Below are 71,134 nucleotides of genomic sequence, written 5' to 3' on the forward strand. Positions count from 1 at the left end.
CATAGTTGAGGTTCTGTGGAGGCCATTCGTGGTGTTCGAGGTGTTCGTGACCTTGGCGATAGCTTAGTTCGAGTTCATTGTGATCGTGTAGTGTAGCGATCGTGTTGGATGAACGTTTGTGTGTTGCTGTGTTGCTGTGATCGAGTGTTTGGGATCAAGGAACTTAAAGATGAGTCCTCAAAGGTATGTTAATTCATTCTATTGATCAATTAGAAAAGCATGTTGTAATTTCTGTTTAATGCATAATCATATGTTTCCGTTTGTGATTGTAATTGTAATGTTCATATACGATTGAAATTTGGAAAGATCCTTCCGCTGCTCAAGGAAATCCTCATGTCCGTTTTCCTTTAGAGGAAACTTTCTCGCCTGTTTCTATGCTAAAGTCTATCTAAATTCTCTTGTCCATTGTCACATATTATGACTACGAAATATGACAAATGGATGTCAAGACTGTCTTTTTGAATGGTAATTGAAACAAGCATCTCGATCTTGGAATATGAGGTCTAACGCTGCAGTTAAATCTTATGGCTTTGATTAAAATGTTGATGAACCTTGCGTTTACAAGAAGATCATCAACAGTTCAGTAGCTTTCTTAGTGTTATATGTGGATGATATCCTACTCATTGGGAATGATGTAGGTTTTCTAACTAAAATTAAGGATGAAAGAGTTAACAACAAGCATGCAAAAGCAATTTGGATGTTAAACACTCTAACTACATTAATTTTGAGAAACAAGCATGCATGTACAAAACAAGGAATTAGGGTTTTGGAGCACAACTTTTGTAGAACTCCAAATCGAAGCAAATTCTTCTTGAATTATGAACACGAACCGATTAAGGACCACTGCTAGAGTCTTCCTCAATATTTTCCGGCCTTAGAGCAGATTGTGGAATCCAATTGTGTGAGAATTTGAAGGGAATTTAGAGGAAAATAGAGTTTTTGGTGATTGAGAAAACTAATTCTTCAAAATTCCAAAATTGCATGAACTCATTTCTAGCCAATTTTTCTTCTACTTATAGAAGAAAACCATGCAAATGTAATTGCATCTTCAATTGACACCAAAACGCAATTAGTAAATGGGATTTGTGAAGTGTTTAGGTTAATGAGAATTGTGGGAAAGAAGGCCACTAACCCTTAATTCCATTTTTTTAAATTCAAATTTCATAAATTTAAATTTAAAAAGGATTTTAATTTAAAAAATTCAAATTTTAATTTTAAATAAAATTAATTCAAATAATTAATTTTGAATAAATTAATTTCTTTGAAAATAATTTTAAACAAAATTAATTCTAATAATTAATTTCAAATAATTAATTAAAAACTTTAATTAATCAAATTAATTTAATATAAAATATTAAATTAATAAAACACCAATCCTGAACATGAAACCCCATTTACGTGTATAATATTTAAATCGAATTTAAATATTTATAATTATCTAATTTGTTTAATTCAATAATTAAACTATATAATTACATTAATTATATCGTGGATAATTAACTATAATTCCTTAATCCGAATTTAAAAATTTCAAATTCTTTCATCGCATTGTTCTAAAGTTTAGTCCGATATGAGCTAGCAAGGGGACCTAATAGATCTACAGTTCATGAGCTCCAACTATTCAAAATTATCCAGCTAAACTCTTTAATCTAATTAACCAACATTCATTAACTACCGGGACACTCCACTAAAGCCCAATAGTTGTACTCTCCTCACTGTAGATATATTTCTGGCCACTTTATTAACCATGATTAGTAAGTCGATGCTTCACAGGTTGTTTGTAATTATAGTTGAGTTAAGTTTTACCCCTATAATTACATCTTGCTCTCTAAGTCTTACTAATCTTCTAATGAACAATTAGTTTGTGGTCTAACTACCAAACCGAGTCTTTCTCAGGCCAATGAGAGGGTGGGGTCCCTTGTTCAAGACTCGAAATCAGCGCTTAAGAGAACAATCTATCTATTATCCCTAGTATCGAGTAGGAGCGAGTTCCATCTTGCAAGACTATGTCCCCAACTATCTACTCAATTTTACCCCTAAAATGGGAGGCTTATTGAGTCGGCGATGTTGAGCCACTCTCACCCATGTAGATTAAAGGATAATCCTGAATAAACAAGAGTTCATAGTTAGCTCAAGATTAAGATCGAGTTGTCTAGGTCGTCAAATTAAAATAGTCAGTCTTATTAGTAAACGACGTTATAAAGTAAAAGTGATTGTTTCGTGGTCCGATCTAATGCAAACTCATTACATAGGATACCCCTATTTACATATCTCCACATGAACGATTCAGGATCACATCGTTTATACCAGATACAAAATGGGTCACATCCAATAGTGTCCCGAGATTAAGGTACCTAACCTTATCCCTATACTATAGACCGTTTAGGCTATTACCCGTACTTGATCCACTTTTATGTCTCCACATAAAGTTCAAGTATTCATGTTCTAGCCAGAGGTTCTTAATTTTTGGATTTAGGGTTAAAAATGTGCAATTCACATATTCAACAACATTTTTACTGAATAACCTCGATAACAACTTTATTGTCAAACAAAATATGTTTAATGTTTACAAACCATGAGTTTTAGGACATATAACCCAACAAAGGAATGGCTAGCTGCTCGGTTTCAAATTAAAGATTTCGGTAAAGCACAGTTTGTTTTAAGGATCGTAAGAACAAATCACTAGTCTTATCTCAAGCATCATATATTGACAAAATGCTTGTCAGATATTCAATGTAGAATTCTAAGAAAGGTTTATTACCATTTAGGCTTGGAATTATTTTATCTATGGAACAATATCTTAATACACCTCAAGAGGTTGAGAAAATGAAACAGATTCCCTATGCATCTGTAGTAGATAGCCTTATATATGTCATGTTGTGTACTAGGCCCAACATCTGCCATGCAGTGAGGGTGGTCAATATATATCAATCCAATCCAAGATTTGATCACTGAAAAACGGTTAAAACTATTCTCAAGTATCTTAGGAGGACGAGAAACTATATGTTTGTGTATGGCGCTAAGGATTTGATCTTTACAGGATACACTAACTTTGATTTTCAGATTGATAAGGATTCTAGGAAATCTACATCAAAATCAGTGTTCACTCTGAATGGAGGGACTATAGTATGGTGTAGCATTAAGCAAGGATGTATTGTGGATTCCACTATAGAGGCAAAATATGTAACTACATGTGAAGCTGCTAAAGAATCTATCTGGCTCAGAAAATTTCTAACGGATATGAAAATCGTTCCAAACATGACCTTGCCCATTGTGATAATAGTGGTGTTGTGGAAAATTATAAGGAGCCTCGAAGTCACAAATGAGGAAAACATATTAAGCGTAAATATCATCATATTAGGGTGATTATGAAACCAAGAGATGAGATCGTCACAAAGATCACTTCGGATCACAATGTCACTGATCTATTTATAAAGGCTTTCATGGCTAAAGATTTCTAGGGTCACTTGGAAAGTTTGGGTCTACGGGGTATGAATCATCTAATCTAGGGTAGTGAGAGATTTATTGGGTATATTGTATGTCCTAGTTTATTGTATTGTATTTGATATTGCACATCCCACTCGCTTTATGACAAGTGGAAGATTGTTGGATTTAGTGTCCTAAATCACGTATATCTTGTAGTTTGTATTTTCAAAGAAAAAAATTTCTATTTAATAAAATAAGAGGTATTTTGTTTGATATTCAGACCACATTAATTAAATCTAATAAACTAAGATCCAAGGTTATGCGATGTCATTTGAATAGTATGTGGTAGACAAGTGGTTCATGTTCAAGTTATAATCTAAAAGGTCTACAGTAAATGGATAAGGTTGGGTGCCTTATTCTGATAACACTACAGATACGATCCACTTTATAATTGTTACATGAGTTGTAAATGTTACAGACAATATGACACAAGACATATGCAGTAGAATAAGGATCTAATTACACTTTAATTGCTTTTAATTAAAAGGAAATTAGCATGCAAATGTAAAAAAAAAAAAAAAAAAAAAAAAAAAAGTAAACTAAAACGGATAGTGTACAATCTTTGTAGCTCTCGAAAAATGCTTTTTCTCGCTAAATCTCAACCCGAACTCTACTGGACCACCACTAGAGTTTCCTTGCTATTCTCTGGACTCAAAACCGGGTTGTGGGACTCGGTGAATGAAGGAATGAAAATAGAAGAATAGGATGTTCAAGGTTAATGTGAGAAAAAGGGAGTTTTGATGAGAATTTGGAAACCAAAAATATAAAATTTAGCAAGAAGAAGCAAAAAATTTATTTAAAAAACAAATACTTCCTTTAATAAAACAATTACATCCATCTAATGCATGTAAAAGCTCACCAAAAATCAACACTTCACAAAGCACTAAACCAAAGTGGGCTATGTGTCATTCTATAATGTTTACACATAGTCCACTTAAGTTAGTGGGATTATCCAACTGTTGGATAATCCCACTAACTCTAGTCAAGGGCAAAATGGTCCTTGCTATTCTCTGGACTCAAAACCGGGTTGTGGGACTCGGTGAATGAAGGAATGAAAATAGAAGAATAGGATGTTCAAGGTTAATGTGAGAAAAAGGGAGTTTTGATGAGAATTTGGAAACCAAAAATATAAAATTTAGCAAGAAGAAGCAAAAAATTTATTTAAAAAACAAATACTTCCTTTAATAAAACAATTACATCCATCTAATGCATGTAAAAGCTCACCAAAAATCAACACTTCACAAAGCACTAAACCAAAGTGGGCTATGTGTCATTCTATAATGTTTACACATAGTCCACTTAAGTTAGTGGGATTATCCAACTGTTGGATAATCCCACTAACTCTAGTCAAGGGCAAAATGGTCTTTTTTCATTTGGTCAAAGTCAAACTTTGACTTTCCCTAGCAAAAAAGTCAACCCTTTGACTTATTACAGTTTTGACCCTCTTGACTGATTTTGACCTCTCGAACATGAATCCGCATTCATATTTTCAAAATTCAAATCACATTTGAATAGAGCGCCATACAAAAAATCGATAGCGATATCGTATATACTTGTCGGTTTTCATCCCTTTTCCTAATTCGAACAATTTGAATTAACCCAACATACTATTATAAGTTTAATCCATATGAGTTAGCAGGGGGACCTAATGGACCTACACATCATGGGCTCCAACAATCCGAGATTAACCGGTAAAACTTTTTAACGTAATTAATCAACATTTGTTAACTAACGTGTCATTCCACTAAAGTCCCGTAGTTGCACTCCCCTCACTATACATATATTTCTATCCATCTGATATAACCATAACCAGTAAGTCAATCTTTCACAGGTTGTTCGTGGTCTTGGCTGGGACAAAATACCATTTTACCTCTAAGAACACTTCTTATTCCTTCAGTCCCACTGAACCTCTAAAGAACAATTGATTTGTGGTCCAACCAACAAATCAAGTCCCTTTCAGCCTAGTGAGAGTGTGGGGCTCCTTGTTCTAATTCTGAAGTCAGCACTTAAGGGAACAACCTATCTACTACCACTAGAGACGGGTAGGAGTGAAGTCTGTCTTGCACCTTATGTCCCCAGCTATTTACCCGGTCTCACTCCTGAAATGGGAAGCTTATTGAACTAGTGCTGTTGAGCTGCTCTCACCCATGAAGATCTAAGGATAATCCCAAATAAATAGGAGTTCATAGTTAGCTCAGGATTAAGATCGAGTTACCTAGGTCATCAAATTTGAATCAGTTAGTTTTATACAGTAAACGGTGTTATAAAGCAAAACTGACTAAGTTGTAGTCCAGTCTTATACAAACTCATTGCATAGGATGCCCCTACTCACATATCTCTCTATGAACGATTCTGGATCACATCATTTTTACTAACTATAAAGTAGGTCGCATCCATAATGTCCCTAGAACAAGGCGCCCAACCTTATCCCTATACTATAGACCATTTTAGGCTATATACTCGAACTTGATCCATGTTTTATGTCATCACATAAAGTTCGTCTACATTAAATAGCCTCAGGACCTTAGTTTATTGGATTCAAGATTACAATTTCAATAACAATTTTATCAAAAAACAAAGTAGAATATGTTTGTCAATTTACAAACTACGAATTTTAGGACATAAAATCTAACAAACTCCCACTTGGACTAAAACTCCTAGTGGATTATCACATAGTTAAATTTAAGTGAGGAAAAGAAACATATGAGTACAATAAACATATGAATACAATAAACTAGGGCATATACCCAAAAGTTCTCCCACTTGTCCTAGATTACAAACTTTGTAGACCTAAACTCTGTAGGTGACCTTTAAACACTTGCCTTTGTAAAAGGATCAGCAATGTTTTGCTTCGAAGATATCTAAGTCACTACAACGTTTCCACGATGTACAATCTCCCGGATAAGATAGTATTTGCGCTCCATATGCTTACCGCGCTTATGGCTTTTTGGTTCTCTTGAATTTACAATTGCACCACTATTATCACAATATAGGGTGATAGGCAGATGCATATTTGGAACGACTTCCAAATCTATCAAAAATTTTCTTAACCATACTGCTTCCTTTGCTGCTTCACATGCAGCTATGTATTCAGCTTTTATTGTGGAGTCTGCAATATAGTTTTGCTTCACACTTCTCTACACTACTACTCCTCCATTCAGAATGAACACTGATCCTGATGTAGATTTTCTTGCATCTTTATCAATTTGAAAATCAGAGTCGGTGTATCCAGTAAGGATCAAATCCTTAGTACCATACACGAGCATGTAGTTCCTCGTTCTCCTAAGATACTTGAGGATATTTTTAACGGTAGTCCAATGATCATATCTAGGATTGGACTGGTACCTACTGACTATCCCTACTGCGTAGCATATGTCAGATCTAGTACATAACATTGCATACATCAGGCTCCCTACAGCGGAAGCATAGGGAATGCGTCTCACATCCTCAACCTCTTGAAGTGTCTTAGGAAATTGATCATTTGACAAATGAATTCCATATCTGTAAGGTAACATACCTCTTTTGGAATTTTGCATCTTATACCCAGACAACATTTTGTCTATATAAGTTGTTTGAGACATGACTAGTGTTTTGTTCTTGCGGTTTCGAATAATCTGAATCCCGAGAACATACTGCGCATTTCTTAAATCTTTCATTTGGAATTGTGTTGCTAGCCATTTCTTGATGTCAGTTAGGTAACCTACTTCATTCTCAATGAGTAGAATATCGTCAATATATAAAACTAAGAATGCTATAGTAGAATTGACGATCTTCTTGTAAACACAAGGCTCGTCAACATTCTGTTCAAAGCCATAAGATTTGATCGCATTATCAAATCTTATATTCCAAGATCTAGAAGCTTGTTTCAACCCATAAATGGATTTTTGAAGCTTACAAACCTTTTGTTCTTGACCCGCTGCAATAAACCCCTCAGGTTGAGCCATAGAGATACTCTCCTCAAGATTGTCGTTTAGAAAGGCTGTCTTAATATCCATCTGCCAAATTTCATAGTCATAAAAGATGGCAATGGATAAGAGTATTCTGATCGACTTAAGCATGGCAATGGGAGAGAAATTTTCTTCATAGTCCACTCCCCCTCTCTGGGTATAATCCTTTGCCACAAGTCGAGCCTTAAAATTTTGTACTTTACCGGCTTGGTCTCATTTTCTCTTGTAGATCCACTTATAACCAATTGGTTTTACATTATTTGATTGATCTACAAGTTCCCAGACAGAATTGAAGTATATAGACTCCATTTCAAGGTCCATGGCTTTGACCCACTAATCACGATCCACTTCTTTCATTGCTTGTTTATAGGTTGATGGATCCTCTATGCCATCATCAGTTATGATGATTTGTGTTTCTATTAAACCCAAGTAACGGTCAGGCTGATGAACAACCCTCCCACTATGTCGAGGCATTCTCAACTCTTGAGAAAGATGTGACTGACCAGATGTACTAGTTTTATCTACTACTTTAGTAGATGAACTAGCTCTATCTGTAGCGTTTTTGGAAATTTCATTCAATACTAGTCTACTGTGTGGTTGATGACTTCTTATGTGGTCTTCCTCTAAGAATGTGACATTTGTCGATACAAATACCTCATTCTCTTGAGGATCGTAAAATAGACCACCTTTTGTTTCTTTTGGATAACCTACAAATAGACATAGTTTTGAACGACGTTCCAATTTTTTAGGATTTTGCACCAACACGTGTGTCGGGCATCCTCAAATCCTAAAATCACGTAAACTGCCTTTACGCCCTTTCCATAGCTCATAAGGTATTTCTGAAACACTTTTAGAGGGAACGTTATTCAAAATATAGACAACAGTTTCTAATGCATGTACCCAAGAGGATTCAGGTAACTTAGCAAAGCTCATCATTGAGCGAACCATGTCCAACAAGGTTTTATTTCTTTTTTCAGATACACCGTTCTACTGAGGCATATTAGGTACAGAGAGTTGTGACTTGATTCCGTGTTCTATCATATAGTCCTGTAATCTTAAGTCCATGTACTCCCCACCACGATTTGATCGTAGTGTCTTAATTGTTTTACCTAACTGGTTCTCAACCTCAACCTTATATTCTTTGAACTTTTCAAAAGAATCAGACTTGTGATGCATTAGGTAAATATGACCATACCTTGAATAGTCATCAATAAAACTGATAAAATATTCATACCCACCTCGAGCTTTGACATTCATCGGTCCATAGAAGTCCGAATGTACGAGCTCTAAGGGTATTGTGGCTCTGAGACCTTTTCCAGTAAAAGATCTCTTAGTCATTTTTCCCTCAAGACAAGATTCACATGGAGGTAAAGAATTGTCTTCTAACTGATTTAGGAGTCCATTCTTAACCAATCTCTCAATCCTTTTGAGATTTATGTGGTCAAGTCTTAAGTGCCATAGATAGGCATTAGAAGAAACTTTTTGTCTTTTATTCTGAGTTTCGGCTATTTTAAACATCTCAGTATTTAAGATAAATTTTGCTTTAGTTGGTCTTAACTTATATAAGTTGTTTTCAAGTATAGCAGAGCAAATTTGAATACCTTTTCTGAAAATGAACGCTTCATTAATTTCAAAAGATATTTCATTCATTTGTTCTAATATACATGTGATAGAGATTAAATTCTGTCTCATTTTAGGAGCATACAAAAAAATTTTAAGTATGATATATCTAGCGTTAAAAAACAACTTCAAGTCTCCCACTGCTTCGGCCGAGACAACTTTTCCTATTCCAACCTTGAGGGTGATCTCGCCTTCTTCAAGCTTTTTCCAGGAACTAGTTTCCTGAAAAGAGAAGCAAATATGATTAGTGGCTCCTGAATCCAATATCCAGGTTAAGGTATCATACCCCACTAAACATGTTTCAACAACTAGTAAATCATATTTACCTTGTGCTTCTTTCTCTTCTTTTTTCTCAGCAAGGTATTTCGGGAAGTTCCTATTCTAGTGTCCATTTTAGTTGTAGTGGAAACATTTTCCTTTTTCTGCAACTTTCTTTCCCTTATTTGTCATGGGAGTCTTCCCCTTACCCTTCTTTTTCTTTTGAACATTTTTGTTCTTTGAAGATCCAGCTTTAGTTTTAGAGGATGATCCTTTTAAAACTTTCTTTGTGGTGACAACATTTGCCTCCACTTCTTTCCCCTTAGACTTTGTAAGAGTTTGAAAACGCTGGAGCTCATTAAGAAGGGTTGTCAGATGAAACTCTATCTTATTTAGAGAAGCATTCGTTTGAAAAGGTATGAAGCTCTTCGGAAGAGACTCCATAATAAAGCTAACCTGATTTGCCTCGTCAATGGCGCCACCATTTACTTCAGAAATATTAAAGTGGACCATCATGTCCAGGACATGTTCCCTAACAGAGGTCCCTTCCTTCAGAAATTAAGACCACTATTACCAAACCTAAGGTTATACCCAAAATCAGATTTGAGTTATTATTAGATATAGGTATTTTGGTATCCTGAAATGGTTTCTCAAAGCATAGTAATTACAGACTCATTTCATGTTGTAACACCATTAGTACGTACAGGACTTCAACGATGAAGATAGACTAGCATGAGGCTTAGCCTTTCCTTTGTCTCCCAAAAAGAGAACTGACTAATCGCTAAGAGCTCACAACTTTCATCAAAGCGTTGGTTTGCCCGTGCTATTGTTCGTATTTCATCTACGATGTCTACGGAATCGTCAACCCTACTTATTGATTAGGGAAACCGTTTCTTGACATTCTGAAATAGATTAAGCAGTTCAGGTAGCACACCCCAAAACCCCATCATAAGTTCAGGGACTTGAGAACGAAACAAAAGACAGGGGGGCTCAATCGTCTTCTGAAAAGGGATGCCGCTATGTTAAAGAGACGATTATCTCTACGCTTATTGTAAATGTACTTAATTGCCTCATGTCTTAGGATTGATGACGGTTTCCCGAACATCTCTTTTAATGAATCCATGATAGCCTTAGCTATGCCCAAGGATCCATATTTTTTCACCAATACATCAGTCATTCTGGCAAGAATATAGACATGGGCTTTATCATTAGCCTTAACCCATCGATCATAAGCATCCTGACTAGTTCGGCTAGCATTCGAGGCAGGGATCTGAGGACATTCCTCAGTTAAGATAAATCTCAGGTCATCTATTACTAGTATTGTATTTAGATTTGTTTTCCATGTTGATTAGTTGTCGCCGTTAAGTTTTTCAGAAGCTAATAGTTGAACTAAAGAGCCAGTCATGCTAAAAAGAAAAACATATCCTTTTTAGTAAAAAAAAAAACATTAATCTTTAAAATCCAATCAAGTTTAGCAAAAATAAATAAATAAATAAATAATGTACCTATCATTATTATATTTGCAACAATATTTCAATGGTTTAGAATAACCTTCACTGAGGGGTGATCGACTATTCCTCGGTTGAACCAAGACTATCTTGACTAAATACTATCACCAGAATAACTCTTATTCCTAACACTTGGTAATTCTCGTAAGTGTAACCCTCTATCAGACCTCAAAGATCGGAACCATTATGCTCTCGAAGTTGGAAAGATAAGAATGAAAATGGACCTGAGAGACCCTATCAATTTCTAGAGTTCGCGGAGTTCCAAATCCTATAATACAACCCTCCAATTGGTAAGGTCGCTCCAGGGCAGACATGCAGGTGCATTATAGGAATCTCATGGTGTGACCTATTGGAATAGACTATAGGATGTGTTGACACACTTTCTTCTCCCACTTACTATGAACAACTTCCCCTATTCACCTTGGTATTGACTCATGCAAACACTATCTGAATGGAGTCCGCTCCTAGAGCGGCCCAAAACCAAGCATGAATCTCACGGTATGAACTCTTAGGGACACTAGAGCTAAAAGTACATTACTTCTCTCCAGCTGAAGTGTTCTAGACAGTTAGGGTATAAAATACTTAGCGATACATTTAAGCTAACTTAAACATATCCTAAGTCTAGGTGATTCATCCAAGTATAACTTTTATACTGAATTTTTAACCTACGATGTCTAGGTGATAAACAAATTTTATTACCTCACACCGCTCACGCATGCTCATAAAACCGATTTAACCTAACTCAGACGCCGGCTCGATCTCTAGGTAGTAGGTGTTCCGTGAACCGTTAACTTAAAAACCTTCAACCTTAGTCATTTTATCTGACTTTTTGCCAAGATCTTGTTGGGTGAGTTTTCTTGTAACTTCGGTTTTACAAGATATCGACCTATTTTCTATGAAAATTGGGATTGCTCGATGGTTAACCTTAAGTGAACATGCATCTTATCTTTATTATAGATTTTAGAAGTCTGGGTTATTTTATCACAATTATAAAATAAATTATAACAATTATAACCCTAGAGCATTCATCTATAACATGCTTCCTTCAAACAAACATGCTTTAATATAAAACTTATATTAAAACGAAGCATGCATAGTATATATTTTATAACACTTATAACATATAACAAATGCATGTCACATGCTTTTCCTATGGTGGGGTTTTAAAACTATATGGCATTCTATATGCACACATAAACAAACAATATTATACATGCATAATAGGTAAACAACACTAAAGTAGACCGATTTTGGCATTAAAAACAAACAAATAACTAATTTATTATAGAAATCAGCAACCAACTTCCCGGAACTGGCTTCAAACACTTTGAACCATCTGAAACCGCTTAGAAACCACTCGAACCGGCTCAAAAATAACAAAAACCAAGTTGAACCGGTCCAGACCGTCTGGATCGGCTAGTCAACGCGTGCTGGCACGGTCAACGAAAGCGCAGGGTGGGTCGGGTCAACGGAAAGCACACGAGCGCATGGGTCGCGGAGGCGGGAGCGGGCAGGCGGCGCATGCAGGGCTACTCCGAACTGGGTCGGATCTCGGGTCGCGGGTGGGTCGTCGGGTCTGGTGGCCGAAACAGGTCTGGAATCAAATTTTCCTAAATTTTGAAGTTGTCCAATCTCCCGGAATGGAGCAATTACAACCTAATTTCAACTCTAATGACTCTAACAAATTTACAGACCCTTTTCCACACATTAATTCTTATAAAATGTGAGCAATTACAAATTTCCATAAGAAATTTAAAGAAAAACAATGTCAAAACCGTAATATATCTACTTTAGTCCACATTTCATTCAATGTTTGAAAGAAAAGAAAAAAAAATACTCACCAAAAGCAATTAAGCGTAATTAAAGCATGCTCTGATACCACATGATTGAACACGAGACATGTGCAGTGGAATAAGAATCTAATTACACTCTAATTGTTTTTTATTAAAATTAAAAGGAAATTAGCATGCAAATGTAAAAAAAACAGTAAACTAAAAGGGATAGTGTACAACCTTTATAGCTCTTGAAAAATGCTTTTTCTCGCTAAATCTCGTACCAAACTCTACCGGACCACCACTAGAGTTTCCTTGCTATTCTCTAGACACAGAACTGGTTTGTGGGATCCGGTGAATGAAGGAATGAAAAGAGAAGAAAGGGAAGTTCAAGGTTAATGTGAGAAAAAGGGAGTTTTGGTGAGAATTTGGAAACCAAAAATATAAAATTCAGCAAGAAGAAGCAAAAAAATTATTTTGAAAAACAAATACTTCCTTTTATAAAACAATTACATGTATCTAATGCATATAAAAGCTCACCAAAAATCAACACCTCACAAAGCACTAAACCAAAGTGGGCTATGTGTCATTCTATAATGTGACACATAGCCCACTTAAGTAAGTGGGATTATCCAACTGTTGGATAATCCTACTAACTCTAGTCAAGGGAAAAATGGTCTTTTTCCATTTGGTCAAAGTCGAACTTTGACTTTCCCTAACGAAAAAGTTAACCCTTTGACTTTTTACAGTTTTGACCCTCTTGACTAATTTTGACCTCCCAAACATGAATCTGCATTCATATTTTCAAAATTCAAATCACATTTGAATATAGAGCGCCATACAAAAAATTGATAGCGATATCGCATATACTTTTCGGTTTTATTCCATTTTCCTAATTCGAATAATTCGAATTAATCCAACATACTGTTCTAAGTTTAATCCATATGAGCTAGCAAGGGGACCTAATGGACCTACAGATCATGGACTCCAATAATCCAAGATTAACTGGTAAAGCTCTTTAACCTAATTAATCAACATTTGTTAACTAACGGGTCATTCCACTAAAGTCCCGTAGTTGCACTCCCCTCACTGTAGATATATTTCTGTCCATCTGATATAACCATAAATAGTAAGTCAATCTTTCACAGGTTATCTGTGGTCTTGGCTGGGTTAAAATATCATTTTACCCCCGAGAACAATTCTTGTTCCTTCAGTCCCACTGAACCTCTAAAGAACAATTGATTTGTGGTCCAACCAACAAATCGAGCCTCTCTCAGCCTAGTGAGAGGATGAGACCTCTTGTTTTAATTTCGAAGTCAGCACTTAAGGGAACAACCTATCTACTACCACTAGAGACGAGTAGGAGTGAAGTCTGTCTTGCACCCTATGTCCCCAACTATTTACCCGATCTCACCCCTGAAATGGGAGGCTTATTGAGCCAACACTGTTGAGTTGCTCTCACCCATGAAGATATAAGGATAATCCTGAATAAACAGGAGTTCATAGTTAGCTCAGGATTGAGATTGAGTTACCTAGGTCATCAAATTTGAATTAATCAGTTTTATACAGTAAACGGTGTTATAAAGCAAAAGTGACTAAGTCGTGGTCCAGTCTTATACAAAATCATTGTATAGGATGCCCCCACTCACATATCTCTATATGAATGATTCAGGATCACATCGTTTATACTAACTACAAAGTAGGCCACATCCATAGTGTCCCCAGAACAAGGCGCCCAATCTTATCCCTATACTATAGACAATTTTAGGCTATATACTCGAACTCGATCCCTATTTTATGTCATCACATAAAGTTCGTCTACATTAAATAGCCTCAGGACCTTAGTTTATTGGATTCAAGATTACAATTTCAATAACAATTTTATCGAAAAAAAAAACAGAATATGTTTATCAATTTACAAACTACGAGTTTTAGGACATAAAGTTCAACACAATAGGAGTCATATTGTTCATGTGGAGACATGTGAGTGGGGGTCTCCTGTGTAAAGAGTTTATACAAGACTAGACAGCAAAATGATTGGTTTCTCTTTATAACTCTATTACTTGAAGAAACTAATATTTCACTAGGATGACCATAGGTGACTTGACCTTAATCCTGAGTGAGTTGTGGACTTCTGTTTATGAGGGCAATCCTTTGATCTATATGGGTGAGGGTGGTCGTGTTAGCCGACTCAGCAAGCCTACCATTTTGGGGATTTATTTGAGTAGGGAGCTAGGAACACACCTACACAAGAAGAATTCACTCCTTCCCGATCATAGGAAAAATAGATAAATATTCTCTTAACAGTTGATTTCGGGTCTTAAACAATGAGGCCTCAACCTCTCATTGGCCTGAAAGGTGTTAGTTTATAGTTGGATTATAAACTGTTTGTTCATTAGAGGAATCAGTGGTACTTAAGGAGTTAGATGTAACTACAGGGGTAAAATGGTATTTTGACCCAGTTGTATTATGAGCAATTTGTGAAGGGTCGACTCACTGTTGATTGGTTATATCCATGGGCATAGAAATACATCTACAGTGCGAAGAGTGCAACTATCGATCTTTAGTGGAGTGACTGATAGTTAATGAATACTGATTGATTTAATTAAATTAATCTCATATCATTGGAGCTTCTAATCTGTAGGTCCATATGGTCCCTTGTTAACTCATTAAGGATAGTAAAAAAGAATGATTTAAATTATTTAAATTAATTGAATGAATTTTATATTAATATGATTAATATAAAGTATAGTGAATTCTTATGGATATAATCTATAATCCAAACTATATTATATGAGAGATGTATTTGAATGAGTTTCAAACATTAGATTTATATGAATTGGATTCATAAAGAGATATATGCATATAAATATATGATATTTGTATATTAAGTAATTAATTAACTTTATATTAAATTTGATTTAGTATATAGTTAATTAATTTGTATGCTAATTAATTAAATAATACTTAACAATTAATTAGCTAAAAGGTTTGTTTTTGTGAAAAATGACCTAACATCCACCCTTCCTCTCTAATATCTCTTCTCCAAAAAGAATTTCTTTCTAAGAATTCCTCCATCAAAAGGTCTTGGAGCCCACACTTTCAATCATTTTTTTTTATCCCAAGAGAATAACAAGGTAGTCTTAGAGGTGGTGTTCTTGTTCGTTGAGAATCTTGAGATTGTTCATGACCTTTGGAGGGGAAAATGTGAAAAAGGAAAGAATCCACAAAGGTGAGTTCATTTCCTTCATCCTTCTTCATTAGGAGCATGCTTAGGTCCTTCTGTATGTTTATCCTTTGAATATTTCCATGAACTCACTGATTTGTTTCTCACAAAATTGTTTTTCAAAATTGTAAGGCGATCACATGCTTCCGCAGGAATTGGGTTCCCTTCAATGTTAAAGGCACACTAGGGCATGTCTTCAGTTCTTCTCTCAAAACTCCTTGGTTCTCTCTGGCTATTCTGATGCTAACATAGCAGACGATCCTACTGATAGACGATCCATCATAGGTTACTATTTTTATTTAGGTGATTCTCTCATCTCTGGGCGTAGTAAGAAACAAGCCGTTGTTTCTTGTTCCAGCATAGAGTCTGAATATCGTGCGCTTGTTGATGTTACTTTAGAGGTCTTATGGTTTCGTAGGCTCCTGACAGACATGGGGGCTCCCCAAACCTCTACCACCATTCTTTATTGTGACAATCATAGTCCTATTCAGATTGCTCATAATAATGTTTTCCACGATTGGACAAAGCACATCGAAAATGACTGCCATTTTGTCTGCCACCATCTCCAAAATTCCACCTTACACCTTCAAGCCATATCTATAGTCGAGCAACAAGCAGACATCTTCACCAAAGCGCTTTCTCCTCTACATTTCAGTTAGTTACTTTGCAAACTCAAGTTGGTCTCTACTTTATTGCCTTGAGTTTGAGGGGAGATGTTAACAATGGTGTATTTTTATTGTAATTTTATTTATCATGTTTAGTATATTTGATGGTTTGTTGGTTTAGTTAGGATTTAATATCTATATTTAGGTATACTTATGTATATATGTACCCTTGTATTTTCTCATCAAAGACATAGAAATACAAAAATACAGTAGATATTTCCTCATCATGTTTGCTTTCTTTAAAAGTCTTATATTACTAGTCTATCACATGGAGGTAAACTAATTCGTAAAAAGGTACATACATATAAAGATGTATGTGATGTGTGTGCATAGAAACGTACGAATATACATATTTATGAAGATGTGTGAGTGTGTGTGACATACATACATACAAAGATGTACATATATATAGAGAAAAAATATTTAGGTACATCCCGAGCATCACCTATCTTTGTGCATCTCACTAAGTTGTCTAATCATAGTTTACCATGTGGCAAAATTTTTTATTTCTTTTTTTAAAATATTTTAATTATTTTTTGGTGTGAGTTATGAGAGGAGCATGCATAGAGATTGGTGCATCATGGGGATGTACCCAAGTATTACCCTATACAGAGTTGTGTGTATACACATACATGCATACATTCGAAGGTATATATCGTGTGTGGATAATAATATTGTACAAATACTTTGATATATTTGAACAATTTTTAAACTTTTATGTATGGATAAATAAATAACTTAACATGAAAATCTATTTTATTTCATTAAAAAGGTTTAAGATTTTTACGAGGAGTTAACCACCTGAAGGAGGATTCATCATGATTTAATCATTTAAATTAGGATTTACCGTGGAAAACTAACTACTTAATTTAGTTCTTTTTTTTTTTAAGAATGATTTTATTGATTTTTTTTCTAGAAAAAAATTAAACAAAAATAATTGTTGTGGAAAATCGAGTCCTTCCAGGGAATCCTCGCTCCAATCCTAGATAATTAAAAGGGAAATTTCGTGAGGATTGAGAACGAAATGGCAGAGACAAATGTCCCTACTTCACTGCCTCGGTCCCAAGAACTTTGGAAAATGTTTAATAGTTCTTTACTTTTGTGAAGTGTTTAATAAATTTTTAAACTTTCTATTTTGTATTTGACAATTTTATATCTAATATGTCTTTGTTTAAACTTTCTATTTTCACCGCAAACACAGACATATGAACTATAGATATCTTATCTCAACTCTGCGTCTCAAATAGTCCCATAATGATTTAATCCATATCGTGAAAAATACTATTAAGATTCAATAAAATTTATTATATTTGTATATTGATAGATTAAGAGTCAATTTTATTTATAAATTAGAAAAACTAACTTATTGCGGTCCCATTTAGTTTTTTGTTTTTATTTTTTAAAATTTAGTCTATTTCATCTACAATTCTTATACTGATTTGCATCTTTCTCAAGTATAATGGTTGAATTATTAGTCCAATTCCAAAAATAAAAAACAATTTTTTGAAAACTACATTTTTTAGTTCTCAAAATTTGATCTGTTTTTTTAAAAGCATAAGCAAAAAGTAGATAAAATTTGGTCCGGTATTTTCCTCCTTTTTCCCAGTTTTCTTTCTAAACCCTAAACAAATTTCAAATCTTGAAAGACATAATCGAAAGATATCTCTAAACTTCACCCTTTTGTATAATTTATTAACATAATTTTTTTTTGGAAAGAATTTATTAACATAAATTTTATCGGTACTAAAAACAAAACATGAATTTAATAGTATTAGACATAGACAGCTATGGAATCCCTTTTTAGTTCGAAAAGTTGAATTGTTGCAGCACGGTTCTAACGGCAAGTTATTTGGATAATACAAAATGTCTATTTTGTCCTCTTCTTTAATTTATGCCCAAGAGGAGCGGCTCCTTCAATAATGCCCCTTTAGTGTTTTTTTTTTTTTTTTTTTTTAAACAAAAACAAAAGAGAAAGTTTTAACTTTTGATAATGGTTTTTTTTTTTATAGAAAATATCCATTTATATCTTTGAACTTTAGATAATCATTTTATTTTTTGTTTTTGTTTTTTAAAATTAAGTTTATGGACATTACTTCCACCTCTAAATTTCTTTTTTTTTTTTTGTTATCTACTCTTCACTAATAGTTTAAAAAATCAAGCCAAATTTTGAAGAAGCACATAGCTTTCAAAAAGTTGTTTATTTTTTTGGAATTTGGCTAAGAATTCAACTAGAATATTGGTAATAGATAGTAAAATAAGAGGAAAAATCTAAAAATATATCATCTCTCTAAAATATTTGCAAATATAGAAGGGTTGACTAGTCAACTTTTTAATCTTTTTTAATTTTCAATTTTACCCTCCCTTATTTTGTCTAGTACACCTTCTTCTTCCCTTTCTTTTTTCTTTTTTTTTTTTTAATTTCTTTCATTCATCTTGTTTTTGCTTATTTCCTTTTTTTTTTTCTTTCTCCGATTTTTTCTTCTTTTATTTATCCGATTTTTGCTTCTCTTCTTTCTTTTTTTTTTAAAATTTTCTTTAATTTCTCCAATTTTTGCTTCTTCTCTTCTTTTTTTTTTTTAAAAAAAATCTTTCCTTTATCTGATTTTTGCTTCTCTTATGACTTAACACCAACAAGTCAATCATCAAATTTGATTATTATAACGAAACATTAAATATAAATAGCAAATGAAAATAAATTTGAAAGAAACTACTTTTTTTAGTCCACAAATTTGCACCAGTTTTGGAAACATTGCTTAAAAGTTTGCAATAAGAAACGAGAATAATTATTAAATAAGTTTATTTCTCAAAAGATGAGAAATGTGAACGATATCAAACAAGTCAGTATTTTTTTTTTCTTTTTCTAGGACTTTAAAAGTATGATGCCTATCGGAAATAAACTTCAAAATATGGCATAGATGACCCAAAATGAAGGACACAAATTAAAATATGTGTGTATTTGTGTATTGTAATATTTGTATATTGATAATAACAATTATTAATGATATTAGTGATAGAACTTAGATAGATATCAATCATATTCATGTATTAGCAATATCGAATTTAGGTAGATATTAGTGGTAGAAGTCTATTAGTGATAAAAGTCTATTATTTATAATCATGATAAAACTTTCTCAATAATAGCCACTAATAGTTTTGAGTGTTAATATTTCAAAATTAATAGTCATTAATGAAAGTCTATCAGTGATAGCCACTAATATTTTCTATCATTGATAGCTTAATCTTTGATGATTTTTTTCACAGTTAATATCCACTTATAGAAGTCTATCATTGATAGCCAACTTAGTGAATTTAATTAATAAAGTTGAATCTCAAACTAAAGTGTAAGTAGAATGCTTAAAAGTTATCACTAATAGCATGTTATTAGTGATAGAAGCTATCAACGATGACACGTTAATTGATGGTAAAAAGGAATGATAGAAGTTATCTTTGGTAGCATGTTATTAATAATAGAAGCTATCACTGATAACTACGATATAAGTGATATTAGTGAAATTGTGATTAAACTTAGGTGATATCCATATATCCGATGGTATCAATGATGTAAAAGTCAATTCCATTTGATCAAAGTCTATCATTGATTATCACTACTAAAAGTTATTGGTGATAGCCACTGATTGAGGCTATCAATGATAACCATAACTATCAGTGATATGACTTAGGTATATATCAATAAAATGAATAATATTAATGATCTTGGTGATATGACTTAGGTAAATATGAGAGATAGTCACTTATAGACTTCTTATTGATAGACTTTTATCACTTATAACTTTAAATGTTAATTTTTAAAAGATGATAGTTTCCTATCAAAAGTTGATAACTACATATAAAAGTAAATCATTTATATCCATTGATAGTCTTAGGTGTTAATATTTCAAGTTTGATTATAGTTGATCAAAGTGTACCAATGACAACCATTGAAAATTGATAGCAAATTGAAATGTGATATTTCAAGTGATACTATTTTAAGGTTGTATTAATATTTCTGAAATTGAAAGCTATCACTGATAACAACTATCAATGACAACAAGTAGTTGCTATCATTGATAGCTGATATCAGTAATAGCTTTCAATTCGAGAAAAACTGGAATAAGAAGCGAGAAATGCTAGGCTAATTGTGGGCATTTTAGTCATTTACCTATATAGTTATCATTAATAGCTGCTATCTGTGATATCTGATGCTAATTTTGTGTCATATCCCTAATATGTTTATCTTTGTTCTATATTTTTTTATTATTTTGGGTCTAATTATTATTTGTGCAATTAGCCCATTCAACCATTGTACTTAAGAAAGATGTAAATTACGGTAAGAAATATGGATGATATAGACTTAATTTTTAAAAACAAAAATAAAAAAACAAAATGGATACCAAATGAGGTCTTAGTTAATAGAAAATCATGATATAATATATGAAGAAAAATGTCCAATATTTTTTTAAAAAAATTGGATTTTTTAGGTTTATTTTTTAATTTATGGAATATTCATTTTACTACTTTTTTTTTAACACAACTTTGTTTTTTATCACCTTTAAAATGAGAATAATATCATTTTGTAAGTACATTAATTTATACACTTCATTCATTTTTTTTTAGATAAACATCATATTAGACTTATAATTTTATCAATTATATCTCTAAGCTTTTATACACAAATTAATAAACTTTCTGTTACAATATTTTTTTTTTTTTTTGGCATCAATTCTAATAGTTCATTTTGTTAGTATAACATTTGAAGAAATATATACACGTGTCAAAATTGATGGAAAGAAGATTTTAAAAAACAAACAATCTTAAAAGATTTAAATCCATTCGCATATGAATATATAGGACTTTAATTAATATAATTATAAATTCACATGCACGAAATCTGGAAAAAAAAAATATAAGTCAAAACAGTTATAAAAGTTTAAGATTTAAATTATATCATTAGTTTATAATTTTCATTAAAACAACCAAATAATTTAAAAAGGTATAAATGGATAATATTCGTTTTCAAAATTTCATCTAAATACTACCATTTTTTTCTATAGAGGAAAAGGATACAAGGGCTAACATGAGTATTTAACTGACATAGTGTTTGTATTATCAATTTCGAGGTTAAAGGTTCGACATTTTAATTACAACACCTTTGTAAAAAAAAAAAGAAAAAAAAAAGAAAAAAAAAAAGAAAAAGAAAAAAGAAAAGGATACAAGGGCACTTCAGTCATTACATTCATCAATTCAAAATTTGTTTTCAATTCCTAACGGTCAGTTCATCCCATCATTTGCTTTCTTCTTCCTCAAAAACCCTCTGCTTTCTCCCATTTCGAAATTTGAAACTCTTTCTCTTTCAAAGCTTCAATTTCCTTCAGAATCCGTAACAATGAAGTCTAATACAGCAGAATCAGTGGAGACTGGTTTCTTGGGAAACATATCTTCTTCTTCCTTTCGAAACTTCCTTCCTCGATCCATCACTTCTAAGAAAAAAAACCTCATTTCCTCCATTTCTAAGAAAACTCCCAAATCCAACTCTGAAAACACCGCTCCTATTCACCCAAACATTCCCCTCAGCGACCATCAAATTCCCATTTCCAAGTCAGATTCCAATCTCGATCTGTCTGCATCTCAACCTCTTAATTTGAAGGTATGCCCAATTTTCTTTGGTGAATTTCAGTTCTGTTCAAAGAATTCTACTGATTTTTCTGTTTTATGATGAACTCTTAGGATGAAGTTGTTCAATCAGACAGTCAGTATGAAGTTCCTAACCCCCCTGATCCACCCATCAAGGTATGATGAAGTTTAATTTATGTTCGATCTGTAGATCTATTATTTCTTCTTGTCTTTGGTTGTTTGGTGAATGTTTACGGTATTTTCTTGTTCTTCTCTTTTGACGGCGGCGGTGGGTTTTTATATAGGTTGTTGTGAGAATTAGACCTAATGATAGAGACAATAAGGTGGAGAGGACGGTTAAGAGGATTTCTTCAGATGAATTGACATTCGGGGACCGTAAATTTTCGTTCGATTCGGTTTTCGATTCAGATTCAAAACAGGTACCGTGCTTGATCCTTTCTCTTTATAATTTTGGATTTAAAGCAAGAAGTCTGTTGGAAGTAACAATTTGTGATGTTGAAGTAGTTTGATTCTTATGGCATTTTTTGGTTAATTTTAGGAAGATATCTTTTCAAAGATTGGGATTCCGCTAGTCGAAGATGCCTTGGCTGGTTATAACACTTCCATCATGTCATTTGGTCAGGTAATAGTTCACTCTTATGTTTTACACAAATTCTCTTTCATTTACATAATGTCAATTGTCACAAGATGGAAAATTGACCTAAAATTTGCATTTTCGATTACTTGAATTGAATCTTTACAGTCGGGAAGTGGTAAGACATTCACAATCTGGGGTCCCCCAAGTGCCATGGTTGAAGATCCTTCACCCTCTAGTAGTAGCCAAGGCCTTGCTCCTCGCATCTTCCAAATGCTGTTTTCAGAGATTCAAAAAGTAGGCATCCATTGCCTTTCTATCAATTCAAGTGCATACCTATGTTTTTTGTTGTGTATGGTTGTCTAATATTCTGGTTATCCAATTCAGGAACAAGAAAATTCTGAAGGAAAATTGATAAATTATCAGTGTCGTTGTTCTTTTGTAGAGGTATTGATTATTTTCTTGGCTTTTTATACTAATTTTTAAAAATATTTATCTATAACCTCTATGATCTCACAGCCTTCTTTTGCTTTGATTTCAATTCCAGATATTTAATGAACAAATTGGGGATTTGCTTGATCCTACACAGAGGGACCTTAAGGTTAGTTGGCAGCCCACCATTCTTGATGTGCGGCTGATTGTCTTCAACATTCTTTTGTTTTTGGTATTTTATGCATTTTCTGTGCATTGATAAATATTTTGGTATATTTCACCAGATAAAGGATGATGCAAAGAATGGACTGTATGTGGAGAATGTCACGGAGGAATATGTAACAAGCTACGATGACGTGACTCAGATTCTTATCAAGGTGGGGAGTAGTGTGTGTGTATGTGTTTTGCTTTATTTCTACAATTCTTCCTTTGTTTTCAGCCATTGCAATTCAGGTTTCATTTGCTTACCTTTCTCTATGTACAATGCAGGGACTTTCAAGTAGAAAAGTTGGAGCAACCACTATAAATTCTAAGAGCTCTAGGTCTCATATTGTGTTTACTTTCATCATTGAGTCATGGTGCAAGGTACCTTGATTCTAGAGTTTGAGTTTAAGTACTTATTTATTACAGAGAAAACATGTAATTTGTATTTTATTTATTCTCCTGTTTTGTCAGTCTCTTATCATAATCATGTGATCAGCTAGTTTAAACATTCAAATTTACATCAGCAGTATATAATATAATGTACTTGGATGCAGGAAACATCATCCAAGTGCTTTGGTAGTTCAAAGACAAGCAGAATCAGCCTTGTTGATCTTGCTGGACTGGATAGGAATGTAAACGATGTCATGGGTAGACAATCCACAAGAGAAGGAAAGAATTTGAAGAAGTCTATGTCACGGCTCGGGTATGAGAAACAATGATTGGTGGAGTTTCTGGAATATTAGAGTTCATTTGTGCTAATCCTGTGTTTGCTTCAACTAAGATATCTGACAATGGAAACGGCTAATTTAGCTGATTATGCCTGCAGTTTGTCCTTTTTCTTACAAGCGTAGTAATTGTTGCTTTCATTATGTTCGTGCAGCCACTTGATCGATTCATTATCTAAAGAAACTGAATTAAGACCATCTGAAGATCGTTTGTACAGAGGTTCCTGCTTGACCCATTTATTAAGAGAGTCGTTGGGGGGAAATGCCAAGCTCACAGTTATTTGTGCTATCTCTCCAGATAACAAGTACATATCATCCATTAGTTTTTTCTTAAATATTACTTCTATGTTTCACCAAGATTTTTTTATCACTAGCAATTCAAGTATACTCTTCTGGTTTAAGGTGCTAACCTTGTCTGAATGGGTACTGCGTACTACTCGCCTGGACACATACATTATCAGTTTTTTTTTCTTTACACGGCTAGATAGTTTTTCTTATTGTAATAGCTGATGTAGAAAATACAGTTATCTTGAAATATGTCCATGGATATATTAAAAGTAGATTTGTTTTTTTAAATGCAGCTATTCAGGTGAGACATTAAGAACGTTAAGATTCGGACAACGATTGAAATCCGTTAAGAATCAACCAATCATAAATGAAATAAAGGAAGATGACGTAAATGATCTGAGTGATCAAATTCGTCAATTAAAGGTAAGTTCGTTCATTCTTAGAAAATGACTTGTAAGTCTGAAGTAGTTTGCTTGCTAATTCAAACCAAACTTTATGTTTTGTTTGATTGCAGGAAGAACTTATAAGAGCAAATGCCAATTCAGGAAAGTCAATTGGAAAGACAGGTTACTTTCAAGGGCCTAATGTGAGAGACAGCCTGAATCATTTAAGAGTGAGTATCAATCGCTCTCTGATTTTGCCGTGCATTGATAACGATTCAGACGAAGAGGTTAGTTGTAACGAGGAAGATGTGAGGGAATTGCATCAGCAACTGGATAAGGTCCATAGCTTTTCTGAAGAGAACTCAGATAGAAGAGATTCACTTCACTTTTCCTCTGTAGGAGAAAGTTTTGCATCATATTCAATGAGTGACGATGAAGTAAGTTATCCCCAAACAATTGAAGAAATAAACCCAGAAGAACGTCAGGATGAAAATTTTCATGAGGATAAGGTTATTTTAGCAGATGATCTTAGTAACCATGATGCCAAGGTTCCTGATCCTGTGAATCGAAGGAGTATTTCTGTCAGCTCATTCTATCACTTTCCTAATCTTGAAGATCCACCCTTGTCTGAGTCTCCAAAGATCGGAAATTCTCAAAGGAAAAGTTTGGCTGTTGCACCAAGTTTTGCAGACCACCATGAAAGTAAGATGTCAGACAGCTTTAAGTTTAATAAAGATGTAATGAGGCAGTCACTTAGTCAGAGTAAAAACATCAGATCCTCGCTGCGATCGAGCAATAAATTTGAGGATCCTACTGAGTCATTGGCAGCTAGTCTTCAAAGAGGTTTGAAGATAATTGATTATCACCAGCAAAGCTCAGCATTAAACAAATCTTCAGTATCCTTCTCCTTTGAACACCTGGCTCGAAAATCATGTCCAGAAGTCAACAAAGCTGTAGGATCTCTTCAAACATTGGAAGAAGATAATGGCATCTCCATATCTTCTCCCCATCAGCTTTGTGCATCTTGCAAAAGAAAAATTACCGAGAATGACACTAGTGAAGTGCTGAGTAGCTCCAATGAACTCGTAGCAGTAAACCAATCCAGAAATCTCAATGCCGTGGTAGGATTCAACCAAGGAGACGATCTTGAAAAGGTATACTATACACTTTATCAATCATTTTATACACTTAAGGTAGTTTACTGTTAGAGGTTCAGCATGATACATTTTTATAGATATGGAATAGTGTATGAAATTAGATGTGTGAAGCGTTAGTTTCATGTTGAATATATGGTTTATAACATTTTCTGACATTCAATAATTGCGGAATACTCAACAGGAGACTGTACAAGAGAAATGTGAAATAAAGGAAGTGCAGGAGGTTCAGAACAATGAAAATTGTTTTACTGATGTGTCTGAGAAGGAAGAACTTCTTAAAGAAATTCACAATTTAAGGAGTAAGCTGCAGACATTTGCTGATGTTTCTGTTAACAAGTCAACTGACAATCTGAGATCGTCGCTACTGTTGTCACGCTCCATCCATCTCAGAAAAAGTGGCCTAGGAGGAGTAGGAGGTTGCCAAACTACTAATGAGGAAGAACTTGAGAAGGAAAGGGAGAGATGGACTGAAATGGAGAGTGAGTGGATTTCTTTAACTGATGAACTGAGAGTTGATTTGGAGTCCATTCGAAAGCGTGCAGAGAAGGTGGAGGAGGAACTGAACATGGAGAAGAAGTGCAATGAGGAGTTGGAGGATGCCCTTCACAGATCTGTTCTTGGACATGCTAGATTTGTTGAGCATTATGCTGAATTGCAAGAGAAATATAATGAGTTGGTTGGTAAGCACCGTGCTATTATGGGAGGGATAGCTGAGGTGAAAAAGGCTGCACAAAAGGCTGGTTCCAAAGGCCACGGTTCTCGCTTTTCGAAATCGCTTGCTACTGAGCTGTCAGCTCTGAGATTTGAGAGGGACAGAGAGAGAGAATTCTTGAAAAAGGAAAACAAAAGCCTTAAGCTCCAACTTAGAGACACTGCTGAAGCTGTCCATGCTGCTGGGGAACTTCTTGTTAGGCTTAGAGAAGCGGAAAATTCAGCATCAGTTGCAGAGGTAACTCTTCTTAATTTTATAGGTTGTGCACTTAGAACTGGAAAATCCATTCGTTGTTTTAAGAAAAACAATGCTATTTTAACATTAATACTCATTCACCATTTGGTTTCCGAAAGTTAAGCTTTTAAAGCACTACTACTTCCTCCTTTATATACAAATAAAACAAAACTACCACTTTTGAACTCTGAATTCGAGTGTTTTATTAAGAAATTTGAAAACTAAGGCCTGTTACTTTTGAACTCTGAATTCGAGTGTTTTCTTAAGAAATTTGAAAATTAAGGCCTTGTTTAATTGTTAATTAGTTTTTGAAAACTATTTATTTTCTTACACCTCATTTTTCGCCTTTCCTAACTAAAAATTTGAATTTTAAAACATTTTTTTGAGTTTTTAAAATTTGACTTGGGTTTTCAAAACACTCCTAAAATAATGTAGAAAGTAAAACAAAGAAATCAACAAGTGGAAGTAATAAAACTAAGAGAACCAAACATAAATTTTAAAAAACAGAGAAGAATGATTATCAAATATGGAGTTGTAATTTTATAATAAAAAAGGAAAAATTACCTTTTTGGTACCTAAATTTTGAGTCTAGTTTCTATTTAGTCTCTATGTTTCAAAATGTTACACATTTAGTTCTTAAGTTTTGAGTTTGATTTTAATTTAGTCTCTAGGTATGTTACAATTTTATCATTGACATTTGAGTTTTGCTTCAATTTGGTTTATATGTTTTAAGATTTAATGAAAAATTGAGGTAAAGAATGTAAAATCTTGAAACTTAGGGACCAGATTGAAACAAAACTCAAATCTCAAAGATAAAATTATAACATTTTGAAACTTAAGGGGACTAAATTGAAACAAAACTCAAAACTTAATGATAAAAAAAATGTAACATTTAAAATCTAAGGATCAATTATCACATAGAAACTATACCCAAAACCGGGGACCAAATTACTTTTCCCTTAAAAAATATGTCTATTGGCAAAGAGTGAGCAGTTTAGAAATTTGGGGAAAGCTTTTTCATGACATCTTCTTTTGAAAAACACAGGAGAACTTCACATCAGTTCAACAAGAGAACGAGAAGTTGAAGAAGCAAATGGAGAAGCTCAAAAGAAAACATAAAATGGAGATGATTACAATGAAGCAGTACCTTGCAGAGAGTAAGTTGCCAGCTTCAGCTCTCGAACCACTGTATCACGATCACTCCGACCTTGGAACCGACAAGAGAGCCTCGTATATGGACGACGATCAAGCCTGGAGATCGGAATTTGGAGCTATATATCAAGAGCAGCACTACTAAACTATCTAGTTTGAACCAAACTTTTCTAGAAGTATAGTCAGGACATGAACTTTGGTTTGTACAAAGGGAGGAGGGGGCTGCTGCATTAGACCCTACTTGGGTCATGTGAAATTGAATGATTTATTTGTGACATTATTTGTTTTAGGTAGAATGATGGGTATTGATTTTTTCCATCGTAATTGTATGGATCATTTATTCAAAGTTTCCTATTGTATCTGCAATATAAAGTTGTGTCTTTACTTTTTAAAAACCTTTGAATTAATGGATGAGGTTTCGATCCATTAATATAAACTTCTGATGAATTTTCAGTAAATAAGCGTACAAATTTAGTAGATACCATCCCAAAATACAATAAGGTTTTATTTTTTTATTTTTAAGATGTGGGAAAATGAACTTCTAATCTAGCACTAGGTTATGTCAGTTGAACATACTTATGTTGGCAAAAAAGAGGAAAAAAACTTATATCAATATGTCAAAACGAGCCTAGTTCAATTGATATACGGATGTGCTAGTGACTTAAGAGATCTATGATTCCCATTCCCATTACTCTTATTGTACTAAAAAAGAAAAGAAAAAATAACTTAAATGTTTCGAGTATTATGAAATTTCAATTTCATCCAATTAAACCTTATCCATATAATTTGTATATAGATGAAAAATCAATAATATCTCATTTAAAAAAAACTTTAAAAATTGGTAAAAATATTCTTAAACTTAAAAATATAAAAATATATATTTATAACTAGTATGAAAAATTCTATATAGAAGGTCTAAATTATTCACTTATTTAAAAATTATTAGTTGGATAAAACTGAAAAGTATAGAAATATAAATCAAAACGACGTCGTGGAGAAGCGTTAGATGGGTACAGTACAAGTGTTTATGTTATAAGCAAACGGTTAAACGCGAGTGGTGAGAGGAAACGAAGGCGATTGCTATCCGTTCGTGAAAGAAGAAAATGAAAAATCTTTGGTTATTTTTCTGATTCGGGAGATTGAGATTGGAAAAGGGTTTTATTTACAGAGCAGAGTGAAGAAGAAGATAGAGAATCGATAGCCATGGTGGATTCTTCTAAGGATGTGTCATCTGACGCTGGGCTCGAAACCAATCCCTCTGACAGCCCTAATTCTTCCGACGCCATAGTTCCTTCCTCTTTCAATGGCCCTGCTCTTTGTCTTTTCAGGTTTGCCGGTGACTCCGCTGCCGGAGCATTCATGGGCTCCATTTTCGGCTACGGTCTCTTTCTCTCTCTCTCTTCTCAACAATCTTTCGTTTGTTTTTGGTTTTATATTCAGTTGTTGAATTTGGGATTTTGGTTGTAGACTGACCTGATTCCAGTTATTGGCAATTCTTAAATGTTTTGATGCTCTGTTTCTAGAATTTCACTTTCTCCTCCTGGCTTCCTGATGTTACTCTCATGCATGTGCCACTTCTTTATGTAACGTTTCAATGTTGTTAGAGTTGAGACTTTTTTTTTTTTGTTTTTGTTTGTTTTTGTTTTGTTTTTCAGTTCCTATTGTTGGAATTTGTTTTCAGTATAATGATGTCACGTCATTGTATGTGATGTACACGAAAATGGTATAGGGCAATCAGTACACACTTCATAAAAATACACGAGTTAGTTACCATAGATAAGTAGTACAGTTGAGTGAACGACTTTGACGAGCTAACTACTCTTCAAGATGGGGAATGGAGATTTGCAACACCTAACTGACTCAATAGAAAGGATCTGGAAAGCATATCAGCAAGCCGAAACTGACTCCAGACAGGGAGAGCTTAATAAAATCATCTAAAAATCAGAGCATGAAAACAGGAAGACAACAAGATACATGAATGTTACCAAGTAGCATTAGAGCGAACACGATTGGACTTCCAAGAAACCATAGAATTCTAATAATTGAGTATTGAGACAAGTACCAATCAACATCCAGAAAAGCTTTCAAGAACAGCCATGAGATATGTTGTCATTGGACTACCACTTAGACATGAAGAGGGAAACATATATTTGGCACCAAATCTGTAGAGATAGTAGTTGACGAGAAAGCGATTAGGAAAAGAATCATCACCACTGGTTATGTCTAATTTCAATTTCTGATTGATAGGCAAAGGAATTGGCTTAGAGTCACCAACCTAAACGTAACTCAACTAGTTTAGCATATATCTTCAACTAAAAGGTCAAAGGTTTGAAACCTCATCCCATCATGTTGTCGAATTCAAAAAAAAAAAAAAAGGAAAAAAAAAAAAAGCTTAGAGTGATAGGAAGCCAATGTTCTTCATTAGTTGTAAATGGTGCCTTCCTCGAAGCAAGAAGACTAATACTTAACCAACTCCTGAGCTGAGAAAATAATCGAAAGAACCAAGATCTTTAAACTGAAACTGTCCATGAAGCAAACATTTAACTGAATGAGTGGTATCTTGACAAGGACGTGTTAAAATAATAAAATCAATGTACACCAACGCAGCAAACAAACAATCTGAATGTCCATGAGTAAATCTGTCGTGGACTAAAAAACCAAGGGAAAGGAGCATATGAGAGAACTCAATGAACTATCGACAAGACAACCATTTGAAGCTTTAAATGGAGCAATTCAATTGGCACACCGTGAACTTTGCTTAACCATTAATTCTTTTTGAATAAGAAATGATTTCATTGATAAATGAAACAAAGGAGTAAAGACTCCCAACCCTTTAGGTGATTTACAAAAATAGCCTCCAATTGGAAATTAAATATAACTATAAAGATTAAATGGGTGCTTATTCCTGCACTAGAAGCAAAGACCAACCAAAAGCCTCCGACATAGTGGCCCAAAATCGATAAACATACCAATTTTGCTAGAAAATATGGCACAGAGTTTCTGCATCATAATGCACCAAGAAGGAGATGAAGCAATAAAAGTCATTCATCGTTGTAATCTACTAGCCATATTAATATCCCCAAGACTAAGCTCTCAAAGAAGAATTTTGATTTTATTTGTTATCCTTCCAAACCACATTATAAAGATCCTTCAAAAGATGAATAACATTACCACCAGAATTTCCAAAAGAGATTTCGTAGTAAAACATCTAGAAGATTCAAGAGGCCAAAATTCAAATGCCAAGTGAATTATAGAGTCTACTTGGAGAATAGATGGGAAGGAGTAACATTGGAGTCTTAACATTGCTTAACCATTACTCTTATTAAAAAAAAAAAACATTGCTTAACCATTAACTTGATTGTTAGATTTATGTCCCTTAGGAAGAGGCATATATACCTCCTCAAACATGAGTGCCTTGGAATTGTCCAAGTCTTGCCAACAAAATTGATTGGCAAACATGATTAGGAAGAGCAATAAACATGTTTAGAATGGTTCTCTAAGATTGAAAAAGTTTTCTAGAATACCTGATATGTCTATTTGCACAAGAATCAATGAAACATTCACTAATTGTGTCTGATTTAGAGTCAAAGTGAGCCATTGCTCAGCGGTAATTGACATGTGCTCCTTCCCCAAGATTGGAAGTCCAAATAGTGCATGGAACTCATCGACACAGTTGTACAACCTATATAATAGATCCTGTTAAACTAATGTTGTAATTTCAAATAGTGCATGGATAATTAATTCTTGTGCAAATAGCCATATTTTGTATTCTAGAACACCTTCTCAATCTTAGAGAACCATCTAAACATGTTTGTTGCTCTTCAATCACCCGTCAATGCTTTTTTGGTTTTTCAATGCTTTTTTGGTTTTTTTGGCTGGTCAATTTTGTTGGTGAGACTTGGATGACTACGAGCCTGTTTGGATTGACTAGAGAGGAAAATGTTTTTCAAAAAATTTATTTTTATTTAAACTCTTTTGATGAAAACTAGTTAAAATACACTTCAAAAATTAGTATGAATGATTGCCAAACACTTAAATTTTTTCCAAAATGACTTATTTTCAAAGTTAAACCAAACACACCCTACAAGTCACTCATATGTGAGGGGGTTTATATGACTTTGCCTAAGGAATATAGATCTAATCATCGGGTCAATGGTAATGCAAAGATCATGGTTTTTCAGTTAAATGGCTCCATTTGTGGTTTAGGGTTTAGTAACACAGTTAAAAATATGATCTGCTATATGAAGTGTAGAAGAACTGGCCACGTCTTCATTACTGGAGGGAGATAATGACTGATGACTTTGAAACTGGTGAGTTCCAGACTTCCAGTTTATTGAATAGGAAATACGGGAATATTCGAGAGCGTGTCCCTCCCAAGACACCCGAGTCAAATATTACCAAAAAATGTACTAATGGTGTAATCTACTCCTAATACTCACCTTCTTTCCTGAATCACACCATACATCAGCTATCTACCTAACTCACATTCCTTGGGACCCACATTGAACATTATGCAATATGCATAATACTAGACAGTTGGCCTAGTCCTCACTTTCCTACGGGAATACATTTTAAGAACTGGTGGTCTGCCAGAAACATACTCACTAGATGATTATATTGAATGGGAATAAGACTACTAAAAAGCTCAAGTTCTGGCTTCTATTCAGGACCCATCCCAATCACATGATTAGCAATTAGCATAAACCTGTGAACTATTCAGTAGGTTAGATGAAGAAAAATTATGTTTATGTTTATAAACTGCTAGATTACTATGAATCTTGGATCACAACGATCCTGCTGACAACCTTTAATCTCATAAGTCATAATGTGCAAACCAGGCTTCTTTCTTGCATGATTTATTGAAACGAAATTAAAAGGTTTCCGTTTCTTACTGCTCTCAAAGTTAAGAGAGCAAAGGGCTCTGAACTGTCATTTAACGAACAAACTTTTTTTAATTTTTTTATTTTGATAAAGAAACAGCGACTCCTTGGTTCCTCTCCTTCCAAAGAATCTCAAAGGAAGTGTGGGTGCAAGTAATATGAAGCCACAGCTAAGAAGATCTTTCACATTATTAGGGGAAACCAGAGACTACCCAATATCAGCACAAATTATTTAACGAACAATTTGTTGTTGCTTCTCCAGTATGACCTGCAGAGAAGCTTTACTCATTGGCATCCTGGGTATCATTGACTCTAAAGAAATAAGAAATGTCAAGATACCAATTTTATTTTCAGCTTTTCTAGTATAGCCATGCTCTAGTGAGGAATAAGGCATGCCCGATATTTGGAACACAATAACATGGCGTCATTGGGGTACACTATTTTACTAACAATCTAGTATGGGTATTGTGTATAATTTACTTCCATTGGAACTCATGAAAAAGAACTACATGTTTCAGACGTTGCTATACACTAGGAAACCATCTTCTGCACTGATATAATATTGTGTCTGAAGGGATGAAAAGCTTTTTATATGCACTTAAACTAGCATACTCGTCATATAAATATGCAAGTTCGTAACCATGGAGTTCTAACACAATTCTCCTTTGTTTCACCATTATAAATGACAGTTCCTTTACTTGCAATATTGCAACGTGAATATTAAAAGTGAATGCATTTTGAGTGTCCTTTAGGTTCGGGATTGATTAAGAAGAAGGGCTTTAAAGGATCATTTGCAGAGGCTGGATCTTGTGCGAAGGTGTGATTTTCTCGGAAAAGACTACTGGAGTTCTTCTCACTGAATGAATTTCATTACTGATTTCTGTCCCAAGCTTTTTAAGGTCCCATTTTGTCCACTAATCTTTTGTTTATTTCAATTTATGAAAAATCAGACATTTGCAGTTTTGTCTGGGGTACACAGTTTGGTTGTTTGCATGTTAAAGAGGCTGAGAGGAAAGGATGATGGTGTGTATCTTCACTTTGGAAAAATTAGTAATTATAGCCATATCAATCCCTTTCTAATGAAGTTTACGAATTTTGTAGTTATCAATGCTGGGGTAGCTGGATGCTGCACTGGTTTAGCTCTAAGTTTTCCAGGTAGAGTAACCTTTGCAACTGGCATCTCACTTAATTCTGTAATTTATCCGTGTCTTCACTTGGTGAGTAAGAAGAAACCTCATGATTACTGGATTACATTTTCAGGGGTATCTCGCTTCTCTGTATTTTTTTCATTCCATTGGAATGCATAAAGAAAGAGATTACACCTCATATGCCTCAGTTGCCACCATGATAGTTCTATATATCAAGCAACTCTTCATTTAATTTATGACGACTTGAATCTCATAATCATTGAGCGTCCCAATCACACTTGTGTTTCAACTTGCTTTTTTATTACACTAATATTACTTTTATTTGAACACCTGTATGTAAAAGAGGCTTTTATTCTGCAGGCGCTCCACAGGCTCTTCTTCAGAGTTGCATAACTTTTGGAGCTTTTTCCTTTATACTAGAAGGCCTTAACAAGCAGCAGCCAGCATTGGCTCATCCCATTTTCTCGAGAACGAGAAGTGATATGGAGAGGAATCGTCCTCCGTTGGTCTTGCCCCTTCAGTTTGCACTTCCAGTTGAACTTAAAGGTGCATTTTCTGCATTCTGCAAGTCCTTGGAGAAGAGCAGAAAGAGCTGGTAATGTCCAGAATTCTTAAAATCTTTTGCAGAACAGCCATTTAGTTTAAATTTGTAGCCAATGCTTGAAAGAGTTTGTTGCAATTTGAGTTGGAAATGAATCTGGTTTTTTGCTGGGTGTAACTGTGGACTTTTCGATGGTTTATTTGGTGCAATTTTTGCTATTTTATTCGAAAATGCCTTTAGCTTCTTCCTAAGTTACAGATAATATGATCTTCTTGCTTGGATTACCAAACATAGATGGATTTGTATACTTATTATAGAAGTAATTAGGAACAATAGATAATAAGAATATTAAAGGAATGGGGTTTTCTTTATAATATCAGCTGTTAGGTTAACAAGAAAACTCAAACTCGAGATCAATAATACTCAAAGATAGAAATATATATTTCAATATCGATGAAGAAACTATAATATATTATAATTTTTCGAAATGGCTGTTCTCTCCCAAACTCTTCCAACTTAAAACTACTACCAAAATTTTGACACCTTTCCAACCCACTCCATTCAACCTACTTTATCAATGATGTTTATTTCATACCTAGATTTTTGTAGAATTTTTTGGATAAATTTAACCTTGTAGTAGATTCTCTCTTATTAAGTGTTTATTATTTTATTTGTTAACAAATATATTATATATCCCTAAATCTTAGGAATATGTTGGTTATGTTCTCAAAATTATTCACTTAAACAAAGGTGAAAATTGCAACAATTAACATATTTTAAGGATGTATTTTGCAATTTTTCCTGACATTATTATTATATAATATTTCACATATATTTAATATATATCTTAGTAGAATTGGGACCAAAATTATAATGGAAATTATTTTAAATGGTAAAACTCTTGAAAATATTTACAAGATATAACAAAATTTTAGAATTATCAATGATAGACGTTGATAAACACTGATAGACTTGTATTAGTGTCTATCAATATCACTAATAAAAGTCTATTAGTGTCTATCAATATCACTAATAAAAGTCTATTAGTGTCTATCAACGTTTATCATTTCATTGATAGTTCTAAAATTTTGCTATTTTTTGTAAATATTTTGGTATATTTTTTTATATTTAAAAACAACCCAAATTATAATATAGGGTGTATATTATATAACAACCTTAAATTTGTAACTATAGGGTATATATTATATAATTTGACCAAATTGTAGTTATGAGCAATTTGCGAAGGGTCAACTTATTGTTGATTGGTTATATCTATGGACATAGGAATATGTCTACTGTACGAAGAGTGCAACTATAAGTTTTTTAATGGAACGACTGACAGTTAATGAATGTCGTATTATTAGACTTTCTCGTATTATTAGACTAAAGAATTTAATTAATTAATCTCGTATTTTTAGACTTTCTAATACATATTTTCATAAGGTTCCCTTGCTAACTCATTAAGGGTAAAACAAAGAATAATTATTTTTGGAATATTTGAAATTTTCAAATTATTTAAAGGAATTAAAGATATTAGCTATATTAATGCGATTAATATAAAGTATAATGCATATTGATATATTATAGTATATAGTTAATTTGAGATATGATTGACAATTAAAACTATATAATATAAGAGAGATAAATATTTGCATGAGATTCAAATATTATTTATATGAATGAGACTCATATAAATATAATAGGTTAAAATTTAATATGAATATGATTCATATTAAAACTATAGATGATGAGCAAATAATTGACAATGATTAAGAGTTGGAGCATTAAAAGATTTGCTTCCAAGTTAAGCTTTCAAATATGAAGAGTTATAACCCTTGAAGAATTAAAGCCATCAAGAGACAATAAATCTGAAATTTTAGATTCATTCACATAATTAATCTTACATGTATCTATTTAATGTTAGGTAATTACATTTATGAGAGTAGTTCAGAATGAATGTAGCAAATACAAGTGAAAGGTTGAATCATTTCATGGTGATTTTTCAATTAGTTTAAATAGCGCAGTAATCTCCACATTTTAAGAATTGGAATTGAAATTTGAATGAATTTTCTTAGAGTTTATTCTCTCAAGCTTTGTGCTTTCTTTGTATTCTTGTGTTTAGAATGCACGATTTTAGAACTTTCAATCTAATTTGATATGTTATTGTGTTTGCTGGAAAAAAAAAGTTTGTGAAAAAAATAGGAAAAAAAAGTGATTTATCGTTTTCTTGCGATCTTTCATCTTCTTTTATTTTCTTCATATTTCAGTATACTTGTCGGAAAAATTGAAAAAAGAAATTGGCTTTTGCATCTTTTCATAAGTGATATTTAAAAAAAAAAAACGTGATTTTGTGACTTTTCACATTCTATATCATATTGAAATATTCTTACATGATTTTCATAAGAATACTATAAGATTTGCTCAAGTTTGAGATACTAGAAGATTTATGATTTATGTCATCGAAGAAGAAATTATCATGTGACTTACGTTAATGATGACAATTTTTGGAAAAATTTTAGAGAAAGGTTGCCAAAGTTGAGCCAATCCATTGATTACATAGGTCAATTGAATGAAAATTTGAAGTTACAAAAGTTAGCCACGAAGAATCATGCCACGTGAGCTATTGAAAATCAAGAAGATAGTCCATTGCTAGAAATTGTTCAACTCATATTCCAAATGAGGAAATTCATTCACAAGTTGAAAAGAAAAATTCCATGGAGAGCACCGAGATGTTTGAGATTGGAGTCATGACAAAAACTCTAGAAAAATGTGAGGAGAAAGAAGAGACTCGAAAAAGAGAGAAAAGTGAGACAATAGAGAAAAAAGAAACACAAAAGAGTTGCTGTGAAGACAAATATGAAAGTGAGAAAAATCTTGAGAGTGGTGGTTTTTCGTATCCAAACAAAATTCTCTCATCCTATCATTTTTCTTGTGTTCTTGATAATCCAATGGAGTCATTGCAAAAGGCGTCCATACATCAAGTTCATATATAATTCTAAAGAAGATATTACCATCCAATTGTTGTTACATGTTCGAAATGATGACTACAAAGTTGCGTTACAAAGTGATCCTTAAGATTTAAGGACAAATCCTCTCGAAGAAGAGGAGAATGATAAGCAAATAATTAGTAATGATTAGCTCAAACATTAAATAAGTTACTTCCAAGCTAAGCTTCCTAATAGAGTTAAAAAGTTGTATCCTTTCATGCATCAAAAGTCAACTTTTCATCCAAAAGTCACAATGAACCTAAAAATTAAGATTCATTCATAACTATAATGAATTATGTACTAATTCAATCTCATGCATTTATATTTATTAGGTAGTTGAAAGGGTGTTGGATGAATTTAGACAATTAGATGAAATGGTGTGTCTTTTCAAAATGTCTTTATTAGTATAAATACTAATGTACTTTTGACATTTTAAAACAATATTTTGAATTTAAATGAAAATTTTCTTAGAGCTTCATCTCGCAAGCTTATGTTTTCTTTGTATTATTGTGTTTAGAATGCATGTTTTTAGAGCAAACAAGGAAGAATCAAGTCACACAATCTATTCCAAATCAAGAAGATTGCCCAATTCTTCAAGATGACAAAACCGATTCCAAATGGTGGAGATCACTCTCAAGTTGAAAAGAAAGATTCCAATGGTGATGTTATTGAGAAGAATGAGGGTGATCATTAAAGTTTGAGAGATGAATTAAAAGGTGAAGTAGTTATGGAACGCAAGGAGAAATTTCAAGTACGTGTTGTGAATGAGACCATAACAAATTCTCTAGAGAAAGTGGGAATAGTTTGGAGATTGAGAAAACATCAGAAAATGAGACATTAGAGTCAAAAGAAAAAGAAGAGAATGTGATTAAGAGTGGAAGTGAAGAAAAATATTCATGAGAAAAAAATCATGGGAGTAGTTTTCCACCTAAACTTCCTATTATATGTTGCATTGAAAGCACGATGGGGGATGGTCAATTTTGAAAATTTTCATCTAAGACGATTAGTGTGGAGTGCGCTACAAATAAATTTCATATTTGATTTTGGAGGAGTCGAGCCTTTCAAACTTCTTTCCAAAGTTCGAAACAATGATTACAAAATTGCGTTACACGACCATCTAAGATCCGAGAAAGAATCTTCTCGACGAAGGGAGAATGATAAGCAAATAATTAACAATGATTAGAAACTAGAGCATTAAAAGGTTTGCTTCCAAGTTAAGCTTCCAAATATGAAGAGTTGCAATCCTTCGAGAATCAAAATTACCAAGAGATACAATAAATACGACAATAAATATGAAATTTTAGATTCATCCATACAATTAATCTAACATGTATTTATTTAATGTTATTTATTTACATTTATGAGAGTAGTTGAAAGAGTATTAGATGAATGTAGCCAAAATAGATGAAAGGTTTTTTTCAATTAGTTTAAATAAGGTGGTAATCTCCACATTTTAAGAATGAGACTTTGAATTTGAATGAAAAATATCTTAGAGTTTATCTCTCAACCTTTATGCATTCTTTGTATTCTTGTGTTTAGAATGCATGTTTTAAAACTTTCAATCTAGTTTGATCCATTAGATTGGGGAGAGTTCAAAATCTTGAAGTTCGGAACAAATTCTCATTTCTTCTTGATCATCGATCAATCTTTCAAGCCAAATATGTTTAAATTTCTTGAGGTTACTTATCAATTAGTTAATCGGGGTTATTCTTATTATTGTTGTGAGGTTCACCTGGAATAAGGGGAGTTCTCAAACGTGATTGAGGTAGTTTCTTTTATCAATAGGTTATAAGAGAGATGTGCATTTTAATGTGATTAAAATGCATATTATATGATTAATTAAGTGAGTTAATTAATCATATTATATATTATATTATATGATAATATAATGCATATTTAATAACTCCCCATTACAAGGGAGTTATTCCTTCACGATGGATGGGAGTTAAAATAACTCTCTTCCCCTCTTCCTATCTAACTGTGTTTTTACATAATAGATGAGAGGTTGATGAATACGTGATATTGCAAGAAGAAAACCCTCTCTGAAATTTCCTTTCCCAAAATCTGCCTGCATTTACTTTTCCTTCTCCCAAAAACTCTAAAGGAGACCACACTTCTTCTTCCTTGCCGGAGAATAGCGAGATAACTACGTGGTGGTGTCTAGTATTTTGGTATTCCCGTTTGTACATATTCGAGATTGTGATCTTAAAGAGGAATTTTGAGAAGACATTATCTTCAAGGGTAAACTCTTCTTTTCCCTCTAACTCTTTGTAGAAAGCATGTTTGTAGGTTTTATTTTGTTTATCCTGTTGTACATAATACTGTATGTTCTTCTTTGATTTTGATGTTTTTCAAAATTCAAATTCAATTGCACGGTGTTCACACGCTTTGGCGAGAAATTCGATTCCTTTCATTGATATTAGAGACAAATCGTGCATTTTGATTTTCAATTTGAAATGAAAATCAGAGAAAAAGTGGGTAATATTCTGCATTGTGAATATTGGGTATTGCAAATAGATGTTTTAAATTTTGACACTAAGAATGTGACTATAGTTGTAAGGGCTCATTTTTTTAGCATTTAAATTACACTATCGAGTCTGTGTTCTTGCCTTTGGCAACTGTTGCTGAAGAAGGAGAGCAAGAACATAATTTGTGAGATCAAGATCGAAGCAGAGAATTGCATTCTCTACTAGAGCATAAGGCATAACGTTGCAACACTGTGCTTTATGCTACGACATAGAAAGCCCAGTGTAGCTACGCTCGACAACAACATTGCAATGTTGCGGTCGAGAGAAGCGTAACATTACACTATGACAACTACGCTACCCATCGTACCTACGATCGACAGGAGTGTCACTACATTCTGAACGGTTGACACGCGCGCGAGGAGTTGTATCCAACTATGGGTTTGATCCTTGGTGGCAATTTTAGCAATAGTTTTTTTGGATGTTCTATTCGAATTTATGTAAATTTATTTAATTAATTAAATTGATATAATTTGATTATATTGATTTAATTAATTTTTTTAGGGGCACCAAAATTTGGTTTATTTTGCTATTTATTTAATTTATGCATTTGATGTATGATTAAATATTATATGTTGCATAATGCATGCTACATAGTTTTAAAATCTCGCCTTAGGATAAACATTAATCATGCATCATATTTAATATAAGTATTATGTTATATAGTTGCATGATCCTATAAACATGTACATGCATCATATTTAATATTAATGTTATATTATATGGATGCATGTTTCATTAAACATATTCATGCATCATACTTTAATATAAATGTTATATTGTATGATAGGTATGTTTTATTTTCTTTAGAGATTAATATAAATGCTATATTATAGGATGAAAATGGTAATGCATTGAGCATGATATTACTTAGTAAATATAAATGTTATATTTATTAATGTCATTAGATGTATGTTATAGGTTTTAATGTTTCATTAATTTACAAAAGTTATAAGTTTAATGACCTAGATTAAAATTTATAATGAGTTGCATGTAAACATAGATCTTAAATAATTTTAAATGGTTTAAAATTAATTCACTTAGACTTATGTTAAAAATATTTCTAATATGATTAGAAATAGATTAATTTTTTATATTTGTTTTAATTCGATTAAAATGAATGCAATAAAAAAAATTATAAAATAATTATGAGTCTTTTGTCTAAAGAATGTTTTGTCCAATGATTGAGGTATTTAAGCGGATGGAAACGGAACACCTCTATCTAGGAACTGATTGAATTAGATAAATATTTTATATGTATGCAATACATGATTAAATTTATTAAGTGTTTAATAAATTATAATTATATATTGTTAAACTATCCGAGGTAAAAGTTATATTTAGCCAATTTAACAATAGACTAGATAAATTCTTACCTTATTCTTCTTCCTCAAGATTTTCCCTCCTCTTCCATTCTCTTCTTCTTCTTCAACCTTTTCTTTTATTTTTATTGCTTATTTTTCAGATGGCTTGCTGACTTTAGGTTCACCAGAATCGAATTTCGTCTGCTGGAACTCGAGCTGCTCGTCGGAGGTCACGCGTCGTTCGCCGGGAGTCACGCCATTCGAGATGCGAAGCGTCAGATCTGTGTAGCTGTCGGTGTTAGTCTTCGTCGAAGGAACTGCGTTCGCCGGGCGTCTCTACGGATCTGATTCTCGTCTGCCCAGCTGCGGGGTTTGCCAGAGCTGCAGATCTGCACAACGGAAATCGCGTCGTTGAATGGGTCGCCGGAATGTATGCTCGTTGGAGAATTTCTCTATGAACACTTCCTCTAACTAAACTCAAATTCTCACCTCCACCCCTTTGTGTATTTCCTTCTCATCTCTCTACTGCTTATTCTCCATTTGTGCTTTTAGCTCACCTCTCTCCTCCATGTCTCTGCTCATTGTGTATTTTACCCTCTTTTTTAGGCCATTAATATGGATTAAGACAGAATTTGTTAAGAGGATGGGGGGAGAAAGAAATGTGAAGGGGTTGAAGGAAGGGGAAGACTAAGTCAATGAAAAAAGAAGATTTTTTAAAAAATTATTTTATTTTAAATATTTATTTGTTTACTTGTTTATTTATATTTTTTAACCTTTTTTTAACTTCTAATTTTACTTTTAAATAAAAATTAAATAAAAAAAACTTTTCTTTATCTTTTTAGATTTTCGTTAATAGGGATAAAATAAAATATAACTTTAAAATCGAGTTGGACTAAATACGATGTCTACAAAACTATTGGATTGTTTTGAATTTAGAACATCAATGAAACTTTGTAATTCATTCAAATGACTCTCCTGACCTGTGAAAAGATTCTATAGCTTTTGAGAATCTACTTCAGGCCAAAGAGAGTTTAAGTCAACTTGAATAGTAGTAGTAATGTCATTTAAAAGAGCTAAAGCTTTTTGATAAGTGGATGTGGCTAGCAATATCCAGCTAGTAGGGTTCAAATACAAGTATTATTTCTCCCATCAAATTTCCAACAATAGCATCTTGTCCCATAGAACCACAAAAAACTACTACATTTGAATTGATTTTGTATGAGTGTAACAGAGGGGGATGCCACGGTGAAGAGTAGACAATGTGATCCTTCGTGGTTGTGATAGAGTTATGGTAGCCTAATGTAGAATGGGTCACCAAGGCAACACTAACATCTACACCATTTAAGCGTCCAATTGATTGACGAATGTAGACTAGCTTCAATCCAATACCATTTGGAGGGTGCCTAGTCAAACCATGGCCAAGTTCCTCCATAAAATCATAAATCATTGGATTGGGTCCTTCAATGCATGTTAGGACTCCCAAATAACAAGTCCATTGTGTCGTTTCCATAAAGTTGTCGCAATGAGGGTGAAAGGACGAATCTTCGTCGAACAAAAAATCCGAATAACCTTGAACAATAAGGCAAAGTTAGAAACTTGTAAATCAAATAATTTAGAACTCGAGGACTAGATTTTTCAAACAAGCTGAAGAATATTTGATCCCAATAGCTTGTTTTTCCCTAATAACAAGTTCTTATAAAAGATTTGTGACAAATCTATCAACTATAGATAGATGTTTACTGTTAAAATAGGATAGTGAGTATAAAATCTGTAAAAGAGAGAGTTTTTATCTTTTGGTAGCTTTCAAAGAAATAAAACTTCCCTTTCCCGTGGATGTAGGCTATAATTTATCAAACCACGTTTTAATCTTTTGGTAGGCTTCAAATAAATAAAACTTCCCCTTCCCTTGGACGTAGGCTATAATTTGTCGAACCACGTACATCATTGTCTTCTTCTTCTCCTCCTTTATTTCCTCTGTGTGCATGCTTGAGCTCTGCAATTTATCTTTATAAAATTGCCATTGGAAACTTACACAGAGTCAGAGAGAAGTGAGAGCTTTTGCATTTTTCGAGAGAGAGTGTATTTTACATTCTGATTCAAAATCAAAAGGAATTCAATTAAAATATGAAAAGAATGATCTCACACGTGTTTTCTCTTCAAGTTGGAGATGTGGCTGCTTTCTCTCCACACACAACAACTAACCCCCTTAAATTGGATCTTTTCTCCTCTAAAATTTGGGCCTACAAATTAAAAGTAAAAACTTAAAAAACTGGTATCAGAGCATAACAAGTATCAAAAAAACATTTCTTGGAGGATCAAGATTCAAATTCAAATCATCAATGGCAGTTGCAAGGTTTGAAGTTGAGAAATTTGATGAAAATGGTGATTTTGGCTTATCAGAGTCATCCTTGGCCAACAGAAGGCTCACAAGGCCCTTTTAGATCCATTAACTCTTCCAAATATAGTGATAGCACAAGCAAAAGAAGATTGGGAGCTAGCATCTTATGGTACTCTAGTCCTAAATCTCAATGACAAGTTTTGAGGCAAGTCCTCGATCAAGAGACAACCTACAAGATCTGGACTAAATTGGAAGACCTATTTGTCACTAAGGATATTCCTAAACTGTTAGGATTAGTATCCCAATTCTCCCGGAGTCTCGTAGTTTGTAAACTGTACACATTGTTATGAATAAAATAAGAGTTATTTTATTTTGCATTTACTTGTATCCAATAAAAAAAAGTTTCATGGTTATTGTATGTAAACTTAAGCATGTATATGAGATATATAAGTAGATCATGCCTTAAGTGATAACCTAAAAAGGTCTGTAGTATAAGGATTAAGGAGGGATACCTGAGCTTAGTGACACTACGGATACGACCCACTTTGTAGAGGTTTACAAGTATTGTGAACTATTATATATAGTAAATCCTGATCATTTATGTAAAGACATGCGAGCGGGGGTGTCCTATACAAAGAGTTTGTATAAGATCGAACTACGAGATGACTAATCTATCTCGTAGATTTATTTATCTCGTAGTCCTAGTCCCACTAGGTGACCCTCAAATACGTTAGCCGAAAGGGCCTTTATAAAAGAATCAACTAAATTTTCTTTTGAGGCTATCTGTGTGACGATCACGTCTCCTCGTTGTACTATTCCCTGATGAGATGGTATTTGTACTTGATGTGCTTTCCGCGTTTAAAGCTTCTTGGGTCTTTGGAATTTTCAACTTCTCCACTATTATCACAATAGAGAGTGATCGACAGGTGTATATATGGGACCATTTCCAAATCGGTCAAGAACTTTCTAAGTCATGCTGCTTCCTTTGGCTGCTTCACACGCAACTACATATTCCGCTTCCATGGTATAGTCAACATACAATTTTACTTGATATTCCTCCATACTATAGCTTCTCCATTCTAACTGAATACTGATCCCGAAGTTGATTTCCTTGAATCCACATCGGTCTGAAAATCAGAATTAGTGTATCCTGTAAAGATCAGATGCTTAGTACCATACACGAGCATGTAGTCCCTCGTTCTCCGAAGATACTTGAGAATGTTCTTAACGGTAGTCCAATGATCGTATCCAGTATTGGACTGATATCTACTGACTATTTCAACTGCATAGCATTTGTCGAAGCGTGTACATAATATGGCATACATCAAACTTCCAACTGCTGAAGCATAGGGGATTTATTTCATAACCTCAACCTCTTGAGGTGTCTTAGGACATTGTTCCTTAGACAAATGAATTCTATGTCTGAAAGGTAACATGCCTCTCTTGGAATTTTGCATTTTATAACTAAACAACATCTTGTCTATATAACATGCCTGAGATAATGCCAACGTCACGTTCTTGTGATTTTAAACTATTTGGATCCCAAGAACATATTGTGCATCTCCCAAATCCTTCATTTGGAATTGTGATGCCAACCATCTCTTAATATCAACTAGGAATCCTACTTCATTTTCAATTAGTAGAATATCAACAACATATAAAACAAGAAAAGCTATAGTCTTGTTGACAATCTTCTTATAAACACAAGGTTCATCAACGTTCTGTTCAAAGCCATAAGATTTGATCGCAGTGTCAAATGTCATATTCCAGGATCGAGATGCTTGTTTCAACCCATAAATGGATCTTTTGATCATTTTATCCTCAAGATAGGACTCACATGGTGAAAGAGTGTTGTCTTTTAACTAATTTAGAAGTCCACTCTTAACCAATCTCCAAATTCTATTGAGATTAATGTGACCCAGACTTAAGTGCCAAAGATAGGCATTAAGAGAAATTTTTTGTTTCTTATTTTGAGTTTCAACTGTTTTAAACATCTCTATATTAAAAAAAAACCTTTTACCTCAATTAGTCTTAACACATAAGTTACTTTCCAGTTTTGTAGAACATATTTTAATACCTTTTGAAATAATGAATACTTCATTATATTCAAAAGAGACTTTGTATTTTTATTCTAGCAAACATGAGATAGATATTAAATTCCTCCTCATGGGAGGAATGTAATAAACATTTTCAAGTAAAATTAATCTATCTTCAATAAATAGCTTCAACTTTTCAACTGCTTTAGCTGAGACAACCTCCCCAGTCCCTACCTTAAAGGTTATTTCGCCTTTTGTAAGCTACTTTCAGAAACTAGTTTCCTGAATGAAAGCATAAATATGATTAGCGACACCTGAATCTAATATCTAGGTTAATTTATCATTTTCCACTAAATATGTCTCAATGACAAGTAAATCATATTTTCTCATCTACGACATTCGTGTTTATTACTTTCAACATATCTAGAACTTGTTCATTAACAGAGGTTATATCCTTTATGTCATGGTTATAAACATTTTCAAGAATATCGTTGCTAACCAATTGTCTAAAATTTTTTTGTAACAAATCCATTATTTCTTTAGCAGAAACCATGTTCTTGAATTTCTTAGCTAGTATTTTGGTTATATTTGCTAACATATGGCTTCAGGTGCCCTTTTCATTTGCCTTAGTCTATCTGTCATATGCATTCCAAACTTTTTGGTTTACTGATGAGTTGGGAGATAAAAGACATTCCTCTGATAAAATAAATTTTAAATCATCATCTACTAGTATTGTGTTTATATTTGATGTTGGAAAATTAAGACCGTTAAACTTGTCGGAAGCGAGTAATTTAGAAGAATTCGACATGCTAAAAATATAAACAAATTCTAACAGCAAATTGCTTTTAAAACCAAAAAAAAATTAGCAAAAGTAATAATGTACCTAAATTTCATTATTTATTTGCAACGATACTTTAGTGAATCAGAATAAATGCTAACAAGGGGCAGTCAAATACTCCTTCACTGAAGCAAGACATTCTTGACTAAATATTAATTCTAGAATAACTCTTATTCCTATAGTTATTTAATTACCGCTTTTGGTTAAGAACTTATTAACATTTAGTAATGCTCATAAGTGTAACCTCCATTTTCAGACCTCAAAGGTTGGTCCTAATGATGATACCGAATTGGAGAGTCAAGGTTGGGAATGGACCTTAGAAATCCTATCCATTTTTGGAGTATGAGTTTTTCCGAATCTCATGTTACAACCTTCCAAGAGGATAGCCGCCGTAAAAAGACTAGCTTATGTCACCTAAAAATGACAAGCATGTGCAACATAGGAATCTCACGGTCCAAACTAATGGAAAAGACTGCAGGGCACGTTGACATACATCCTTCACCCACTTACTATGAACTACTTCCCCTATTCACCTTACTATTGATCCATGCAAACACTTCTCGAAAGAAGATCACTCCAAGGGTGACACGAAGCCAAGCATGAATCTCACGGTGTGAACTCTTAGGGACGTGAGAGTTAAGAATAACATATCGTATATGTTATTAAATCTCCCATTGAAGTGTGCAATTTGTTTTTGAGTAAATATTTACTTAGGTCCATTCGGCTAATAAACATCCTAAGTCTAGGTGATTTTCCAAATATAACCTTTATATTTGGATTTAACCTACGATAACTAGGTGATAAACCAGTTTTAAAACCTCACATCACTCATGCATACTCATAAAACCGGGTTAACAATGCTCAATTATTTGGCCATAATCCCCAGGTAGCAAGTGTTTCGTAAACCGTCAACTTAAATACCTCCAGTCTTAGACAGAATTATAGACTGGTTGAGTTTGTAACCAGAATTTTACAAGATAACGACCTATTTTAACTATCAAAACAAGTTACTATTTGTTAATCCCAGGTGAGCATGCATCTTATCTTTTTTATGGATTTTAAATGTCTAATCCATTTTATAACAACTTATAAAATTTTAGACATGATTTTCGTCCATAACATACGTCAAGCATTTCAATATTTAATATAACTATTTATATTAAACACTTGAAATCCTAACACATGCATACTATACATTATAACTATTTATAACATACTTTCAATGCATGCTACATGCTTCCTATGGTGGGATTTTAAATCTACATGACATACTATATGCACATACAAGATTTATTTAATTATAACATACATTCACAATGCATAAATAATTAAACACACTGATATGGATTAGTTTTGGCATCTTAAGCAATCAACATAAATTATTATAATAATAATTAAAAATAGCTTCAATCAACCTCTGACCGCACGAACCGACCCGAATCGGACCTCCAACGCTCCAAAATGGGCTGAACCGGTCCTCCACGAACTAAACCGACTGAATCGGTCCACTCTCAAACCGCCTAAGTCGCACTGCACATGTTCTGGGTTGGGATGAACAACGTTGCAACGCTACATCCCAGTATTGCAATGCCATTGGCTGTCTAAAGGGCATCGTTGCGATGCTCTATGGGTAGTGTTGCATTGATGGAATTAGAGTGCTCAAGATCTTAATTATTTTAGCATAGAAACATGCAAGTTCACAAACTAGAATATAGGGTTTTGAAGGTATACCTTTGAAGAACTCTTCAATCTTTAAATCCAGCTTGATCTTCACTCCAAATGCTTGTAGACCACCATTTGATCTTCCTACTATTCTCTAGAATTTTAGACTAAATTGTGGGATCCAAAATGAGCTGAATTTAGGAAAGATTGAAGAGAAAATCTGGTCTTTGGTGTTAAAGGGTTATTGAAGAACCTTTCTTCAACTAAATTTTCAGAAAAGTCCACATTCTATGTCCTTTCTTCAGCTAAAATGAATTTGATCTACATACCACTCCATTTCACCATAGATTGACACCAAATCCATTGTCTATTTAGGTGAAAATGTTGATGGATTAAGTGGGAAAAACCAACTTAGTCACTTTTCCAAATTTTAATCAATTTTTTAATTTTTATTTTTAATTTCAATTTCAAAACTTAAATTAAGACAAAAAATTGATTTTATATTTGAATTTTCATAAAATTCAAATTTTCTTTTAAATAAAATTAATTCAAACAATTAATTTTTAAATAAAATTGATTTAAATAATTAATTAAAAATTTTAATTAATTGAATTAATTTAATATCAAATATTAAATCAATTAAACATCAATTCATGTATTTAAATCAAATTTAAATATAATCCAATTCTCCAATTTCGTTTAATTTGATAATTAAACGTATAATTATATCGTATGTAATTATTGATTCTGTTAATTCAAATTTGAATGTTTCAAATTTACTCATCATGCTATTCTAAAGTTTAATCAATTTGTGAGCTAGTAGGGGGACTAAATGGACCTACAGATCATGATCTCCAAAGATCTAAGATTAACCGACTAAACTTTTTAACCTAATTAACCAACATTCGTTAACTATCGGGTCACTCCACTAAAGCCGAGTAGTTGCACTCCCTTCACGGTAGATATGTTTCTATCCACTTCATTTAACCATAATCAATAAGTTGACTCTTCATAAGTTATTCGTAATAACGATTGGGTCAAAAATTGTTTTACCCCCAAGATTACATCTTGCTCTTTAAGTCTAATCCTCTAATGAACAATTGGTTTGTGATCTAATTACTAAACCAAGTCCTCCTCAGCCCAATGAGAGGGTAGGACTCGTTGTCCAAGAACCGGAGTCAGTACTTAAGGGAACAACCTTTCTACTATCGCTAAAAGTAGGTAGGAGTATATTCCATCTTGCACCCTATGTCTTCAGCTATCTGTGCGGTTTTACCCTCAAATGGGAGGCTTATTGAGCCAACACTATTGAGCCAATGCTCACCCATGCAAATCTAAGGATAATCTAGAATAAATAGGAGTTTATAGTTAACTCAGAATTAAGGTCAAGTTACCTAGGTCATCGCTTTGAAATAGTTAGTCTTAAACAGTAAACAACGTTATAAAGTAAGAGTGACTTATTTCTTGGTCTGGTCTTATAAAAACTCTTTGCATGGAACTGAAGGATCTCATATCGTAGAGTTCCATGAGCACGTTCGGACCGCTCCGATCTCACAGTGACCGAAATACATATTATATATTCAATACAAAAAGTTATGCAAACAAAACTTAATTAATGGCATGCTAAGACAAAGATATAACAACAAGGGAAAGAGTTCCATATCAGTTGAAGACAGTCTTCATACTGTGGAACTCCAACGCAGTGGAAAACCTCCAATCGATCTACCAACGGCCAGCGAAAACATCGACAGCAGCAGCACAAACAACGCGAACTCACGACTACAACAGGGACGACACCACCACTAAAGAGCCCCGGGTATTCTCAGAATGAAAACCCAAAGGGTGGGCTTTAGTGAATTTGGTAGAGGAAGGAGGAACACGAATCGTATAGGCGATAAGCAAGTGGGAGAAAAAATGACGTTATCGCATAGCAGAAGTGCTTATCGTTTAGGAGGAGCTACACGATCATGTAGTATTTACTGAACAATCGTTTAGGAAAAGCTACACGATAGTTTAGTAAAATCGGCACACTATACGATCGTTTAGAGAAGCTATCCGATCGTATAGGCGATAGTGTGCAATCGTTTAGCGCAAGGTGGATGATTGTTTATGCGGAGAAGAGCTATCGTATAGTCTCTCAAGCGATCATTTACTTTCACCAACACGCACGCGTTTTCGAATTCTCTTCAAGCGATCTGACGACGGACGTTCAAAATGAAAACCTTTTCCATTTTAATTCATCGGTTATAATAACCAACGCTGCCCACTAACCCACGTACGAACGTGAAATTTTTGGCATAATTATCTTATAATTAACCAATTAATTAATAATAAATATAATCATATTATATTTGTTACCCTATAGTTTGTTATCACATATCTACTATAGTATTTTCTCCTCTACTTGATATAAATCATATTTATATCTAATTTCTTCCAAAATAATGTATCTCATACATTTAACCAATTATATCATATATAATTAACCAGTCCAATTATATCATATGTAATCAAACTTCCTCTTGTCAATTTGAACATTTTAAATTAACCCAAATACTAGTTCTCGACTTTATACAAGCTACCCATGGGACCTAATGGACCTGTGGCTCGAAGCTCCAACGGTCCGTGAATAGCTGACTAAACTCTTTAGCCACGAGATCTACCATCTGTTAACTGTCAGGCATTCTACTAAAGACCAACAGCTAAATTCTTCTTACCATAGATATATTTCTGTGTCCATCGGATATAACCAATCATGAGTATGATGACCTTTCACAGATGCTCATAAGTACAGCTGGACTAAATTACCGTTATGCCCCTGTAGTTACATCTCACTTCTTAAGTACCACTGATTCCTCTAATAAACAATACAACATAGTCCAACTATGTATGAACACCTCTCGGGTCAGGAGAAGGTGTGTGGCCTCACATCATTCAAGCCCCGGAATCAGCCCTTAAGGGAGCTATCTATCTTCTTACCCCTGCCTTAGGGAAGGAGTGAATTCCATCTTGTGTAACTGAGTTCCCAACTCCCAAATCAGACAAATTCCCAAAATGGTAGGTTTAAATCGGCGAACTGGCCACTCGCACCTATACAAATCAAAGGACTGCCCTCAATGGCAGGAGTTTCCAACTCACTCAGGGTTGAGGTCATGTTATCTATGGTCATCCTAGTGATGTGAAGTCTCTGTCATGAACGGTGTTATATAACGAGATGTTGACACTTCGTGGTCAGGTCTTATACAAACTCTTTGTATAGGACGTCCCCGCTCGTATGTCCCCAACACGAATGATCAGAATCAGACCATCTGTGATAAGTCACAACACTTGTGACCATTCAACAAAGCAGGCGGCATCCGTAGCGTTACCAGGATAAGGTTTCCCTCCTTTATCTATATACTACAGACCATTTTGATTATCACTCAAGACATGATCCACTTATATGTCACCACATACATGCTTGAGTCATATACAGATAACCAGGGATTTTATGTTTATTGGTTTGTGGTAAAGCAAATAAAACAAGTAACTGAGCAAAATACTAAAATGTGAAGTAAATATCATATGTTAATAACATAAGCGTTCGTACAAACTGTTTACAAACTACAGGACACGAGACTTTAGGGCATCAACCCCAACAGGATTAACAAATAGCAACTTATTTCGATAGTTAAACTAGGTCATTATCATGTAAAATTCTGGTTACAAACTCAACTGGGCTATAATTCTATCTAAGGCTGGAGGTATTTAAGTTGACGGTTTATGGAACACCTGCTACTTGAGGATTATAGCCAAATAATTGAGCATTGTTAACTCGATTTTTATGAGTATGCATGAGTGATGTGAGGTTTTAAAACTGGTTTATCACCTAGTCATCATAGGTTAAATCCAAATATAAAACTTATATTTGGAAAATCACCTAGACTTAGGATGTTTATTAGCTAAAATGGACGTAAGTAAATATTTACTCAAAACAAATAGAACATTTCAATGGGACATTAATAACATATACGATATGTTATTCTTAGCTCTCACATCCCTAAGAGTTCACACCGTGAGATTCATGCTCAGTTTCGTGTCACCCTTGGAGTGACCTCCATTCAAGAAGTGTTTGCATGGGTCAATAGTAAGGTGAATAGGGGAAGTAGTTCGTAGTAAGTGGGTGAAGGATGTGTGTCAACGTGTCCTGCGGACTCTTCTATTAGTTTGGACTGGGAGATTCCTATGTTGCACATGTTTGTCATTTTTAGGCGACATAAACTAGTCATTTTACGAGGGCTATCACCTCGAAAGGTTGTAACATGGGATTCGGAACAACTCAAACTCCAAAAATGGATAGGATTTCTTAGGTCCATTCTCAACCTTGACTCTCCAATTCGGTAGTATCATTGGGACCAACCTCTGAGGTCTGAAAATGGAGGTTACACTTACGAGAATTACTAAGCGTTAGTAAGTTCTTGATCAAAAATGGTAATTAAATGACTATAGGAATAAGAGTTATTCTAGAATTAGTATTTAGTCAAGAATGTCTTGCTTCAGTGAAAGAGTATTTGACTGCCCCTCGGTAGCATCTATTCTGACTCACTAAAGTATCGTTGCAAATAAATAATGAAATTTAGGTACATTATTACTTTTGCTAACTTTTTTTTTTTTTTTTTTGGTTTTAAAAGCAATTTTCTGACTAGAATTTTTTTATATTTTCAGCATGTCGAATTCTTCTAAATTACTCGCTTCCGACAAGTTTAACGGTCTTAATTTTTCAACATCAAATATAAACACAATACTAGTAGATGATGATTTAAAATTTATTTTATCAGAGAATTTCCTCTTTCTCCCAGCTAATCAGCAAACCAAAAAGTTTGGAATGCATATGATAGATAGATTAAGGCAAATGAAAAGGGTACCTGAAGCCATATCTTAGCGAATATATCCAATATACTAGCTAAGAAATTCAAGAACATGGTTTCTGCTAAAGAAATCATGAATTCGTTACAAACATTTTTTAGACAATTGGTTAGCAATGATATTCTTGAAAATGTTTATAACCATGACATAAAGGATAGAACCTTTGTTAGTGAACAAGTTCTGGATATGTTAAAAGTAATAAACACGAATGTCATAGATGAGAAAATTAAAAAAGCACAACAAAGTAAATATGATTTACTTGTCATTGAGACATGTTTAGTGGAAAATGATAAATTAACCTTGATATTAGATTCAGGTGCCGCTAATCATGTTTATGCTTTCGCTTAGGAAACTAGTTCCTGGAAGTAGCTAACAGAAGGCGAAATAACCTTTAAAATAGGGACCGGGGAGGTTGTCTCAGCTAAAGCAGTGGGAAATTTGAAGTTATTTATTGAAGATAGATTCATTTTACTTGAAAATGTCTATTACATTCCTTCCATGAGGAGGAATTTAATATCTATCTCATGTTTGCTAGAATAAAAATACAAAGTCTCTTTCGAATATAATGAAGTATTCATTATTTCAAAAGGTATTAAAATATATTCTGCAAAATTGGAAAGTAACTTATATGTTAAGAATAATTGAGGTAAAATTTGTTTTGAATATAGAGACGTTTAAAACAACTAAAACTCAAAATAAGAAACAAAAAAACTTCTCATAATGCCCATCTTTGGCAGTTAGACTGAGTCACATTAATCTCAATAGGATTTGGAGATTGGTTAAGAGTAGACTTCTAAATTAGTTAGAAGACAACACTCTTCCACCATGTGAGTCCTATCTTGAGGATAAAATGACCAAAAGATATTTTACAGGAAAAGGTCTTAGAGCCAAAGAACCCTTAGAGCTCATACATTCAAAGCTCTATGGTCCGATGAATGTTAAAGCACGAAAAGGGTATGAATATTTCATAAGCTTTATTGATGATTATTACTGTTGGCTACATTTACCTAGTGCATCATAAGTCTAAAACCTTTGAAAAGTACAAGGAATATAAGGCAGAGGTTGAGAACCAATTAGGTAAAAAGATTAAAACACTTCGATCGGATTGAGGTGGCGAGTATATGGACTTAAAATTCTAGGACTATTTGATAGAACATGGAATTTAATCTCAACTCACAACACCCAGTACACTTCAACAGAATGAGGTAGCGGAAAGGAGAAATAGAACCCTGTTTGAACATGATTCGTTCGATGATGAGTTATTCTCAGTTGCCTAACTCTTTTTTAGGACATGCAGTAGATGCTGCTTTGTATATTTTGAATATGGTTCCCTCGAAAAGTGTTTCAAAAATACCTTATGAGTTATGGAGAGGACGTAAAGGTAGTTTACGTCACTTCAGGATTTGGGGATGTCCAGCACATGTGTTAGTGCAAAACCCAAAAAAACTAGAACATCATTCAAAAGTATGCCTATTTGTAGCCTACCCCAAAGAGACAAAAGGTGATTTATTCTATGATCTTCATGAAGATAAATTATTTGTATCAACAATGCAACCTTCTTAGAGAAAAATCGCATAAAAAATCAACAACCTCGCAGTAAGCTAGTATTAAATGGTAATCTTGAGGAGACCATCTATATGCAGTTGAGTTGTATGTCCTAAAACTTATAGTTTGTAAAATTAAACATATTCTATTTGCAATAAAGATGTTATTGAGGTTTTATTCAATAAAACTATTATTGAATATGTAAATTGCACTAAATCCAACAAACTAAGATCCACGGCTATTACATGAGTATTTGTACTTTATGTGGAGAAAGAAGAGAGGATCAAGTTCAAGTAGATAGCCAAAATGGTCTATAGTATATGGATAAGGTTGGGTACCTTATTCTGGGGACACTTCCGGATGTGACCCACTTTGTATTTAGTACAAACGATATGATCCTGAATCGTTCATGTTGAGACATGCGAGTGAGGGTGTTTCTGTTGGGGTTGGCGCCCTAAAGTCTTGTGGCCTATAGTTTGTAAACAATTTGTACGAACTTTTATGTTGTTAATATATGATATTTACTTCACATCTTGTATTTTTGCTCGGTTACTTGTTTTATTTGCTTTACCACAAACCAATAAACATAAAATCCCTAGTTATCTGTATGTGACTCAAGAATGTATGTAGTGACATAAGAGTGGATCATGCTTGAGTGATAACCAAAATGGTCTGTAGTATATGGATATAAGAGGAAAACCTTATCCTGGTAATGCTACGGATGTGGCCTACTTTGTGGAATGGTCACAAGTGTTGCAACGAAATCCTTCAATTTGTATCAGAGCCAGGTTCTAATACTCTGATTTCATCTGTTGCAACGAAATGAAATATACATTCATGGTGGGTGCATTTCTACGCTGTTTAATTGTTAAATTTGCTGTGGATGTGCGGGATTAATGGATGTTTTCAGGATGATTATCATCGGTTTGATTTAGATCCTTTTACATTTTCGATTGTTTGTAAAGGCCCCTGCATTTTAGGGCATTAATAATCGTTATCGAGTCTGTATTCAAAGTTTGTTTGAAGTTTTGAGTCGTTCGTCGAAGTTCTAGGTAAGCCTTGCGGCTCTTCGAGGAAGGAGGCGATCTAGGGTTGATCGCATCGTGCAGAAGAAGTTCTACGCGATTGCTGTCCATCACATTGTAAAGATGAAGGAGTACGCGATCGCTGATGAACGCATCGGTTAAACAATGGTGAATGCGATCAAGAGTTGGTCGCATCAGGTTGACGATCGAGTACGCGATCGTTGCGTATCGAGTCGTGTAGACGATGAGATGCTCGCGGATCGCTTAACGCATGGGTGCACTAGACAATTGTTTAGGTCAGCAAGCTTCATTGCTTAGTAACTAACTAAACGATCGCTTAGTATCGCAAGGTAAATCGTATACCTGGATGCACGTATCGTGTAGACGATGAAAAGCTCACGTATCGTTTAAAGCATGCATGCTAGACGATCGTTTAGGTCAACAAGCTTCATTGCTTAGTAACTGACTAAACGATCGCTTAGTAACGCAAGGTAAATTGTTTACCTGTCGTCGCACTACACGATCGCATAGACGATCAGGCTTCGCAGCTTCATCATCGTCTACGCAATCGTGTACTTATGCTTCTATCGTCTAGTGCGCGCTGAACTATCGTCTACCTACTGGAGTTTGCTACCCCATGAAGACCTTCTGGCGGTTCAAGACCCAGTTCGCCTGTGAACCGGTTTGCTCGATGAAAAATATAATAGATAGGGTTTTTCATTCCAGATTTTTTGTAAAGGCTCATCCCGGTCCATTAATCCTTTGTTTATTACATGCGATGTATGTTTATTATATGTCATATGGTATGCACATATAATAATTCCCACCTTAGGTTAAGCAATGGTCATGCATCATCTCTTTATTGTAATTGTTATAGTTTAGAGACGCATGATTTAATTATGTAAGAGCATGCTCATGCATCATATAATATAAGAGTTATATTTATGCATGCATAAAAAGTATTGACATGCATCATCATTATATTATAATTGTTATAGTATAAGGGTGAATGATAACATGTTTGCTTGGTTGTTACGCGTTATATAAAAGTTATATATAGTAATGACCGGACATTGCATGAAGAATGACACATAGGTTATTTTATAAATGTTATAAACGCCTCGTTGTGTGCAATAGTTTTAGTTGTTTCTTTTTAAAAGTTAAAAAGAAATTATAACTAAAAATAATAAGAAAGACATGCATGCTAACTTAGGTTTAATTCATGGTTTTGAAATGTTTAAAACTTGGATCACATAGACCTAAGATCACGGTTCTAATATGATTAGTAACCCTAAGGCTTTAATCTTTTAATCAGTTTAATAGGATTAAATTGGCTAATAAAAGGTTAAAGTGTAGCAAATCTATCTATAAGGGACCTTTTGTCTAAGGCGAATTCTGTTTAGGTTGGGGTATTTAAGTTGACGGAAATATAACACCCCGACCTGGGAACTTACCTGGAAAGGTGAATTAGATAGATTTGATGCATGCATGCAAGTTAAGGACGGTCCATTAAAGTGTTTAAATGTGACTACTTGAACTTGTTCATATTTCATAGACAAACGTTGTTTATGAGTAGAGTTTAAAAAGATGACTTAGACTAAAATTAGTAATCAGATTGTCTAGGTTAATGAATCTCTAGGTAGAACATTCAGTTGGAGGTACTTAAGGCATAAAATGCTTCACTTAAACCTTTCACTTTCTCCTACCGTAAGATCTATCCTTGGCCTCGTGGCACCTTTGGCGTGTCCCCCTAACGGATGGTGTTTGGGTAGGTTAATATCAAGGTGGATGGAGAGAGTGTTCATAGTAAGTGGGAGCAGGAAGTGCGACAACATATCCCTCGGTCTCTCTAGTTAGGTTGAATAAAGTTACTGTGCATCGCCTCGAGGCACCCTGGGAGTATCCTTCTAAAGGATGACAGTTTTGCGCGTTTCTTTATTTGATCCCTGTAAGAGGATAAGGTAACTTATTCTATTATCCTAATTTGTCTTTTCCCTATGGTAAGCGCATTAGGGTGGGACTCTGGCACCAAAAGCGAGGGGTTACACTTATGCTGAATAGTTAAAGATTAACGATTCTAGACCGAAAAATGGTGGCTTTTAGGTTCAGTTCCAAGAATTGGTTCTGCCTAATGGTTGAGAATGTCTCATCCCAGCAAAGGGGCAACTGATCATCCCACTGGTGGCGTTTGTCCTGCCTCACTGGGGCATCATTGCAAAATAGAAGTCTATAACTTAGGGTACTTGAAACTGTTTTTGCAAAACTGATTGGTTTAAAAGTCGTTTAGCAAAATCTAATAAAGCTTTGTTCGTATTTTTTAGCAACATTTTCAAAATGGCATAAGCCACGTTAGCATTGCTAAGTGTTGAAAAACTTACTGGCGATAATTCGCAACATGGAAACATATGATCACGACGATCCTGATCATCGAAGATCTCATGTTCACTCTCACGGAGGCTTGTCCTTCTATTCCAGCTCCTAATACCGCTCGAAATGTTTGGGAGGCATACGAGCGATGGACAAGGGCGAATGAGAAGGCCCGAGCCTACATCTTAGCAAGTCTTCTTGAAATCTTGGCCAAGAAACATGAGCCTATGGTCTCAGCGCGTGAGATCATGGAGTCCCTGCGGGGGATGTTTGGATAACCGTCTGAATAGCTTATGCATGAGGCTCTTAAATACATATTCAACTCCAAAATGGAAGAAGGCACTTATGTTCGTGAACATGTGCTAAACATGATGGTCCATTTTAATGTGGTGGAGTTCAATGGGTCTACCATCGATGAGGGCAGCCAAGTTAGCATAATCATGTATTCTTCGTCGGAAAGCTTCCTGCACTTTGTTAGCAATGTGATTCTTAACAAAGTGAAATATAACCTTACAACTCTCCTCAACGAGTAGCAGACATACCAATCTTTACTGAAAAGTAAGGACAGGCAGAAGGGTGAGCCAAATGTTGCTTCATCCTCCAGGACGTTCCATAGAGGTTCGACCTCATGAACGAAGTCTGTACCTTCTGCTTCTAACTCTGCCAAGGGAAAGAAGAGGAATGGTGGTAAGGGAAAAGGGAAGGCACCTGCTAACCCACCGCTTGTCGCCCCAAGGAGGCGTCCACAAGTTGCTAAAGGAAAGTGTTTCCACTGTAACAAAGATGGACACTGGAAGAGGAACTGTCCTTGGTATCTAAAAGAGAAGAAAGCGGCCAAGGCTAAGGCCAAGATGGGTAAAGGTAAATGTGATTTACTTGTGCTTGAAACTTGTTTAGTGGAGAATGATGATTCTGCCTGGATAATTGATTCAGGCGCCACTAATCATGTTTTTTATTCTTTTCAGTGGATTAGATCTTGGCGGCAGCTGGAGGCTGGTGAGATAACGATGCGAGAAGGCACCGAGCACGTCGTCTCAACTGTGGCAGTAGGAGAACTCCAGTTAGCTTTACAGAATAGGTTTCTTGTTTTACATAATGTATATATTGTTCCTGAACTAAAGAGGAACCTTATTTCTGTAAAGTGTTTATTGCAATGTAAATATACTATCTCGTTTATGTGGATAAAGTGTTTATTCATAAAGATGGTGTTTTTATTTACACAGAAAATCTGGAATCGAATTTAGATGTGTTAAGGCTGTTAGCCATTAATTCCCTCCATAATACTGAATTGTTCAGAACTGTCATAACTCAATCAAAACGTCGACGAATTTCTCCAAAAGAAAATGCCCAACTTTGGCATCTTTGTTTAGGTTACATAAATCTCAATAGGATTGAGAGATTGGTGAATAATGGACTTCTAAGTAAGTTAGAAGAAAATTCTTTACCTGTGTACGAATCTTGCCTTGAGGGTAAGATGACTAAACGACATTTTACTGGAAAAGGTTATAGAGTCAAGGAGCCTCTTGAGTTAGTATATTCCGACCTTTGTGGTCCTATGAATGTGCGAGCCCAAGGTAGCTATGAGTATTTTATCAATTTCACTGATGATTACTCCAGGTACGGGTATGTTTATCTTATGCAACGGAAGTCTGAATTCTTTGAAAAGTTCAAAGAGTTCAAGGCTGAAGTTGAAAGAGCATTGGATAGACGGATTAAAACACTTCAATTGGATTGAGGTGAAGAGTTTTTGGATTCGGCATTCCAAGACTATTTGATAGAACATGGAATCGTTTCCCAACTCTCAGTGCTGGGTACACCTCAGTCGAATGGTGTAGCGGAAAGGAGAAATATGACCTTGTTAGACATGGTTCGTTTGATGATGAGTTATGCTTCCTTACCGAACTTGTTTTGGGGTTTCGCAGTGGAGACTGCGGTATACATACTCAACTGTGTTCCCTCCAAGAGTGTTGCAAGAACAGCTTTGGAATTATGGAACGAGCGTAAAGCTAGTTTATGTCACTTTTACATTTGGGGTTGCCCTGTATATGTGCTTGAGGCTAATCCCAAGAAGTTGGAACCATGGTCGAGGTTATGCCTCTTTGTAGGCTACCCTAAAGTACACAAGGGGGTTATTTTTTATGATTCGATGGACAATAGGGTGTTTGTTTCAACAAATGCTACTTTCCTGGAGGAGGATCATATAAGGGAGCACAGTCTACGAAGCAAAGTCTGTCGCGTGAGCTTTCCAATAAAACTACTGAAACTTCAACAAGAGTTGTTGAAGAGCTACATGAAAAAGGGTTGTTGATAGGAGTTCATCCAGTAGACTAGTTTCACCTCAAGAGTTGAGGGAACCTCGACGTAGTGGGAGGGTTTCAAACCCACCCGTTTGCTATCTAGGTTTCACGAAAATCCTTGCTATGGTAGCAGATGGCGACGTTGAGGATCCGTTGTCTCATAAGATGGCAATAGAGGATGTTGACGAGGATGGCGACATTGAAGAACCGTGTCTTTTTCTGGAGCTCGAGGAAATGCATCTCAAGTACACCAATTGTGTTTACAAGAAGATCATCCACGCTTCAGTAGTCTTCTTAGTGTTGTATGTAGATGATATCCTACTCATTGGGAATAATGTAGGTATACTGATTGCAGTTAAGCACTGGCTAGCGACCCAATTCTAAATGCATGATTTGGGAGAGGCTCTGTTTGTTCTAGGTATACAGATCTTTTAGGATCGTAAGAACAAAGTGCTAACACTGTCTCAGGCATCATACATTGACAAGATGTTGCTCAAGTACTCGATGCAGGACTCTAGGAGGGGCCTACTGCCTTTTAGGCATGAAGTCACTTTGTCTAAGGAAATGTGTCCTAAGATGCCTCAAGAGGTTGAGGAGGTGAGACGGATCAGTCTATCCCAGGCCATTTTAATATTGCTGACCCATTTACGAAGGCTTTCACAGATATAGTGTTTGAGGGTCACCTACGGAGCATAGGTCTACAGGATAGTCCGCGGTTGGACTAGGGCAAGTGAGAGATTTATTTGTACTGGCCTTTTATGCCCTAGTTTATTGTTTTGTACTAAGTTTTTTGTACACCCCCCACTTCGCTTTAGGACAAGTGGGAGATTGTTGGGGTTGATGCCTTAAAGTCTCGTGTCCTGTAGTTTGTAAACAGTTTATACTAACACTTGTGTTGTTAATATATGATATTTACTTCACATTTTAGTATTTTGCTCGGTTACTTGTTTTATTTGTTTTACCACTGATAACTGGCAGAAATGCCAGTTATTATAAGCCTTTTATTTAGAATCATGAAGGCTAATAAGTAGAAAACGTAGTGATAATATTTAGAATTTTTGAAAAATTGAGTTTTGCATCAATTAACACCTAGATCCTCTCTGACCCCAATATTATGCGTTACTCCATGCCAAAGTGTCTATTTTTGTAGCTATCGCAGGAATCAAATGCATGCGTTTGAAATAAGCAATCAAAGACAAACACATATGCTGAAGCTAGGCGATTTACAAAGACAAACGTATGTGCTGGAAGCCGAGCTACAGCAAAGACGAACGTAGACGGTAATCACATGCGTCCAATGCATGGAAGTTGCGGTAATTGCATGCGTCCAATGCATGGGTATTGCGGTGACCAAATGGAGATTGCGGCCACGGAGTGATAGCCATAATAGAAGATCGCAAGATGGGTAGAACACATTGATAACTTCAGCTAAATTAATCTCGGATGCATACCTTGGGAGTATCAACAAGATAAGGCGATGTGACAATGCCCATACCGCGACAAAAGCAGCAGTGAGCCATACCATCATCATTATAGCTGCCGGTGTCCAAACTCTATAAATAGCTCATGGGACCTTCATTTTAAGACATTCGAACTTCTGCTTCAAGGCAGAGGTTTGTGATCACAGATGAGAGCTTGAACGAGATTTTCAGTGAGAATTCTTCATCTCCACAAACCAGACCGAGTGACGACCGGAGCTTTCGCCGGAGATAGAGCTCGAGAGAGACATCTCCACCATTCAACCATGACACCATTGACAGCCTTGACGCAGAGTCCTTCATCTCTCTTCTAATCTCTGTATTGTATTACATTTTAGCTTAAGATATTAAGACATTTTGTGATCAATGCAAATCTTGATTCTTCCATTGTCGTCTTCTTCATCATCTTCATTTCTATCATAGTTTAACTTTAGAGTTTATTTATCCAAGACAATCGCATGCTTAATTGTATAGCCTAGAGATAGGACACATGAAGCAACCCGCTGAGAGGTATGCGTTGTGCGAGTATAGTGAGTTAATCCTCTTTGCTTGGTGAAAGGCTGTAGTAACGCCTGTCTATGGGATGTTGCATTGCTTATCCATAAGTTAAATAGCCGTGTCTAATTGCCGGAGAAGGTAAGAGATGGAACGTACTAAAGCAAAGTTTGCATTGTTCCTAGAGACAGGAACAATCTTATGCTCGACGCAACCATGCACTATAGAGATATAGTCATGTGGCTGACCACCGAGAGGTGTGCGACACGTTAGTGCAATGAGCAGGGATTACTCGGGCGATTTAAGATAATAAACATTACTATGCGTTAATGGTTGTTGTGTCTCTACTTATTCTCATTGCAAGTCTTCTATTGCTCAATCTGTTTAGTTAGGAGTAGGAATAGTGTGTACATCCATTAAACTTCTTTTAATTTTTCTTTTCATCGCCTCAAACGCATCGTTTCACAAACTTTATTGAGTGACAAGTCCCTGTGTTCGACCTCGGATTACCCGAGAAACTTGCGTTCCCGTTATACTTGGCGCGAGCATAAGAAAACTTGTGATAGGAATGCATGGTCATTGCATGCTAGATTAACGTATCATCATTCCGACGCATGACCTCAGACGCATGGGTGAAAACACATAAGCCATGTCTAACGCATAATTTCATGTACAACCCCATCCATCTGTCTATAATAAATAAAAAAAGCTTTCTTAATCTAATCCCAACAACCACAAACCAATAAACATAAAATCCCTGGTTATATGTATGTGACTCAAGCATGTCTGTGGTGATATATAAGTGAATCATGTCTTGAGTGATAACCAAAATGATCTGTAGTATATGGATAGAGGAGGGAAACCTTATCCTGGTATCGCTATGGATGTGGCCCATTTTTTGGATTGGTCACAAGTATTGTGACTTGTCATAGATCGTCTGATCCTGATTATTTGTGTTGGGGACATGCGAGCGAGAGAATAACATGACTTATATACCCATGTCAACCAATATCAACATCCATAAATATAAACATATATCTATGCTTTTATTTATTAGTTATCTAATATCGGCCTTATTTTTAAGACAAAAATGCAAGTCAAAATAGAAAAACTCACATTGGGTTTAGGGATAATCAGGATTTAATGATTCATAAAAGTGGAGTCATCCTGTTAACTAGCCGCGTTGATTTGGTAATAAGGTATTCGAGGAACACGGGGACTAGTTGAAGTAATGAACCTCACAATAGCGTCCTATACAAAGAGTTTGTATAAGACCTGACCACGAAGTGTCAGCATCTCGTTATATAACACCGTTCATGACAGAGACTTCGCTTCATTAGGATGACCATAGGTAACATGACCTCAATCCTGAGTGAGTTGGGAACTCCTACCATTGATGGCGATCCTTTGATTTGTATGGGTGCGAGTGGCTAGTTCGCCGATTCAAACCTACCATTTTAGGGATTCGTCTGATTTGGGAGCTGAGAACTTAGCTACACAAGATGGAATTTACTCCTTCCCCGAGGCAGGGGTAAGTAGATAGATAGCTCCCTTAAGGGCTGATTCCAGGGCTTGAACGATGTGGCACCACACACCTTCTCCTAGCTTGAGAGGTGTTCACACATAGTTGGACTATGTTGTATTGTTCATTAGAGGAATCAGTAGTACTTAAGGAGTGAGATGTAACTACAGGGGCATAACAATAATTTGGCCCATATGTACTTACAAGCATCTGTGAAGGGTCATCATACTCATGATTGGTTATATCCGATGGACACAGAAATATATCCGTGGTAAGAAGAGTTCAACTGTTGGTCTTTAGTGGAATACCTGACAGTTAACAGATGGTGGATCTCGTGGCTAAAGAGTTTAGTCAGCTATTCACATACCGTTGGAGCTTCGAGCCACAGGTCCATTAGGTCCCCTGGGTAGCTTGGATAAAGTTGAGAACCAGTATTTTGGTTAGTTTGAAATGTTCAAATTGACAAGAGGAAGTTCAATTATATATGATATAATTGGACTGGTTAATTATATATGATATAATTGGCAAATGTATGAGATACATTATTTTGGAGGAAATTAAATATAAATATGATTTATCAAGTAGAGGAAAAAATACTATAGTAGATATATGATATCAAACTATAGGATATAAATATAATATGATTATATTTATTACTTAATTAATTGATTAATTATATGATAATTAATCATTTTTCCATGTTCGGACATGGGTTAGTGAACAACATTGGTTATGGTAACCGATGAGTTAAAATGAATTTTTTTTTTCATTTTTTAATGCTTCAGTCGATAGTCAGTCATTCGCCCAAGAGAATTCGAAAGCATGCTGGTGTTTTATAAAACGATCGCTCGAGAGACTATGCGATAGCTCTTCTCCGCCTAAACGATCGCACACTCTCGCTTACACGATTGGATAGCTTCTTTAAACGATCGTATAGTGTACCGATTTAACTAAACGATCGTACACCTTTTCCTAAATGATCGTTTAGCAAATCCTACACGATCGTGTAGCTTCTCTATGCGATAAGCACTTCTGCTATGCGATAGCGTTGTTTTCTCTCCCATTTGCTTATCGCCTACACGACTTGTTTTCCCTCCGTCCTCTACCAAATTCAACATAGCCCACCCTTTGGGTTTTCATTCTGAGAATACCCGAGGCTCATTAGTGGTGGTGTCATCCCCGTTGTGGTCGTGAGTTCGCGTTGTTCGTGCTGCTGCAGTTGACGTTGTCCGCCGGGCGTTAATAGATCACTTGGATGGTTTCGCTGCGTTGGAGTTTCAAAGTGTGAAGATTGCCTTCAACTGGTATGGAACTCTATCTCCTTGTTATTATCTTTGTTCATAGCATGCCATTAGTTAGATTTTATTTGCATAACTGTATTTGTTGAATGTATAATGTTATATTTCGGTCACAGTGAGATCGGAGCGATCTGAACATGCTCGAGGAACTCTACGATATGAGATCCTTCAAATCCCATGTGAGCATTTATCTTATCTTTGTTATGGATTTTAAATGTTTAATCCATTTTATAACAACTTATAAAATTTTAGACATGCTTTTCATCTGTAACATACATCAAGCATTACAACATTTAATATAACTATTTATATTAAACACTTGAAACCCTAACACATGCATACTATACATTATAACTATTTATAACATACTTTAAATGCATGCTACATGCTTCCTATGGTGGGATTTTAAATCTATATGACATATTGTAGGCAAATACAAGATTTATTTAATTATAACATACATTCACAATGCATAAATAATTAAATACCCTGATATGGATTATTTTTGGCATCTTAAGCAAGTAATCAACATAAGTTATTACAATAATAATTAAAAAAAGCTTCAATCAGCCTTTGGGCCGCACGAACCGACCCAAACCAGACCCAAATTAGACCTTCAAGGCTCCAAAATGGGCTAAACAGGTCAAAACAAGGCTGGACCGGTCCTCCATGAACTGAATCGGCCGAACCAGTCCACTCTCGAACTGCCCAAGTCGCACGTGCACATGTTCTGGGTTGGGATGAATAGTTTTGCAGCGCTTCATCCCAGCATTGCAACGCCATGGGCTGTCTGAAGGGTAGTGTTGCGATGCTCTATGGGCAGTGTTGCAACGCTGCATTGCAGTAGCTTTAAAACAGGCTTTCTGTAGCTGACCTTTCTCGCTTCTTTCTTCAATTACAACCTAATTGCAACTCTATTGACTCTAACAAATTTATAGACACTTAAGCACACATTAAGACCCATAAACAAAAAGCTAATTACAACAATTTATACTAAATTAAAGAGAAATCTAATGCCAAAACTGAAATTATTCATATCAGTAACCGTTTCTATACAACCTATGAAAATCACCCACCAAGCTAAATTTAACACAAATTGAGTGCATAAATCATGCTCTAATACCAATTGATGGAGTTAGCATGCAATTAGCGGAAGCAATTAAGATCTTAAACACTCTAATTACATCAATTTTAGCATAGAAATATGCAAGTTCATAAACTAAAATATAGGGTTTTGAAGGAATACCTTTGAAGAACTCTTCAATCTTCAAATCCAGCTTGATCTTCACTCCAAATGCTTGTAGACCACCACTTGATCTTCCTACTATTCTCTAGAACTTTAGACTAAATTGTGGGATCCAAAATGAGCTGAATTTAGGAAAGATTGGAAAGAAAATCTGGTTTTTGGTGTTAAAGGGTTGAAGAATCTTTCTTCAACTAAATTTTCAGAAAAATCTATATTGTATGTCCTCTCTTCTGCTGAAATGAAATTGATCTACATCAAATTTAGCATGCCAATCCATTTCACCATAGATTGACACCAAATCCATTATCTATTTAGGTGAAAATGTTGGTGGATTAAGTGGGAAAAACTCACTTAGCTACTTTTCCAGATTTTAATAAATTTTTTTATTTTTAATTTAAATTTCAAAACTTAAATTAAAACAAAAAATTGATTTTATTATTTTAATTTTCATATATTCAAATTCTCTTTTAAATAAAATTAATTCAAACAATTAATTTTAAAATAAAATTGATTTAAATAATTAATTAAAAATTTTAATTAATTGAATTAATTTAATATCAAATATTAAATTAATTAAACATCAATGCATGTATTTAAATCAAATTTAAATATAGTAAAATTCTCCAATTTTGTTTAATTTGATAATTAAACATATAATGATATCGTATGTAATTATTGATTCCGTTAATTCAAATTTGAACGTTTCAAATTTACTCATCACGCTATTCTAAGGTTTAATCAATTTGTGAGCTAGTAGGGAGACATGATGAACCTACAAATCATGGGCTCCAATGATCTAAGATTAAGCGACTAAACTCTTTAACCTAATTAACCAACATTCGTTAGCTACCAAGTCACTCTACTAAAGCCCAGTAGTTGCACTCATATGTTTATGTCCACTTCATTTAACCATAATCAGTAAGTCGACCCTTCATAGATTGTTCGTAATAACGACTGGGTCAAAAGTTGTTTTATCCCTAAGATTACATCTTGCTCTTTAAGTTCCACTAATCCTCTAATGAATAATTGGTTTGTGATCTAATCACTAAATCAAGTCCCTGTCGAGCCAATGAGGGGGTGGGGCCCGCTGTTTAAGAACTGAAGTCAGTACTTAAGGGAACAACCTCTCTACTATCCCTAAAAGCAGGTAGGAGTAAATTCCATCTTGCACCTTATGTCCCTAGCTATCTGCCCAATCTTACCCCTGAAATGGGAGGCTTATAAAGCCAGCACTATTGAGCCAACGCTCACCCAAGCAAATCTAAGGATAATCCCGAATAAATAAGAGTTGATAGTTAGCTCAGGATTAAGGTCAAGTTACCTAGGTCATCACTTTGAAATAGTCAGTCGTAAACAGTAAACAACATTATAAAGTAAGCATGACTTATTTCTTGGTCTAATCTTATACAAACTCTTTGCATAGGACACCTTCACTCACATGTCTCCACATGAACGATTCAGGATCACATTGTTTGTACTAAATACAAAGTGGGCCGCATCTAGTAGTGTCCCCAAAATAAGGTACCTAGCCTTATCCATATCCTATTAAGTTTTGGCTATCTACTTGAACTTGATCAACTCTTATGTCTCCACATAAAGTACAAATACTCATGTAATAGCGTGGATCTTAGTTTATTGGATTTAGTATAATTTACATATTCAATAATAGTTTTATTGAACAAAATCTCAATAACATCTTTATTGCAAATAAAATATGTTTAATTTTACAAATTGCGAGTTTTAGGATATACAACTCAATTGCATATAGATGATCTTCTCAAGATTACCATTTAAAAAGACAGTCTTGTTGTCCATTTTTCATATCCCATAGTCATAATATGTGGTAATGGACAGGAGAATCTGGATAGACTTAAGCATGACACAGGTGAGAAAGTTTCCTCATAGTCCACTTCCTTAACTTGGATATAACCCTTTGCCACAGTCTAGCCTTAATGGTTCCCATTTACACTTTTTTTTACTCTTGTAGCTCTGTTTGCAACCTATAGAATTTACCCCATCAGGTTGATCTACAAAATCCCAGATTGAATTGAAGTACATAGACTCCATTTCGAGATCCATAGCCTTAACCAAATTCATCTATGTCGACATTATCCATTGCTTGTTTATAGAACAATGGTTCCTTAACTTCGCCATCTGATATATAGCGGTCAGAGTTTCTGTTAAACCCATATAATGAGTAGGTGGATTCGAAACCCTCCTACTACATCGAGACTCTCTCAACTATTGAGGTGGATGTGCTTGACTAGATGATCAAACACCAACAACTTTTTTTTGATGTACTAGCCTCTTTAAAATCTTACTAACTAATTTAAGATTTTTAATTGATACAACTCCAAAGTTTACGTGGATATACAATTTATTTCCCCCTATTTTGAAAAGCATCCACTAAATCAACACTATTTAAGAAAATGTTATTTACCACAGTATTTAAAATTTAACAAGACACTACCGATGGTTTAAATCAACACTTTTTTAGTCATCTATAAATACTTAAAAAAAAAAAAAAGGCATGCCAAACAGTATTTAAAATGTCGTTGAAATGTCAATGTTTCAATTTTATAGAAATATTGATGAAAATATCGATAAAATGTCAATATTTCTAAAAAAAATACAATTTTTTTTAAATGATTTATATGAGTAAATAAACGATTTATGCTTTTTGAACAAGCTAACATGTTTATTATTTATATTATATCTACATTAGTTAATTTCATTGCTCATTTTTTTATGTTTCATAATTTTTCTTACGATATAATGAACTCATTGAAATATAGACATATTGATCGAATTATTGACATGATGAAATTTAATACAAGATGTTAAACACGCTTACTATATTACTCATTAATGTCAACCCTTCTTCCTATGAATTGAGATGTTGGAAGAAAAGAATTTGGATTCTGTTATTGAAAGAAAACAAGTATAAATTAAAGAAAAAATGGAGCAATTTATCAACAGAAAAACAATTACATTTTGTTTATTAGTTACAAAAATTTATTTGTTACATTCTGTTATAACAATTTATTTGTTACAACAGTTATGATTCTTTTTTAGTTTGTTTGTATTTTCTAGCTGTTAGTTAGTCAAGCAAATTAACAAGTTATTCTATAAAAGGAACTTGAAGTATGTAAATACAATAAGTGAAAGTAAGAAGAAAGTATTTCCACATACCTTTTCTCTCCATTTTTTATGGTATAAGAGCATTTCCGCAAGAGAGAAAATTAAAAATCCACCCAAACGCCATTACCCTCGTGCAGTCCTATCATGACGACATCAGAGAGTTCAACGTCCAGCAACTCTTCGAAACTCGACACCCAAATGAATCCCTTCATCCTTCATCATTCAATCATCCCAACCACCAATCTGGTATCTACACCACTTGCGAGATCAAGCAACTACTCTTCATGGAGCAGAGCAATGAAACTTGCATTATCAGGGATGAACAAGATTGGTTTTATTACTGAAACGATTGAAAAACCATCAGAAGGAAGCTTACAATCAGCATGGTGATGTAATAATGATGTGATAACCTTATGGATTATCAACTCAGTTTCAAAAGAAATTGCTGCCAGCTTAGTTTACAGGGGAAGCGTCAAAGAGATATGGGATGAATTAAAAGAAAGGTACCGTAAGTTCAATGGGCCACATATATACCAGTTGAGAAAGGATCTTGTAACTACTACTCAAGGAAACCTTTTAGTGGAAGTATATTACGCAAAAATCACTACGATATGGCAAGAACTTGTTGAATACAGAACAACGGATGAATGTACTTGTCAAGGGTCAAAGAAGATGATAGAATTCTTGAATGCAGAATTTGTAATGACATTCCTTATAGGCTTAAACGAGTCATATGCACAAATCAGAGCACAAATTCTATTGATCGACCCTCTGCCAACAATAAACAAGGTATTCTCTCTTATCATCCAAGAAGAAAGACAAAGATCCATTGGATCCACACCTACAATTGAAAGTATAACTCTAATGGCTAATGCTGAGAAAAGGTTTACATCTGAGAAATCTAAGAAGAAAGATACTCGGCCAGTATGCACTAACTGTGGATATAGAGGTCATGTTTCTAACAAATGTTATAGACTACATGGTTATCCACCAGGGCATAGACTAGCAAATAACAATTCAGTCCATCAACAAAGGCCGCAGAACTCTATGCAAACTAGTAATGAAAAACCATTAGAAGCTCCTAAGAGCAATCAGTCTGCCTTCTTTGCCAGCCTGAATAATGACCAATACTCACAGCTCTTGAACGTGCTGTAAATACACTTGAATACTCAACAAATTGATGAGATCCTTAAGACAGATACTACCCACATAGCAGGTACATGTCTTTCTACTTCACTCATCGATTCTTGTTGGATCATTGATTCTGGAGCCTCTTCTCATATATGCCATGATAAATCTATGTTTAAAGAACTACACATCACACAAAATATGTCAGTTATACTACCAACTAAAGCTCGTTTGAAGGTTGAGTATGTAGGGGACATTCTAATAGCTAAACAGTTGATATTGAAGGATGTTCTATACATTCTTCATTTCAAATACAACCTGTTATCAGTGAGTGCTTTACTTAAGGATGGGAGATATTCTATATCCTTTACTAACACCAATTGTATCATTCAGGACAAGTCAGTTTCAAGAACGATTGGGAAGGCTGAACTAATCAATGACCTATACTTACTCA

General features: G+C 34.5%; 2 protein-coding genes and 2 long non-coding RNA genes across 4 annotated transcripts; 3 read left to right on the forward strand and 1 right to left on the reverse strand.

The window, feature by feature from the left end:
• The first annotated feature begins 21,795 nt into the window (after nucleotides 1-21,795).
• Nucleotides 21,796-28,451, forward strand: LOC120089969 (Kinesin motor family protein). Its single transcript, XM_039047422.2, has 15 exons — nucleotides 21,796-22,126; nucleotides 22,207-22,269; nucleotides 22,398-22,532; nucleotides 22,652-22,735; nucleotides 22,856-22,984; nucleotides 23,075-23,134; nucleotides 23,235-23,288; nucleotides 23,404-23,496; nucleotides 23,609-23,704; nucleotides 23,878-24,026; nucleotides 24,204-24,353; nucleotides 24,630-24,759; nucleotides 24,851-25,873; nucleotides 26,058-26,825; nucleotides 27,868-28,451. The coding sequence occupies exons 1-15, from the start codon at nucleotides 21,866-21,868 to the stop codon at nucleotides 28,117-28,119; spliced, it is 3,447 nt and encodes a 1,148-aa protein (XP_038903350.2). The 5' UTR covers nucleotides 21,796-21,865; the 3' UTR covers nucleotides 28,120-28,451.
• Nucleotides 28,452-28,980: 529 nt separating this feature from the next.
• Nucleotides 28,981-34,774, forward strand: LOC120091085 (chloroplastic import inner membrane translocase subunit TIM22-2-like). The gene is made up of 5 exons (XM_039048916.2): nucleotides 28,981-29,355; nucleotides 33,607-33,671; nucleotides 33,805-33,877; nucleotides 33,956-34,009; nucleotides 34,363-34,774. Exons 1-5 carry the CDS (start codon nucleotides 29,178-29,180, stop codon nucleotides 34,599-34,601), a joined length of 609 nt encoding a protein of 202 aa, XP_038904844.1. The 5' UTR covers nucleotides 28,981-29,177; the 3' UTR covers nucleotides 34,602-34,774.
• Nucleotides 34,775-37,430: 2,656 nt separating this feature from the next.
• Nucleotides 37,431-41,562, reverse strand: LOC150032429 (uncharacterized). Its single transcript, XR_016524299.1, has 2 exons — nucleotides 41,432-41,562; nucleotides 37,431-38,774 (listed from the first exon to the last, which is right to left on the reverse strand). It is a non-coding gene; the product is annotated as an uncharacterized LOC150032429 (long non-coding RNA).
• On the forward strand, nucleotides 38,782-41,946 carry LOC150032430 (uncharacterized). Its single transcript, XR_016524300.1, has 2 exons — nucleotides 38,782-39,771; nucleotides 41,521-41,946. It is a non-coding gene; the product is annotated as an uncharacterized LOC150032430 (long non-coding RNA).
• Nucleotides 41,947-71,134: the final 29,188 nt, after the last annotated feature.

The sequence above is a fragment of the Benincasa hispida genome, chromosome 11 (genome assembly GCF_027475165.1).
Source record: "Benincasa hispida cultivar pf3 chromosome 11, pf3_genome.v1.1, whole genome shotgun sequence".
NCBI classification, from domain to species: Eukaryota; Viridiplantae; Streptophyta; class Magnoliopsida; order Cucurbitales; family Cucurbitaceae; genus Benincasa; species Benincasa hispida.

Coding starts and splice junctions, on each gene's coding strand:
- LOC120091085 (XM_039048916.2), top strand. CDS start 29,178: ATGGTGGATTCTTCTAAGGATGTGTCATCTGACGCTGGGCTCGAAACC. Junction 29,356..33,606: donor GGGCTCCATTTTCGGCTACG/GTCTCTTTCTCT, acceptor AGTGTCCTTTAG/GTTCGGGATTGATTAAGAAG. Junction 33,878..33,955: donor GCTGAGAGGAAAGGATGATG/GTGTGTATCTTC, acceptor CGAATTTTGTAG/TTATCAATGCTGGGGTAGCT.
- LOC120089969 (XM_039047422.2), top strand. CDS start 21,866: ATGAAGTCTAATACAGCAGAATCAGTGGAGACTGGTTTCTTGGGAAAC. Junction 23,497..23,608: donor TGACTCAGATTCTTATCAAG/GTGGGGAGTAGT, acceptor TGTACAATGCAG/GGACTTTCAAGTAGAAAAGT. Junction 25,874..26,057: donor AAGGAGACGATCTTGAAAAG/GTATACTATACA, acceptor AATACTCAACAG/GAGACTGTACAAGAGAAATG.